This window comes from Hordeum vulgare, chromosome 5H (genome assembly GCF_904849725.1).
Source record: "Hordeum vulgare subsp. vulgare chromosome 5H, MorexV3_pseudomolecules_assembly, whole genome shotgun sequence".
Classification (NCBI taxonomy): domain Eukaryota; kingdom Viridiplantae; phylum Streptophyta; class Magnoliopsida; order Poales; family Poaceae; genus Hordeum; species Hordeum vulgare.
The window spans coordinates 370817403-370889491 of NC_058522.1; positions in this window are offsets into that span (position 1 = coordinate 370817403).

Here is a 72089-nt window from a genome sequence, read left to right on the forward strand (position 1 = left end):
CGGTTCGCGGGGCGGATCGAGGGACGTGAGGACGTTCCACTACATCAACCGCATTCACTAACGCTTCTGCTGTACGGTCTACAAGGGTACGTAGATCACACATCCCCTCTCGTAGATGGACATCACCATGATAGGTCTTCGTGCGCGTAGGAAAACTTTTGTTTCCCATGCGACGTTCCCCAACAGTGGCATCATGAGCTAGGTTCATGCGTAGATGTAATCTTGAGTAGAACACAAAAGTTTTTGTGGGCGGTGATGTGCGTTTTGCTGCCCTCCTTAGTCTTTTCCTGATTCCACGGTATTGTTGGATTGAAACGGCTTGGACCGACATTACTCGTACGCTTACGAGAGACTGGTTTCATCGCTACGAGTAACCCCGTTGCTCAAAGATGACTGGCAAGTGTTAGTTTCTCCAACTTTAGTTGAATCGGATTTGACCGAGGAGGTCCTTGGATGAGGTTAAATAGCAACTCATATATCTCCGTTGTGGTGTTTGCGTAAGTAAGATGCGATCCTACTAGATACCCATGGTCACCACGTAAAACATGCAACAACAAAATTAGAGGACGTCTAACTTGTTTTTGCGGGGTATGCTTGTGATGTGATATGGCCAACGATGTGATGTGATATATTGGATGTATGAGATGATCATGTTGTAATAGATAATATCGACTTGCACGTCGATGGTACGGCAACCGGCAGGAGCCATAGGGTTGTCTTTATACTAACGTTTGTGCTTGCAGATGCGTTTACTATTTTGCTAGGATGTAGCTTTAGTAGTAATAGCATGAGTAGCACGACAACCCCGCTGGTGACACGTTGATGGAGATCATGGTGTGGCGCCGGTGATAAGAAGATCGTGCCGGTGCTTTGGTGATGGAGATCAAGAAGCGCATGATGATGGCCATATCATGTCACTTATGAATTGCATGTGATGTTAATCCTTTTTGCACCTTATCTTGCTTAGAACGACAGTAGCATTATGAGGTGATCTCTCACTAAAATTTCAAGACGAAATTGTGTTCTCCCCGACTATGCACCGTTGCGACAGTTCTTCGTTTCGAGACACCACGTGATGATCGGGTGTGATAGACTCAACGTTCACATACAACGGGTGCAAAATAGTTGCACACGCAGAACACTCGGGTTAAGCTTGACGAGCCTAGCATGTGCAGACATGGCCTCGGAACACATGAGACCGAAAGGTCGAGCATAAATCGTATAGTTGATATGATTAGCATAGAGATGCTTACCACTGAAACTATTCTCGACTCACGTGATGATCAGACTTGAGATAGTGGATTTGGATCATGTACCACTCAAATGACTAGAGAGATGTAGTTTTTGAGTGGGAGTTCTTAAGTAATATGATTAATTGAACTAATTGTCATGAACATAGTCTAATGGTCTTTGCGAATTACGATGTAGCTTGCGCTATAGCTCTACTGTTTTTATTTGTTCCTAGAGAAAATTTAGTTGAAAGTTGATAGTAGCAAACTTTGCAGACTAAGTCTGTAAAACCGAGGATTGTCCTCGTTGCTGCGCAGAAGGCTTATGTCCTTAATGCACCACTCGGTGTGCTGCACCTCGAGCGTCGTCTGTGGATGCTGTGAACATCCGACATACACGTTTCTGATGACTACACTATAGTTCAGTGCAAAATAATTAATAGCTTAGAAGCAAGGCGCCGAAAACGTTTTGAAACGTCACGGAACATAAGTGATGTTCCAAAGAGATGAAATTGTGATTTCATGCTTGTGTCCTTGTTAAGAGGTACGAGACCTCCAACAAGATTCTTTGTCCACCAAGTAAAGGAGAAAAGCTCAATCGTTGAGCGTGTGCTCAGATTGTCTGAGTACGACAATCACTTGAATCAAGGGGGAGTTAATCTTCATGGTTCTCCAAAGTCACTGCCACCAAGCTGTGAGATCTTCGTGATGAACTATAACATATCAAGGATAGATACAATGATCCTTGAGCGATTCGCGATGTTTGACACTGCGAAAGTAGAAATCAAGAAGGAGCATCAATAGTTGATGGTTTGTAAAACCACTAAGTTTCAAGAAAGGCAAGGGCTAGAAGGGATACTTCGTGAAACGGCAAAACAGTTGCTGCACTAATGAAGAGACCCAAGATTAAACCCAAACCCGAGACTAAGTGCTTCTGTAATGAGGGGAACAGTCACTGAGGCGAAGAAACTCTAGATACTTGGTAGATAAGAAGGCTGGCAAAAGTTGAAAGAAGTATATTTGATATACATGATGTTGATGTGTACTTTACTAGTACTCCTAGTAGCATGAGGGTATTGGATACCGGTTCGGTTGCTAAGTGATTAGTAACATGAAATGAAAGCTACGACATAAACGGAGACTAGCTAAAGGCGAGGTGACGATACGTGTTGGAAGTGTTTCCAAGGTTGATATGATCAAACGTCGCACGCTCCCTCTACCATCGGGATTGATGTTAAACCTAAATAATTGTTATTTGGTGCTTGCGTTAAGCATGAACATGATTGGATCGTGTTTATTGCAATACGATTATTCATTTAAAGAGAATAATGGTTACTCTATTTTCTTGAATAATCACCTTCAATGGTTTATTGAATCTCGATCGTAGTGTTACACATGTTCACGATATTGGTGCCAAAATATACGAGGTAATGATGATAGTACCACTTACTTGTGGCACTGCCGCTTGAGTCATGTCGGTATAAATTGCATGAAGAGGCTCCATGCCGATGGATCTTTATACTCACTTGATTTTGAATCACAAGTGACATGCAAATCATACCACATGAGCAAGGCCTTGTTTTCATTGAGATGAAATAAGATAGTAACTTGTTGGAAGTGATACATTTTGATGTATGCAGTCCAATGGGTGCTGAGGCACGCAGTGGATATCATTATGTTCTTACTTCAATGACGATTTGAGTAGATACTAGAGTATTTGCTTAATGAATCACAAGTCTGAACTATTGAAAAGTTCAATTCTGTTTCGGAGAGAAGTTCGTCGTAACAAGAGGATAAACTGTCTACGATATGATCATAGAAATGAATATCTGAGTTACGAGTTTTGGTACGCAGTTAAGACAATGTGGAAATTGTTTTGCAGTTCATGCCACCTAGAACATCATAGTGTGATGATGTGTCTGAACGTCATAGCCACACACTATTTGGTATGGTGCATGCTATGATGTCTCTTATCGAATTACCACTATCGTTTATGGGTTAAGCATTAGAGACAACCGCATTCACTTTAAATAGGGCACCACGTATTTCCGTTGAGATGACACAGTATAGACTGAGGTTTAGAGAAATCTAAACTGTCGTTTCTTGAAAGTTTGGGGTTTCGACACTTATGTGAAAAAGTTTCAGTCTGATAAGCTCGAACCCAAAGCGGATAAATGCATCTTCATAGGATATCCAAAACAGTTGGGTACATCTCCTATCTCAGATCCGAAAGCAAAGTGTTTGTTTCTAGAAACGGATCCTTTCTCGAGGAAAGGTTTCTCTCGAAAGAATTGAGTGGGAGGGTGGTAGAACTTGATGAGGTTATTGAACCATCACTTCAACCAGTGTGTAGCAGGGCGCAGGAAGTTGTTCCTGTGGCGCCTACACCAATTGAAGTGAAAGCTGATGATGGTGATCATCGAGCATCGGATCAAGTTACTATAATGCTTGACAAGGTTGACAAGGTCGCGTACTACTGCAGAGTGGTACGGTAACCCTGTCTTGGAGGTCATGTTGTTGAGCAACAGTGAACCTACGAGTTATGGAGAAAGCAATGGTGGGCCCGGATTCCAACAAATGGCTCAAAGCCATGAAATCCGAGAGAGGATCCATGTATGAAAACAAAGTGTGGACTTTGGAAGAACTACTTGATGGTCATAGGACTATTGAGTAAAGATGGATCTTTAAAAGGAAGACAGACGATGATGGTGATAAGTCACTATTAAGAAAAGATCGACTTGTCGCAAAGATGTTTTCGACAAGATCAAAGAATTGACTATGATGTGACTTTCTCACTCGTAGCAATGCTAAAAGTCTGTTAGAATTATGTTAGTAGTTGTTGCATTATTTATGAAATATTGCACATAGGATGTCAAAACATTGTTTCATCAACGGTTTCCTTGAGCAAACATTGTATGTGATACAACCAGGAGGTTTTGTCGATCCTAAAGATACTAGAAAGTATGCAAGCTCCAGCGATCCTTCAATGGACTGGTGCAAGCTCTCGGAGTTGGAATATACACTTTGATGAGATGATCAAAGATTTTGGGTTTGTACAAGGTTTATGAGAAACTTGTATTTCCAAAGAAGTGAGTGGGAGCACTATAGAATTTCTGATAAGTATATGTGGTTGACATATTGTGGATCAGAAGAAAAGACTCAAAACCCGACCCTGGCAGAATAAAGAGAATAGATGAAGGTCGTCTTCTATGCCTTGGCCGTAGAATCTGAAGTATGCCATGCTGGGTACCGCACCTGATGTGTGCCTTGACTCAAAGTCTGTTGAGAGGTACAGAGAGTGATCCATGATTGAATCACTTGCAGCGGTCAAAATTTATCCTTAGTAACTGATGGACTAAGGATTTTTTTCTCGATTATGGAGGTGGTTAAAGAGTTCGTCGTAAAGGGTTACGTCGATGCAAGCTTTGACACTAATCCGAATAACTATGAGTAGTGAAACGGATTCGTATAGTAGAGTAGATATTTGGAGTATTTCCGAATAGCACATAGTAGCAGCATCTATAAGATGACATAAAGATTTGTAAAGAACACACGGATCTGAAAGTTTCAGAACCGTTGACTAAAACCTCCCTCACGAGCAAGACGTGATCAGACCCCATAAATATATGGGTGTTGGATTCGTTGTAATCACATGGTGATGTGAACTAGATTATTGACTCTAGTGCAAGTGGGAGACTGTTGGAAATATGCCCTAGAGGCAATAATAAATTAGTTATTATTATATTTCCTAGTTCATGATAATCGTTTATTATCCATGCTATAACTGTATTGAATGAAGACTTATATACATGTGTGGATACATAGACAAAACACTGTCCCTAGCAAGCCTCTAGTTGGCTAGCCAGTTGATCAAAGATAGTCAGGGTCTTCTGATTATGAACAAGGTGTTGTTGCTTGATAATTGGATCACGTCATTAGGAGAATCACGTGATGGACTAGACCCAAACTAATAGACGTAGCATGTTGATCGTGTCATTTTGTTATTATTGTTTTCTGCGTGTCAAGTATTTGTTCCTATGACCATGAGATCATATAACTCACTGACACCGGAGGAATGCTTTGTGTGTATCAAACGTCGCAACGTAACTGGTGACTATAAAGATGCTCTACAGGTATCTCCGAAGGTGTTAGTTGAGTTAGTATGGATCGAGACTGGGATTTGTCACTCCGTGTGACGGAGAGGTATCTCGGGACCCACTCGGTAATACAACATCACACACAAGCCTTGCAAGCAATGTGACTTAGTGTAAGTTGCGGAATCTTGTATTATGGAACGAGTAAAGAGACTTGTCGGTAAACGAGATTGAAATAGGTATGCGGATACTGACGATCGAATCTCGGGCAAGTAACATACCGAAGGACAAAGGGAATGACATACGGGATTATATGAATCCTTGGCACTGAGGTTCAAACGATAAGATCTTCGTAGAATATGTAGGATCCAACATGGGTATCCAGGTCCCGCTATTGGATATTGACCGAGGAGTCTCTCGGGTCATGTCTACATAGTTCTTGAACCCGCAGGGTCTGCACACTTAAGGTTTGACGTTGTTTTATGCGTATTTGAGTTATATGGTTGGTTACCGAATTTTGTTCGGAGTCCCGGAGGAGATCACGGACGTCATGAGGGTTTCCGGAATGGTCCGGAAACGAAGATTGATATATAGGATGACCTCATTTGATTACCGGAAGGTTTTCGGAGTTACCGGGAATGTACCGGGAATGACGAATGGGTTCCGGGTGTTCACCGGGGGGGCAACCCACCTCGGGGAAGCCCATAGGCCTTTGGGGTGGCGCACCAGCCCTTAGTGGGCTGGTGGGACATCCCAAGAAGGCCCTATGCGCCATAGGAAGAAAATCAAACAGAAAAAAAAGGAGGAGGTGGGAAAGTAAAGAAGGACTCCACCCACCAAACCAAGTAGGACTCGGTTTGGGGGGGGACCTTACCCCCTTGGCTCGGCCGACCCCCTTGGGGCTCCTTGAGCCCCAAGGCAAGGCTCCCCCTCTCCCACCTATATATACGGAGGTTTTAGGGCTGATTTGAGATGACTTTTCCACGGCAGCCCGACCACATACCTCCACGGTTTTTCCTCTAGATCGCGTTTCTGCGGAGCTCGGGTGGAGCCCTACTGAGACAAGATCATCACCAACCTCCGGAGCGCCGTCACACTGCCGGAGAACTCTTCTACCTCTCCGTCTCTCTTGCTGGATCAAGAAGGCCGAGATCATCGTCGAGCTGTACGTGTGCTGAACACGGAGGTGCCGTCCGTTCGACACTAGATCGTGGGACTGATCGCGGGACAGTTCGCGGGGTGGATCGAGGGACGTGAGGACGTTCCACTACATCAACCGCGTTCACTAACGCTTCTGCTGTACGGTCTACAAGGGTATGTAGATCTGACATCCCCTCTCGTAGATGGACATCACCATGATAGGTCTTCGTGCTCGTAGGAAATTTTTTGTTTCCCATGCGACGTTCCCCAACACTTATCGTATCTTCTATTCTTAGGCTATGGGTTATCAAGATCAACAGGTTCAATCTCCACATCCTTATCATTGCTAGGTTGAGCATCAACATGATTATTATTAGGCTCATGTTCATCACCAGATTGTGTTTCAGCATTTGAAACAAAGACATCGTTTGGATTCTCGGGTGTAACAGCAACAGGGTTGCTAGCGTGCAGGTTCCTATCATCTTTCTTCTTCTTCCTAGGATGACTAGGTGCATCAGTGCTAACTCCTTGAGAATCTTGTTCATTTATCTTAGGATGACCCTCAGGATACAAAGGTTCCTGGGTCATTCTACCGCCTCTAGTGATAACTCTCACAGAATTGTCATTCAACTCACTGAGCAAGTCATTTTGAGCCTTAAGTACTTGTTCTACTTGAGTAGTAACCATAGAGGCATGTTTACTCAACACCTTAAGATCATTGACGTTTCTGTCCACACAAGCACTTAAATGACTAAGCATACGAGCATTCTGTTCCAATTGTCTGCTAACATAATCATTGAAACTTTGTTGTTTGGCAACAAAGTTATCAAATTCATCCAGGCATAAGCTAGCAGGTTTATCAAAAGGAATGTCACTCTCATTGAATCTACGAAGAGAATTTGCCTCTACTACCTATATCGAGTTATCAAGACCATGGATCTCTTCGATAGGTGGTAGATTTTTGACATCTTCAAATTTAATGTCTTTCTCTCGCATAGATTTCTTAGCTTCTTGCATATCTTCAGGACTGAGGAATAGGATACCTCTTTTCTTAGGAGTTGGCTTCGAAGGTGGTTCGGGAATAGTCCAAGCATTCTCATTGCACAAGATATTATTCAATAGGATCTCAGCTTGTTGCACAGTTTGTTCCCTAAAAACACAACCGAGACAACTATCTAGGTGGTCCTTAGAAGCATCGGTTAGTCCATTATAGAAGACATCAAGTATTTCATTCTTTTCAAGAGGGTGATCAGGCAAAGCATTCGGTAGCTTGACAAGCCTCCCCCAAGCTTGTGGGGGACTCTCTTCTTCAACTTGTGCAAAGTTGTATATTTCCTGCAAGGCAGCTTGCTTCTTATGGGCAGGAAAATATTTTTCAGAGAAGTAGTAGATCATATCCTGGGGGCTACACACACAACCAGGAGCAAGAGAAGTGAACCAAGTTTTAGCATCATCCTATAGCGAGAAAGGAAATAGCTTAAGGATATAGTAGTGGCGGATCTTTTCCTCACTCGTGAATAGGGTGGCTATATCGTGCAGCTTAGTAAGATGGGCTACAACCGTTTCAGACTCATAACCATGAAAAGGATCATATTCGACCAGAGTGATTAACTCAGGGTCGACAGAGAATTCATAATCCTTATCGGTCACAAAGATAGGCGAAGTAGCAAACTTCGGGTCGTATTTCATCCTAGCATTCAGAGATTTTTCTTTCCACTTGCGTAGTAATTTCTCAAGATCATAGCTATCAGTACAAGCAAGAAAGTCCTTAGCTATCTCTCCCTCCATGACATAACCCTCAGGCATATCAGACAATTCATATCTAGGAGAGCTAGTTCTAACAGGCGAAATAGCAGGTTCTACTTCAATAATCTCAGCAATTTCAGAAGTATCATCACATCTAGCAGCAACTCTAGCAATTTGTGCATCAAGGAATGCACCTAATGGCAAAGTAGTATCAAGCAAAGCATCATCACAAGCATCACTGATAGCAGAAGCAGAATCATCAAGCACTTGTGACACATCAAAATTTCTAGCAGGAGGTGGTGTCGCAAACTTACTCATAATTGAAGGTGAATCAAGTGCAGAGCTAGATGGCAGTTCCTTACCTGTCCTCGTAGTTGAGGGCAAGACTTTCGTTTTTGGATCTCTCGGATTCCTCATAATGATCAGCCGACGTAAATCCCAAGTGACTCAAAGAATAGAGCTATGCCTCCCCGGCAACGGCGCCAGAAAATAGTCTTGATAATCCACAAGTATAGGGGATCGCAACCGTTTTCGAGCGTAGAGTATTCGACCCAAATTTGTTGATTCGACACAAGGGGAAGCCAAAGAATATTCTCGAGTATTAGCAGTTGAGTTGTCAATTCAACCACACCTAAAAGAATTAGTATCTACAACAAAGTATCAGTAGCAAAGTAGTGTGATAGCAACAGTAGCAACGGTAACAGTAGCAGCACCGACAGCAATAGCGACAGAGTAACAGTAGCAGCAGTGACAACAGTAGCAACAGAGTAACAGTAGCAGCAGTGACAACAGTAGTGGCAAAGTAACGTAACAAGGACTAGTAGGAAAAGACTCATAGGCATTGGATCGGTGATGGATAATTATGATGGATGACATTTGATACGTCCATTTTGCATCATGTTTTCATGTTGTTATTTATCGCTTCTTTGGCTATTATTTCACTTCACGGTACTATTCTTATGCCTTTTCTCTCTTATTTTGCAAGGTTTACATGAAGAGGGAGAATACCGGCAACTGGAATTCTGGCCTGAAAGTAGAGCAAAGTTGAGATAGCTATTCTGCACAACTCCAAATGCCGTGAAAATCAACGGGGATTTTTTCCCAATTTATCAAAAATACTGGGCCAAAGAAGTGCCACAGGGGCACCAGGGGGTGCTCACAAGCCTGCACGGCACGACCACCCCCCCTGGCTGCGCCATGGGGGCTTGTGGGCAGCCCACTGGCCCACTGGCGCCCCTGTTTTGCTATATGGAGGGTTTCATCCAGGAAAAAATCACAGAGAAGCTTCTTCGTGGTTTCGCCGCAGCCACGAGGCGGAACTTGAGCAGAACCAATCTAGAGCTCCGACAGGACGATCCTGCCAGGTAAACTTCCCTCCCGAAGGGGGAAATCGTCGCCATCGTCATCACCAACACTCCTCTCATCGGAGGGGACTCATCTCCATCAACATCTTCATCAGCACCATCTCATCTCCAAACACTAGTTCATCACTTGTAACCAATCTCCGTCTCCCGACTCCAATTGGTACCTGTAAGGTTGCTAGTACTGTCGATTACTCTTTGTACTTGATGCTAGTTGGATTATTTGGTGGAAGAGATTATGTTCATATCCTTGATGCTACTCATTACCTCTCTGATCATGATTATGATTATGCTTTGTCAGTAGTTACTTTTGTTCCTGAGGACATGGGATAAGTCATGCTAATAATAGTCATGTGAATTTGGTATTCGTTCGGTATTTTGATATGTTGTATGTTGTTTTTCCTCTAGTGGTGTTATGTGAACGTCGACTACATAACACTTCACCATTATTTGGGCCTAGAGGAAGGCATTGGGAAGTAGTAAGTAGATGATGGGTTGCTAGAGTGACAAAAGCTTAAACCCTAGTTTATGCGTTGCTTCGTAAGGGGCTGATTTGGATCCACTAGTTTAATGTTATGGTTAGACTTTGTCTTAATTCTTCTTTCGTAGTTGCGGATGCTTGCGAGAGGAGTTAATCATAAGTGGTATGCTTGTCCAAGTAAGGGCAGTACCCAAGCGTCGGTCCACCCACATATCAAACTATCAAAGTAACGAACGTGAATCACATGAACATGATGAAACTAGCATGACAGAAATTCCCGTGTGTCCTCGGGAGCGTTTTTCCTCCTATAAGACTTTGTCCAGGCTTGTCCCTTGCTACAAAAGGGATTGGGCCACTTCCCTGCACCGTTGCTACTTTTGTTACTTGTTTCTTGCTACGAATCATCTCACCACACAATCACTTGTTACCGACAATTTCAGTGCTTGCAGATATTTCCTTGCTGAAAACCATTTGTCAGATCCTTCTGCTCCTCGTTGGGTTCGACACTCTTACTTATCGAAAGGACTACGATTGATCCCCTATACTTGTGGGTCATCAATACTCTTTTCTGGCGCCGTTGCCGGGGAGTGAAGTGCCTTTGGTAAGTGGAACTTGGTAAGGAAACATTCATATAGTGTGCTGAAATTTGTTGTCACTTGTCACTATGGATACTAATCCTTTGAGGGGCTTGTTTGGGGTATCTTCACCTCGAACGGAAGCACAAAGAGTTTCTCCTCAAGTTGCTGCACCTACTGAAAATATTTTCTTTGAATTTCCTTCGGGTATGCTTGAGAAACTGTTGGTTAATCCTTTTACACGAGATGGAACATCACCTCAAGACTTGCATTTGATCTATGTAGATGAAGTTTATGGTTTATTTAAGCTTGCAGGTGTGCCCGAGGATGAGGTCAAGAAGATGGTCTTTCCTTTATCTTTAAAGGATAAGGCGTTGACATGGTATAGGCTATGTGATGATACTGGATCATGGGACTACAATCGGTTGAAATTGGAATTTCATCAAAAGTTTTATCCTATGAATTTAGTACATCGTGATCGGAATTATATTTATAATTTTTGGCCTCGTGACAGAGAAAGCATCGCTCAAGCTTGGGGGAGGCTTAAATAAATGCTATATTCATGCCCCAATCATGAGCTCTCGAGAGAAATTATCATTCAGAACTTCTATGCTCGGCTTTCTCATGATGATCGCACCATGCTTGACACTTCTTGTACCGGTTCTTTTATGAAGAGAGATATTGACTTCAAGTGTAATTTATTGGAGAGAATTAAATGCAACTCTAAAGATTGGGAGCTTGAAGAAGGTAAGGAGTCAGGTATGAATTTCACGTTTGATTGCGTTAAATCCTTTGTTGAGACAAGTACTTTTTGTGATTTTAGCGCTAAGTATGGACTTGACTCTGAGATAGTAGCTTCATTGTGTGAATCCTTTGCTGCTCATATTGATCTCCCCAAAGAGAAGTGGTTTAAATATCATCCTCCGTTAGAAGTCAATGTAGTTAAACCCACTCTAGTTGAAGAGAAATTCATTGCCTATAATGATCATGTGGTTCCCAGTGCTTACATTGAGAAACCACCTTTCCCTGTTAGGATGAAGGATCATTCTCAAGCCTCAACTGTCATACGTAGAGGCTACATTAGAACCCCTACACCCCCTGAGCAAATTAGAGTTGAACCTAGCATTGCTATTATCAAAGATCTTCTGTCTGAAGAAGTTGAGGGACATAATATTCACTTCTGTGAAGATGCTGCTAGAATTGCTAAACCTCACGTTAGAGACAAACATAGGCCAGTTGTTGGCATGCCTGTGGTTTCCGTTAAGATAGGAGATCATTTTTACCATGGTTTATGTGATGTGCGTGATAGTGTTAGTGCAATACCTCAATCCTTATACGATGAAATCAAAGATGAGATTGCATCTATAGAGATAGAACCTATAGATGTCACTATTCAGCTTGCCAATAGAGATATTATCTGCCCTGTGGGAATTGTTAGGAATGTTGAAGTCTTGTGTGGTAAAACGAAGTATCTTTCTGATTTCCTCGTTCTTGCTACCGCACAAGATAGCTTTTGTCCCATCATATTTGGCAGACCTTTTCTCAATACCGTCAATGCTCATATTGATTGTGAGAAGCAAACTATCACTGTTGGCTTTGAAGGTGTGTCACATGAGTTCAATTTCTCTAAGTTTGGTAGACAACCTCATGAAAAGGAATTGCCTAGTAGGGATGAAAATATTGCCTTAGCCTCTATTGTTGTGCCTCCTACTGATCCCTTAGAGCAATACTTGCTTGAGCATGAAAATGATATGCATATGGATGAAAGGGATGAGATAGATAGAGTTGTCTTAGAACAATATCCTATCCTTTAGAATAACTTGCATGTTGAACTGCTTGGGGATCCACCTCCACCAAAGGGTGATCGTGTGTTCGAGCTTAAACATTTTCCTGATACTCTTAAGTATGCCTATCTTGATGAAAAAGAGATATATCCTCTTATTATTAGTGTTAGCCTCTCGGAGCAGGAAGAAAAGAAGTTACTAAAAACTCTCAGGAAGCACCGTGCTACTATAGGATATACTCTTGATGATCTTAAGGGCATTAGTCCCACTCTATGCCAGCACAAGATCAAAACTGATCATGAATTCAAACCAGTTGCTGATCATCAAAGGACATTAAATCCTAAGATCAAATTAGTAATAAAAGAAATACTAAAGCTCCTGGAAGCGGGTATTATCTATACTGTTGCTCATAGCGATTGGATGAGTCTGGTGCATTGCGTCCCTAAGAAGGGAGTCATTACCGTTGTCCCTAATGATAAGGATGACTTGATCCCAGAGAGGATTATTACTGGCTATAGGATGGTGATCGATTTTAGGAAATTGAATAAAGCCACTAGGAAAGATCATTACCCTTTGCTTTTATCGGCCAAATGCTAGAAAGGCTGTCTAAACACACACACTTCTGCTTTCTAGACCGTTATTCTGGTTTCTCCCAAATACCAGTTGCACAATCTGATTAGGAGAAAACCACTTTCACTTGCCCTTTCGGTACCTTTGCCTATAGACGTATGCCTTTTGGCTTATGTAATGCACCTGCCACCTTTCAAAGATGTATGATGGCTATATTCTCTGACTTTTCTGAAAATATTGTTGAGGTTTTCATGGATGACTTCTCCATTTACGGGTCTTTCTTTGATGATTGCCTCAGCAACCTTGCTCGAGTCTTACAGAGATGTAAAGACACCAATCTTATCTTGAATTGGGAGATGTGCCACTTTATGGTTAATGAAGGCATCGTTTTAGGACATAAAATTTCTGAAAGAGGTATTGAAGTCGATAAGGCTAAGGTTGATGCAATCGAGAAAATGCCATACCCCACAGATATCAAAGGTATAAGAAGTTTCCTTGGTCATGCTGGTTTCTATAGAAGGTTCATTAAAGACTTCTCTAAGATTTCTAGGCCTCTTACCAATCTCTTGCAAAAGGATATTCCTTTTGTTTTTGACGATGATTGTGAGGAAGCCTTCGAAATACTTAAGAGGGCTTTGATAACTGCACCTGTTGTTCAACCACCTGATTGGAACTTGCCTTTTGAGATCATGTGTGACGCTAGTGATTATGCTGTTGGTGTTGTTCTAGGGCAAAGAGTTGATCAGAAGTTGAATGTTATTCACTACGCTAGTAAAACTCTAGACAACGCCCAAAGAAACTATGCCACTACGGAGAAGGAATTTTTAGCAGTCGTGTTTGCGTGTGAAAAGTTCAGGTCTTACATAGTTGATTCCAAAATCACTATTCACACTGATCATCCTGCTATTAAGTACCTCATGGAGAAGAAGGACGCTAAACTTAGACTTATCAGATGGGTTCTCTTGCTACAAGAATTTGATTTGCATGTTGTCGACAGAAAGGGTGCTGATAACCCAGTAGCAGATAACTTGTCTAGGTTGGAGAACGTTCTTGATGACCCAGTACCTATTGATGATAGCTTTCCCGATGAGCAATTGCATGTCATCAATGCCTCACGTAGTGCATCGTGGTATGCTGATTATGCAAACTATATCGTTGCCAAATATATACCACCTAGTTTCACGTACCAACAAAAGATGAAATTCTTCTTTGACTTGAGACATCACTTCTGGGATGATCCTCACCTTTATAAGGAAGGAGTAGATGGTGTTATTAGACGTTGTGTACTGATACGTCTCAAACGTATCTATAATTTTTTATGGTTTCATGATGTTACCTTGTCATCTTTGGATGTTTTATGTACCTTTTATATCTTTTTTGGGACTAACTTATTAATTCAGTGCCAAGTGTCAGTTCTTGTTTTTCTGTGTTTTTGGCTCTTTCCAGATCTGATTTTGGAACGGAGTCCAAACAGAATAAAATCCCCGAAATGATTTTTTCTCGAACGGAAGAAGATCAGGGGGCCTGTGGGCCAAGCCAGGAGGGCTCCAGGGAACCCACAAGCCCCCACTCCGCCACCAGGGGGGAGGCGGCGGTGGCAGGGCTTGTGGCCTCCCTGAGCGCCCCCTGACCTAGATCATTGGCCTATATATTCCCTAAAATACAGCAAAAAATCAGGGGAGCCTCGAAAATAGTTTTCCGCTGCCGCAAGCTTCCGTTTCTGCGATATCTCATCTGGAGACCCTTCCCGGTGCCCTGTCGGAGGGGTCTTTGGAGTTGGAGGGCTTCTTCATCATCATCATTGCCCCTCCAATGACTCGTGAGTAGTTCACTTCATACCTACGGGTCCGTAGTTAGTAGCAAGATGGTTCTTCTCTCTCTTGGATCTTCAATACAAAGTTCTCCATGATCTTCATGGAGATCTATCCGATGTAATCTTCTTTGGCGGTGTGTTTGTCAAGATCCGATGAATTGTGGATTTGTGATCAGATTATCTATGATATATATTTGAGTCTTTGCTGATTTCTTATATGCATGATTTGATATCCTTGTAAGTCTCTCTGAGTCTTGGGTTTTGTTTGGCCAACTAGATCTATGATTCTTGCAATGGGAGAAGTGCTTGGTTTTGGGTTCTACCATGTGGTGACCTTTCCCAGTGACAGTAGGGGCAGCAAGGCACACATTAAGTAGTTGCCATCAAGGGTAACAAGGTGGGCTCTGTCGTTGATATGAGATTGTCCATCTACATCATGTCATCTTGCTTAAGGCGTTACTCTGTTCTTTTGGACTTAATACACTAGATGCATGCTAGATAGCGGTCGACGTGTGGAGTAATAGTAGTAGATGCACACAGTATCGGTCTACTTGTTTTGGACGTGATGCCTATAGATATAATCATTGCCATATATATTGTCATGACTTTGCGCGGTTCTATCAATTGCTCGAGAGTAATTTGTTCACCCACCGTCTACTTGCTTTCATGAGAGAAGCCACTAGTAAACACTACGGCCCCGGGGTCTATTCACATCTATCGTTTACACCTCCGCTTTTACTTTGCTTTGTTACTTTGTTGTTTTCAGTTCTCACTTGGCGAACAATCTATAAGGGATTGACAACCCCTTCATAGCGTTGGGAGCAGGCTCTTTGTGTTTGTGCAGGCACTTGTGATACTCCTCCACTAGATCGATACCTTGGTTCTCAAACTGAGGGAAATACTTACCACCACTACGCTACATCACCCTTTCCGTTTCGAGGGAACACCAACGCAAGGCTCCAAGGCCACGGGGAAAATCCTTTGCATATATGCCTAGGAAGTCCCTTAAGGCGTAGCCATAGCAGAAGGATTCCTGGTGCCGTCGACACACCTATTTCTGGCTCCATTGGAAGGTCTTTTGTTGCAGTAGCAGAAGTATTTCTGGCGCCATTGCCGGGGAGGAGAGATCAAGATCTATCCAAGTAGGTCTCACCAACTCATCTCCTGCATTTACTTTTTTGCTAGTTGCCTCTCATTTTCCTCTCCCCCACTTCACATTTGTCGTTTTCATTTGCCTTTCTCTTTTGTCGTTTTCATTTGCCCATTTCACTCTCTCTTCCTGCTCGTTTGTGTGTGAGATAGTCCATCAATGGCTAGACCCACCACACCAAACGACACCCCTAAAAATGAAGTTCTCAATTTCAGGCAAAATGAGGAAGAAAATTTGAAGGACGTTTGGTACAGGATTTGCAATGCTCAAAGTAGATCTACTCGTAAGCAATCCACTACCGTCCTCCTTCGCAGTTTCTATGTTGGAATTTCTCCTTGGAATAGGTATATCCTTGATACCATTGTAGGCGAGAACTTTTTGGGGAGCCATACTGTTGACTCCTATAGAGCTATCATGAATTTGGTAGGCTCACCCCCGGTCATGGTTAATGGAACTATCTTGACCTTGGAACACGTGATGCAAAGGCTTGACGCTATTGAAAACAAAATTGCCACAGTTGAAATTATTGAGGGTTTGGATAGAAAGATCCACAATCAAATTACTCAGTACGGATCCAAAGTGGGAAACTTTTTGAAAAATTTAAGGGAGAAGGAACTTATAGTTAATGATTCTTCTAGAATTGGCAAATTAGAAGATGTCATAACCAAGTTGGGTTCCGCTTTTGCCGCTGTGCAAAATACTCCAAATCTCACTCTCAAAAAGACCGTCAAGCCTATTTTTGTTCCTAAAGCTAGTGGTGAGTCATCCAATAAAGATGAATATCCTAAGATGATAAATGATCACGCTACTTATGGTTTGAGCACCAAAGATGACTATACGTGATTCCATCACTTTTTGCCTAGCTAAGGGCGTTAAACAAAAGCGCTTGTTGGGAGGCAACCCAATGAATCTATCCTTTTTCTTTCTATTCTGTGTTTTCCACACTTTCATAATTTTGTTATGATTGTGTTTTTTGTGTGTCTTTTTTGCGTTTGTGCCAAGCAAAACCGTTATGATTAGTCTTGGGGATGATCGGTTGGTCATGCTGGAAAAGACAGAAACTTTCTGCCCACGAAAAGAATTTTCATTTTGTTTCTGTAATAGATTTTGAGTTGATTCTTTTTGCTGCTGATTTCTACGCAAATTCTTCAGACTGTCGTACGTTTTCAGAATTTTGAAGTACCAGAAGCATACGAAATATACAGATTGCTACAGACTGGTCTGCTGTTAACAGATTCTGTTTTTGTTGTGTTGGTTGCTTATTTTGATGAAACTATGGATAGTATCGCGGGGTATTAGCCATGGAAGATTGAAAATACAGTAACCCAACATCAGCTTAAGTAGAATTTAAGTTTTCTACTGTACCTAAGGAAGTGGTGGTTTGCTTTCTCATACTAATGTTATCACGAGTTTCTGTTTAAGTTTCGTGTTGTGAAGTTTTCAAGTTTTGGGTGAAGTTCTTATGGACAAAAAGATAAAGAGTGGCAAGAGCTCAAGCTTGGGGATGCCCAAGGCACCCCAAGAGATTCAAGGATGCCGTAAAAGCCTAAGCTTGGGGATGCCCCGGGAAGGCATCCCCTCTTTCGTCTTCAATCCATCGGTAACGTTACTTGGGGCTATATTTTTATTCACCACATGTTATGTGTTTTTGCTTGGAGTGTCTTGTACCGTAGGAGTCTTTTATTTTTGTTGTGTCACAATCATCCTTACTGCACACCTAGAGAGATAGACATGCACTCACCATGATTTTGTCGAGCTTCACTTATATCTTTTGCTAGACAATGCAGCTCACATGTGCTTCACTTATATCTTTTGAGCTAGATACTTTTGCTCTATGTGCTTCACTTATATATTTTAGAGCGCAGCGGTGCGTGGCTTGGTAGTTGATCTATGCTTTTAAAGTAGTCTCAAAAGGGGTAGTTATCCAAAGGGATACGAAAACTTCCACCTTCATGTGCATTGAATAGTTAGAGAAGTTTGATTCATCTCAATTAGTTTTGAGTTGTAGTTTTGGTAATATTGAAGTCATGCTAGTAAGGTGTTGTGGATCTAGAAATACTTGTGTTGAAGTTAGTGATTCCCGTAGCATGCACGTATGGTGAACCGCTATGTGATGAAATCTGAGCATGATTAGTCTATTGATTGTCATCCTTTGCATGGCGGTCGGGATCGCGCGATGGTTTATACCTATCAACCCTTCCCCTAGGAGTATGCGTTGAATGCTTTGTTTCAATTACTAATAAAAGTTTTGCAACAAGTATATGAGTTCTTCATGACTAATGTTGAGTCCATGGTTTAGATGCACTTTCACCTGCCACCATCACTATCTTCTTAGTGCCGTGCAACTTTCGCCGGTGCACAAAACCCACCATTAGCCTCCCTCAAAACAGCCACCATACCTACCTACTATGGCTTTTTCAAAGTCATTCCGAGATATATTGCCATGCAACTACCACCATGACATGTGACACCACGTCTACATTGCCATTGCATGATCGTAAGATAGCTACCATGATGTTTCCATTAATATCTATGCCATGCTAGATCATTGCCACGGTACACTACCGAAGGCATTCCATATAGAGTCATTGTTGCTCTAAGTTTCGAGTTGAAAGTGTGATGATCATCATTAATGGAGCATTGTCCCATGTGAGGAAATAAAAGAGGCCAAAGAAGCCCACCAAAAAAAAGAGGCCAAAGAGCCCACCAAAAATAAAAATGAGAGAAAAAGAGAGAAGGGACAATGCTACCACTTTTTCCACACTTGTGCATATTAAGCACCATGATCTTCATGATTGAGAGTCTCTCGTTTTGTCACCACCATATAGCTAGTGGGAACGCTTGCTCAGCCCGCTTCAGGATGGCGGCTTGGCTAGCTTTGGTTTTCCTCTCCAGTTTCTGGTGATCAGCTTTCATTCTTTCTAGTTCAGCCAGAACCAAGTGATATTTCCTCTCAGACTCAGACCATGCATTTTGTTGTTCGGATAGATTCTTCCTTAAGTCGGCTAAGGCTGACTCAGTCTAGGTCACAGATTCCTGCAAAACAAAATTTGGGGAGACAAGTTTCAAAACTATTGCAAGCAATATTCCTAACACTTGGGGGCTAATGTATGATTCTATTCGAAGTCATACAATATTCAAGACCCGGCTTATCTTTCAAAATATGACCCGGCCCTTGGGGGCTACAGGTTGAATATTTTACCTAAATACAAGTCTCGGCTCATCTTTCAAAAGATAACCCGGCCCTTGGGGGCTACAGGTTGAAGTTTTTAACTATATACAAGACGAGGTGCATCTTTCAAAAGATGACCCGACCCTTGGGGGCTATTGACAGATATGGGTCTGATAGACATTGCAACAAAAATACTTCCATCAAGGAGAGACTAATGTATTGGAAGGCTAATGGGTGGAAGAGAATACATAATAGACGTACCTCATGTTTAACTTTCATGAGGTGAATCAAGCTTTTGTTCATTTCGTAACTCGTCTATGGCGACTTGCGAAGCGAGAGCAAAGTTGACCAAATTCCAGCTTCTCATACTGGCGAAGCTTCAACTTACTGACGTCTTGTTCGATGGAAGGATGGGATTCCTTTGAGGTGTGCTTGGATAACACCGCAACCAAAGGTGTGGAGTAGCCAGTGCCAGTGATTATGACAGCATCTGGGTGTTCCGTCGCCTTGAGAGGGCTCGGCCGGTTAACCTTGTCAGCAGTTTCCTTCAAAATGTCTCTCGAGTTGATACGTCCATTTTGCATCATGTTTTCATGTTGATATTTATCGCTTCTTTGGCTATTATTTCACATCATGGTACTATTCTTATGCCTTTTCTCTCTTATTTTGCAAGGTTTACATGAAGAGGGAGAATACCGGCAACTGGAATTCTAGCATGAAAGTGGAGCAAAGTTGAGATACCTATTATGCGCAACTCCAAACGCCGTGAAAATCAACGGAGATTTTTTCCCAATTTATAAAAAATACTAGGCCGAAAAAGTACCAGAGGGGCACCATGGGGGCGCCCACAAACCTGCACGGCGCGGCCACCCCCCAGGCCGCGCCATGGGGGCTTGTGGGCAACCCACTGGCCCCCCTCTTTTGCTATATGGATGGTTTCGTCTAGAAAAAATCGGAAGGGAGCTTTTTCGTGGTTTCGCCGCCGCCACGAGGCGGAACTTGAGCAGAACCAATCTAGAGCTCCGGCAGGAGGAAACTTCCCTCCCGGAGGGGGAAAATGTCGCCATCATCATCACCAACACTCCTCTCTTCGGAGGGGACTCGTCACCATCAACATCTTCACCAGCACCATCTCATCTCCAAACCCTAGTTCATCTCTTGTAACCAATCTCCGTCTCACGACTCCGATTGGTACTTGTAAGGTTGCTAGTAGTGTTGATTACTCTTTGTAGTTGATGCTAGTTGGATTACTTGGTGGAAGAGATTATGTTCAGAACCTTGATACTACTCATTACACCTCTGATCATGATTATGATTATGCTTTGTCATTAGTTACTTTTGTTCCCGAGGACATGGGATAAGTCATGCTAATAATAGTCATGTGAATTTGGTATTCGTTCGGTATTTTGATATGTTGTATGTTGTTTATCCTCTAGTGGTGTTATGTGAATGTCAACTACATAACACTTCACCATTATTTGGGCCTAGAGGAAGGCATTGGGAAGTAGTAAGTAGATGATGGGTTGCTAGAGTGACAGAAGCTTAAACCCTAGTTTATGTGTTGCTTTGTAAGGGGCTGATTTGGATCCACAAGTTTAATGCTATGGTTAGACTTTGTCTTAATTCTTCTTTCGTAGTTGTGGATGCTTGCAGAAGGGGTTAATCATAAGTGGGATGCTTTTCCAAGTAAGGGCAGTACCCAAGCGCCGGTCCACCCACATATCAAACTATCAAAGTAACGAACGCGAATCATATGAACATGATGAAACTAGCATGACAGAAATTCCCGTGTGTCCACGAGAGCGTTTTTCCTCCTGTAAGACTTTGTTCAGGCTTGTCCCTTGCTACAAAAGGGATTGGGCCACTTTGCTACACCGTTGCTACTTTTGTTACTTGTTCCTTGCTACGAATCATCTCACCACCCAATCACTTGTTACCGACAATTTCAGTGCTTGCAGATTTTTCCTTGCTGAAAACCACTTGTTAGATCCTTCTGCTCCTCGTTGGGTTCGACACTCTTACTTATCAAAAGGACTAAAACTGATCCCCTATACTTGTGGGTCCTCAAGACACTTTTCTGGCACCGTTGACTGGGAGTGAAGCGCCTTTGGTAAGTGGAACTTGGTAAGGAAACATTCATATAATGTGCTGAAATTTGTTGTCACTTGTCACTATGGATACTAATCCTTTGAGGGGCTTGTTCGGGGTCTCTTCACCACGAACGGAAGCACAATGAGTTGCTCCTCAAGTTGCTGCACCTATTGAAAATATTTCCTTTGAATTTCCTTCGGGTATGCTTGAGAAACTGATGGCTAATCCTTTTACAGGAGATGGAACATCACATCCAGACTTGCATCTGATCTATGTGGATGAAGTTTGTGGTTTATTTAAGCTTGCAGGTGTTCCCGAGGATGAGGTCAACAAGAAGGTCTTTCCTTTATCTTTGAAGGATAAGGTGTTGACATGGTATAGGCTATGTGATGATACTGGATCATGGGACTACAATCGGTTGAAATTGGAATTTCCTCAAAAGTTTTATCCTATGCATTTAGTACATCATGATCGAAATTATATTTACAATTTTTGGCCTCGTGACAGAGAAAGCATCGCTCAAGCATGGGGGAGGCTTACATAAATCCTATATTCATGCCCCAATCATGAGCTCTCGAGAGAAATTATCATTCAAAACTTCTATGCTCGGCTTTCTCATGATGATCGCACCATCTTGACACTTCTTGTACCAGTTCTTTTATGAAGAGAGATATTGACTTCAAATGGAATTTATTGGAGAGAATTAAACGCAACTCTGAAGATTGGGAGCTTGAAGAAGGTAAGGAGTCAGGTATGAATTTCACTTTTGATTGTGTCAAATCCTTTGTTGAGACAAATACTTTTTGTGACTTTAGTGATAAGTATGGACTTGACTCTGAGATAGTAGCTTCATTGTGTGAATCCTTTGCTGCTCATATTGATCTCCCCAAAGAGAAGTGGTTTAAATATCCTCCTCCTTTAGAAGTCAATGTAGTTAAACCCACTCCATTTGAAGAGAGAGTCATTGCCTATAATGATCATGTGGTTCCGAGTGCTTACATTGAGAAACCACCTTTCCCTGTTAGGATAAAGGATCATTCTAAAGCTTCAACTGTGATACGCAGAGGCTATATGAGAACACCTACACACCCTGAGCAAATTAGAGTTGAACCTAGCATTGCTATTATCAAAGATCTTCTGTCTGAAGAAGTTGAGGGACATAATATTCACTTTTGTGAAGATGCTGCTAGAATTGCTAAACCTCACGTTAGAGGCAAACATAGGCATGTTGTTGGCATGCCTGTGGTTTCTGTTAAGATAGGAGATCATTGTTATCATAGTTTATGTGAATTGGGTGCTAGTGTTAGTGCAATACCTCAATCCTTATGCGATGAAGTCAGAGATGAGATTCCACCTATTGAGATAGAACCTATAGATGTCACTATTCAGCTTGCCAATAGAGATACTATCTGCCCTGTGGGAATTGTTAGGGATGTTGAAGTCTTGTGTGGTAAAACTAAGTATCCTGCTGATTTCCTCGTTCTTGCTACTGCACAAGATAGCTTTTGTCCCATCATATTTGGCAGACCCTTCCTCAATATTGTCAATGCTCATATTGACTGTGAGAAGCAAACTGTCACTTTTGGCTTTGAAGGTGTGTCACATAAGTTTAATTTCTCTAAATTTGGTAGACAACCTCATGAAAAGGAGTTGCCTAGTAGGGATGAAACTATTGCCTTAGCTTCTATTGCCGTCCCTCCTACTGATCCATTAGAGCAATACTTGCTTGAGCATGAAAATGATATGCATATGGATGAAAGGGATGAAATAGATAGAGTTGTCCTAGAGCAATATCCTATCCTTAAGAATAATCTGCCTGTTGACCTCCTTGGGGATCCACCCCCACCAAAAGGTGATCCTGTGTTCAAGCTTAAATAGTTGCCTGATACTCTTAAGTATGCCTATCTTGATGAAAAAGATATATATCATGTTATTATTAGTGCTAGCCTCTCGGAGCATGAAGAAAAGAAGTTACTAAAAACTCTGAGGAAGCACCGTGCTGCTATAGGATATACTCTTGATGATCTTAAGGGCATTAGTCCCACTCTATGCCAGCACAAGATCAAAACTGATCCTGAATGCAAACCAGTTGCTGATCATCAAAGGAGATTGAATCCTAAGATGAAAGAAGTAGTAAGAAAAGAAATACTAAAGCTCCTGGAAGCGGGTATTATCTATCATGTTGCTCACATCGATTGGGTGAGTCTGGTGCCTTGCGTTCCTAAGAAGGGAGGCATTACCGTTGTCCCTAATGATAAGGATGACTTGATCCGAGAGAGGATTATTACTGGCTATAGGATGGTGATCGATTTTAGGAAATTGAATAAAGCCACTAGGAAACATCATTACCCTTTGCTTTTATCGGCCAAATGCTAGAAAGGCTGTCTAAACACACACACTTCTGCTTTCTAGACCGTTATTCTGGTTTCTCCCAAATACCAGTTGCACAATCTGATCAGGAGAAAACCACTTTCACTTGCCCTTTCGGTACCTTTGCCTATAGACGTATGCCTTTTGGCTTATGTAATGCACCTGCCACCTTTCAAAGATGTATGATGGCTATATTCTCTGACTTTTCTGAAAATATTGTTGAGGTTTTCGAGGTTCATTAAAGACTTCTCTAAGATTTCTAGGCCTCTTACCAATCTCTTGCAAAAGGATATTCCTTTTGTTTTTGACGATGATTGTGAGGAAGCCTTCGAAATACTTAAGAGGGCTTTGATAAATGCACATATTGTTCAACCACCTGATTGGAACTTACCTTTTGAGATCATGTGCGATGCTAGTGATTATGCTGCTGGTGCTGTTCTAGGGCAAAGAGTTGACAAGAAGTTGAATGTTATTCACTACGCTAGTAAAACTCTAGACAGTGCCCACAGAAACTATGCTACTACGGAGAAGGAATTTTTAGCAGTCGTGTTTGCATATGAAAATTTCAGGTCTTACATAGTTGATTCCAAAGTCACTATTCACACTGATCATGCTGCTATTAAGTACCTCATGGAGAAGAAGGACGCTAAACCTAGACTTATCAGATGGGTTCTCTTGCTACAAGAATTTGATTTGCACATTGTCGATAGAAAGGGTGCTGATAACCCAGTAGCAGATAACTTGTCTAGGTTGGAGAACGTTCTTGATGACTCACAACCTATTCATGATAGCTTTCCCGGTGAGCAACTGATTGTCATCAATGCTTCACGTAGTGCACCGTGGTATGCCGATTATGCAAACTATATCGTTCCCAAATACATACCACCTAGTTTCACGTACCAGCAAAACAAGAAATTTTTCTTTGACTTCAGACATTACTTTTGGGATGATCCTGACCTTTATAAGAAAGGAGTAGATGGTGTTATTAGACGTTGTGTACCTGAACATGAACAGGGACAGATCCTACAGAAGTGTCACTCTGAGGCCTATGGAGGACACCATGCAGGAGATAGAACTGCACACAAGGTATTGCAATCAGGTTTCTATTGGCCCACTCTCTTCAAGGATGCCCGTAAGTTTGTCTTGTCGTATGACGAATGTCAAAGAATAGGTAATATTAGCAAACATCAGGAAATGCCTATGAACTATTCACTTGTCATTGAACCATTTGATGTCTGGGGCTTTGATTATATGGGACCTTTTCCAAAATCTAATCACTACTGAAATTCATAAATTTGCCGTTTGCCAAAGTGGACGGCAAAGGGTGCAACCACGGACGGCAAAGGCTTTGCCGTCGGTCAGCAGACGGCAAAGTAGACGGTAAAAAAAATCCGGTGAAGAGGTTATTTGCCGTCAGCTTTCCCAAAGCGGACGGCAAAGAATCTTTGCCATGAGTGGGCTGACGGCATATTAGCTGGGACAGCAAAGGGTGCAACGTCCCCGTTAAGTGTTAACGGCAGGCCGTCTGCCTTTGCCGTCTGCCTCCCCTCCTTTGCCGTGCGTGGGCAGACGGGAAAGAGGGGAGAGAGAGGGGCAGATTCCCCCCTTTGCCGTCTGCCTCCCCCCTTTGCCATGCGGGGGCAGACGGCAAAGAGGGGAGAGAGGGGCAGATTCCCCCCTTTGCCGTCTGCCTCCCCTCCTTTGCCGTGCGTGGGCAGACGGCAAAGAGGGGAGAGAGAGGGGCAGATTCCCCCCTTTGCCGTCTGCCTCCCCCCTTTGCCATGCGGGGGCACACGACAAAGAGGGGAGAGAGGGGCAGATTCCCCCCTTTGCCGTCTGCCTCCCCCCTTTGCCATGTGGGGGCAGACGGCAAAGAGGGGGACCAGCCCCTTTTTTATTTATTTTTTGTTATATCCAGCATTTTTAACAATAATCAGGATATATATATATATTTGACATAAATAAATTTCTTTCCGTACTCATAACCATATTAAAATAACCTCTTATATCCAGCTATCAAGTTGCATCCACATGCATACAAAGTTTCATATATTACACCAGTTTCATCCACGTGCATACAAAGTTTCATATATTCATATACTAAAATAGTTTCAATACAACCCATGTTACAAGAAATCATCTTCAAGCATTCCATCAATATTTGCCAAGCTTCCCGTGAAGTGAAGGTAATCTGCAAAATGACAAATAAGAAAGTTAGAAGAATAATAGTAGATGAAGTAGTGTATATATAGGTTATTTCGGAGAGAAATTAGGTAAGTATAGACCATTTAGGAGCTAACTAAGCTAATTATGTCATTTAGGTGGAACCCTAGCTAACTATAGGTCGTTTCAGAGCTAACTTGGGTAAAATAGGTCATTCCGGAGCAAACTATGCTTATTAAGCCATTTTTTTATCTAGCTAGGCTAATTATAGGCCATTTAATACCTAAGTTAGGGGGAATAGGTCATGTTGCAGCTACGTAAGCCTTATTATGTCATTTCGAGGATAATTTGCTAAGTATAGGTCATTTTTTATTAAATAGACCATTTAGGAGCTAACTAAGCTAATTATGTCATTTAGATGGATAATTAGCCAATTTAGGCTTTGTTGGATGAGTCTAGTATAGCTATGTAGAATAAGAGAAAGAGAAGAAGAAGTAAAAGAAGGAGGAGGAGGAGGAGGAGAAGGAGACGGAAGAGGAGAAGAAGAAGAAAAGAAGAAGGAGAAGGAGAAGGAGGAAGAAGGAGGAAGAAGGAGAAGGAGGAGCTCCTTTTCCTTCTTCTCCTCCTTCTGCTTATCCTCCTCCCTCTCCTTCTCCTTCTTCTCCTCTTCTTCTTCTTCCTTCCTTTCATTTTTCCTCTTTTTTCTCCTCTCGTCTCCTTCTTCGGGCTAAATTGGCTAAGAATGCCTTTTTGGAGCTATTTATGTCATTTCGAGGATAATTAGCTAAGTATAGGTCATTTTTTATTAAATAGACCATTTAGGAGCTAACTAAGCTAATTATGTCATTTAGATGGATAATAAGCCAATTTAGGCTTTGTTGGACGAGTCTAATTAATCTACGTAGAATAAGAGAAAGAGAAGAAGAAGTAAAAGAAGGAGGAGGAGGAGGAGGAGGAGGAGAAGGAGACGAAAGAGGAGAAGAAGAAGAAGGAGAAGAAGGAGAAGGAGAAGGAGGAAGAAGGAGGAAGAAGGAGAAGGAGGAGCTCCTTCTCCTTCTTCTCCTCCTTCTCCTCCTTCTTCTTAACCTCCTCCCTCTCCTTCTGCTTCTTCTCCTCTTCTTCTTCTTCCTTCCTTTCATTTTTCCTCTTTCTTCTCCTCTCGTCTCCTTCTTCGGGCTAAATTGGCTAAGAATGCCTTTTGGAGCTAATTATGTCATTTCGAGGATAATTAGCTAAGTATAGGTCATTTTTTATTAAATAGACCATTTAGGAGCTAACTAAGCTAATTATGTCATTTAGATGGATAATTAGCCAATTTAGGCATTGAGCTTTCGACCGCGGAGTGCTTTCGACCCTTTCCCACCATGTTTCAACACCTCTCATGACAAAGAGTAAATGAAATTAGTACAACATAAATACAAACAGGAGTAATAAAATGTATATAATTTAAGTGTATCATCGTCATAAATACCAACATGACTAATAAAAATTGAATACCTAACATGAACTCAAAATTTATATATAGTATAATAGTTGAATACCTGACATCAACTAATAACAATCGTCCTCGTTTATATATGCTTCGGGGTCAATAAATGCATCATGATCATCACTATCATCAATAAATGCATCATCATCATCACTATCACGAAGAACATGTGGAAGGCCACCATTATGTAATCAGTCAAGAAGTGACAGGTCATCCGCAGCAGTAACCTCTTCTTCTTCCAGCTCTTCCTGTTCGGGCTCAGGGGTTAAGACGGATTCACTGTCGCTGTCTACTTCAACGTTCTGGGGTGAAGTAGAGCGGTTCTTGAAACGTTTCTTGGACAAACGTGTTTCTTGGAAGAATTCTCCTTCATATGTGTCTGGGTTAATGTGAGGTTCGTAATCCTCTTCATTGAGGGTAGGTGGTCTAAAATGTGGTGGCACTTCATAAACGACATCCCAACCTTTGAGATTTGGATCAGTTTGGCAGGCCCACGGTAGATAGAAAACTTGTGTCGCCTGTTGAGCCGTAATATAGACATCGGGAACATCTAAGTGGGTGTTTTGGTTGATTTCGACTAGTCCTATATGTTCATGAGTCCTTCTAGACTCCCTCGGCTCAAACCAATAACATTTGAAGACTACGACGGTCGGTGGGTTTTCACCATAGAATAGAAGTTCATAAATTGCTTCAACTCTTCCATAATACTCGGTGTCTCCTTCGCCGATAGCAGAGACAGAACAATTTGTAGTCTTTAGGTCGGGCATAGATAGCTCTTTGCCAAAGGTACGAAAGTGATACCCGTTGATGTTGTATTTGTCAAATGAACGGACCTTATAGTCAAAACCATTAGCGACTTGTCTCAACTCGGCGTCCATAGACTCTGCATCAGCCTACAAGTTTAATACGAAAGAATGGATGCATTAGCCGCAAATTAGACCAATAAATCAAATGGGCCCTTAATGGTAATAAATTACCCTTTGTTTGAACCAAGAGATGAAACCGGGATAGTCGCCTCCATGCTTTGCGAGAAGCTCATACTCTTCGACGGAATCCTTTTCGATGACCGCTCCATCCGAGAATTGGGCGATGTATCGACTATATCAAATATCCGGGAATAAGAGTAGTTCAAAGCAATTAGAAGTTGCGGAACAATAAATTACCGAGAACTTACTCGATGTACGGCCGCACTTCTGTTAGGTTGGTGAAGATATACAATGAAATGGTCCGCCATTCTTCGACATCCAACGATTTCCCTTTCGAAGCACCGGATGGTGCGAGCTTACCTTTGAATAGGCTGAGGTTGGATCAAACTTTTTCTCGAGCGCCATCACTGTACCGAGGCTTCGGGTTATGCAAATGATGATTTTTGGCTTCGTAGTGTGCTGTCACGAAGTTTGCCGCCTCCTCAGTAATGAATGCCTCGGCCATCGATGCTGCAATTCTACGTTTATTTTTACACTTAGCTCGAAGCGTCTTCTGCATCCTCTCAGTTGAGTAGCACCATCGATTTTGAACGGGCCCCCCCATTCTTGCCTCGGTCGGGAGATGCAAAATCAAATGTTGCATTGGATTAAAGAAGCCCGGTGGAAAGATATTTTCTAATTTGCAGATCAACTCCGGCGCCAACTCTTCCATTTCATCTAGCACGCCAGGCGATAGTTCTTTCGCACAAAGAGAACGGAAGAAATAGCTCAGCTCTGCCAGTACTAGCCATTCATCCTCAGGGATAAAGCCACGCAACATCACCGGCATTACCCGCTCAATCCATATGTGCCAATCATGACTCTTGAGCCCAAATATTTTCAATTTCTCAAGACTCGCTCCCCTCTTTAGATTCGCAGCATACCCATCGGGGAACATCAACCGCATTTTCACCCACAATAGCATTTCCCTCATAGCTGGCCTTTCAAGATTGAACCATGCCTTTGGCTTCGCTATGCTTTGCTTTCCTTTCCGTTGTCGCAAGTTTTGCAACGGTCTATCACATAGAGCCTTCAGGTCGATTCTAGCCTTAGGATTATCTTTTGACTTCCCCTCTATGCCGAACAATGTACCAAAAATGGCCTCCGCAATATTCTTTTCAGTGTGCATCACGTCAATGTTGTGTGGGCAAAGGAGGTCTTTGAAGTAAGGGAGATCCCATAAGCATGACTTGTGAGTCCAGGCGTGTTCCGTATTATACCCTTTGAAGTATCCTGGACGCAAAGGATCAGGCTCAAGAGCGTTTAACTGATCAAGGGTTTGTTGGCCTGTCAACACAGCTGGTGCAGTGTTTTTGACAACTCTACCTTTGATGAAATTCTTCTTGTCTTTTCTGAACTTATGGTCAGGATCCAGGAATTGTCTATGCATGTCAAAGCAAGAATACTTGCGACCAGCCTGCAACCAACGGAACTGAAGAGCTGCCTTGCATGTGGTGCACGGAAACCTTCCATGCACACACCAGCCAGCGAATAGCGCAAACGCCGGATAATCATGCGTCGAGTACATGTACCACACATGCATTTTGAAATTTGTTTTCGTAGCCGCGTCGTAGGTCTTCATCCCATTATCCCAGGCTTCTTGCAACTCATCCTTAAGCAGCTGCATGTACACATTCATATTCTTCCCCGGATAGTTGGGCCTTGGAATTATCAACCTCAGGAATATGTTCTTTCTTTTCATAATCTCTCCGGGTGGCAAATTTAGTGGAATGACAAATACAGGCCAACAACTATATTGTGCTCCCGTCATACCATACACATTGAACCCATCCGTGCTGATGGCAACTCTAGGTTGCCTTGGATCTTCTGATTTATCCTTATGTAATGCATCGAAGTGCCTCCACGCAAAACCATCTGAAGTGTGTACCAGCATCTTGTTCCCATCCGCATCTAGTTCGGTTCTTTTGCCCAATTTGTGCCATGTCATCTGTCTGGCCGTCTCTTCGACCATGAAAAGACGTTGAAGTCTTGGTACGATTGGCAGATATCGAAGAACACTAATGGGGATTTTGGTCTGATTCTTCTCACACATGCCGTTGTCTACCACAATATACCTGGAAGAATTGCAAATGGGGCAATAGTTCAAGGCCGCATACTCAAGCCTAAATAAGGCACATCCATTCTCACAGGCATGTATCTTCTCATAGGGCATCTTAAGTACACGGAGGATTTTCTCTGACTGGTACAGGTTTGCAGGCAGTACATGGCCTTTGGGTAGAAAGCGTCCAAATATCGTCATCATCGCGTCGTAGCATTCTCTGCCTAGGTTGAATTGAACCTTCAGAGCCATTACTTGTGCGATGGCATCGAGCTGACAAAGCTCAGTCTGCTCGTGGAGAGGACGTTTTGAAGACTCCAGCATTTCATAGAAGGCCTTCGCAGATTCCTCCATCTTATCGTCCGAATCACGAGCATCATCAAAGTCTTGCACCATGTCTTCAATCCCGGTACCATGCTCGTCGGTGCGACGACGAATCACCTCAGCTCTGGCACGTTGGTCAGACTCACCATGAAAAGTCCACACCATATAATTAGGCGTAAAACCCCACTTCTGCAGGTGTTTACCCATTTCAAACTCTGTCTGCTTTTTCCAGTTGTCGCAGTTGGGACAGGGGCACCATGTTTTATGCTGGCCATTTGCAAATGCGGCTCTCACAAACCCCCTGGTTTTTGTTAACCATTCATGGGTCATGTCTTTCTAACTAGGGTGACCAGTGTACATCCAAGCACGATCACTCGTGTTGCCTAGCTACCTATGGGGGCACAAGAAATAAATATATAATTCATCATCTATATTCATACGCTAATCAAGTTTGTTAGTTTTATTATCCATGCAACCTACATGCTAATAGGTAAAGATAGGTCCTAATACCACCCGAGTATGTGTAGAGTGGGTTCGTTTTCCCATGCTCTGCTCCAGATGCGACGCAGAATTTCGGCAGCACCTCCCCGCTGTTCTCCTGATACACGTCTCGGCAATAAGCAGAGAGGATGTGTACCCGGAGAACAACAGGGGAGGCACTGACGAAATTCCGCATCGGATCCGGAGCACAGCATACGGGAAAACAAACCCAATCTACACATACTCGAGCTGTCCATGGATAATGTTGGACAATTCGAAAGGATGGCGGTTATAAATATGCAAAGAAATGCATATTTATAGATGTCGCCCTTTCGAACGGTAGACGCATACTGGTCACGCATACTCATGATTGAAGAAACCTATAGCTAGCAAGTTTCATCGGCACGAAGACCGGGACAGAGCAAATTAAGGGGTAGGAGGAGAAGTCATTTGTACTCACCAACAAACGCAAGGGCGGAGCTCGTCCAACGCACGTGGAGGTCGTTGAACAACTGCACATTGAAATTCACACGATCAACACAAATACGATGTTTTTATAATTAACATAATCGGAAAATATGTGACCTAACTCATAATTTACAAAACTATGACCTCGTGGGCCTCTGGAAGGCCGAAAAGCACCTTCTCGTTCAAAAGAAGGCAGAAGAGGTGCCGGGGGTCGGGGCTTAGTGGCCTCGGGAGTCAGTGCCGTTGAGGGTCGGTGGTGTCGGGTGTCGGTGGCATCGGGGTCGGGGGGTTAGTGGCGTCGGTTGCGGGGGGGTCAGTGACGTCGGGGGTCCAGGGTCAGTGACGTCGGGTGTCAGTGGCGTCGGGGGTCGGGGGTTGGTGGCGTCGAGCGTCGGGGGTCGGGAGTCGTGGGCCGATTGTCTGGGTCGGCGGTCTGGGTCGGGGTCAGGCACCCCTCCTCCTCCTCCTCTTCTTCTTCTTCTTCTTCTTCTTCTTCTTCTTCTTCTTCTTCTTCTTCTCCTCCTCCTCCTCCTCCTGTTCTTCTTCTTCTTCTTCTTCTTCTTCTTCTTCTCCTTCTTCTTTTCTTTCTTCTTCTAATTATTTTCTTCTTTTCCTTTTTCTTTTTCATTTTTTTCCTTCTGCTTTTCCTCTTTTTTTCTTCTAACCTAACTAACTAACCTAATTAGCCTAATAATCTAACCAAATAAACTAACGAAATTACCCTATATATAATAAAAAAACTAACCTAATAAACTAACTAAAGTAATTAACTTTTTTAAAAAGAAAAAGAAGAAGAACTCAACTCACCGTGGTGGACGATGGAAGGGGGCGGCGGCGGCGGTGGACGACGGTAGGGGGGCAGGTGGCGCGCGGCAGGCGGCCAGCGGGCGGGGAGGAGGGGTGCCGCGGGCGGGAGGGCAGGCGGCCGGCGGCCGGGGAGGAGGGGTGCCGCGGGCGGGAGGGAAGGCGGCCGGCGGGCGGGGAGGAGGGGTGCCGCGGGCGGGAGGGCAGGCGGCCGGCGGGTGGGGAGGAGGGTGCCGCGGGCGGGAGGGGAGGCGGCCGGTGGGCGGGGAGGAGGGGTGCCACTGGCGGGCGCGGGGAGGAGGGCGCGGGGAGGAGGCCGCGGGGAGGAGGCCGCGGGAGGGGAGGTGGTCGGCGGGCGGGGAGGAGGGGTGCCGCGGGAGGGGAGGAGGGGGCGGGGGAGGAGGCGGCCGACGGGAGGGGAGGCGGCCGGCGGGCGGCGGTCGAGCGGCTGAGAGTAAGGAGGAGACAGATGAGAGTGAGAGGGAGAGGGAGACGGCCGGTGAGTTTTTATTCTTCTTCTTCTTCTTCTTCTTCTTCTTCTTCTTCTTCTTCTTTCTCCTCCTCCTCCTCCTCCTATTCCTCTTCTTCTTCTTCTTCTTCTTCTTCTTCTTCTTCTTCTTCTTTTTTCTCCTCCTCCTCCTCGTCCTCTTCTTTTCTTCTTCTTCTTCTCCTTCTTCTTTTTGTTCTTCTTCTAATTATTTTCTTCTTTTCCTTTTTTATTTTTCATTTTTTTCCTTCTACTTTTCCTCTTTTTTCTTCTAACCTAACTAACTAACCTAATTAGCCTAATAATCTAACCAAATAAACTAACTAAATTACCATATATATCATGAAAAAACTAACCTAATAAACTAACTAAAGTAATTAACTTATGAAAAATGAAAAAGAAGAAGAACTCACCGGCGGGGTGGTGTGGGCGGCGGTGGACGAGGGCAGGGGGTGGCGGCGGCGATGGTGGACGACGGCAGGGCGGCGACGGCGGCGATGGACGACGACACGGGGGCAGGGGCGCGCGGCACGGGGCGCGCGGCAGGCGGCGACGGCGGCGATGGACGACGACACGGGGGCAGGGGCGCGCGACACGGGGCGCGCGGCAGGCGGCGCGCGGCAGGGGGAGGCAGTGCCGCGCGGTAGGGGGCACGCGGCAGGGGGTAGGGGCGTGCGCCGGGGGGCGGCAGGGGGCGCGCGGCAGGGGCGGGATGGCTCCGACGGCGGCGGTGGGGGGCGGCAGGGGGCGCGCGGCAGGGGCGGGACGGCTCCGACGGTGGCGGCGGGAGGTGGGCACGCGAGAGAGAGAAGCCTTTAGGGGAGGGGGTGGGGGGCTACGCGCCGTTAGAGAGGGGTGGGTGGGGTGGGGAGACCTCCGGCCGCTAGGGTGGCGCCCCCTTTGCCGTCTGCCAACCCTTTGCCGTCTGCTTGTGCTTCCTTTGTCGTCCGCTGGCCGACGGCAAAGGGAAGGCCGACGGCAAAGAAAACTTTTGCCTTAGGTGTTGTCTTTGCCGTCTGCTTTGTGCCAGCTGATGGCAAAGAAGCTCTTTGCCATGTGTCAGCAGACGGCAAAGGAAAGCCAGACGACAAATTTCGGAATTCCAGTAGTGAATGGGTATACTCACATCTTAGTTGTCGTTGATTACGTCACTAAGTGGCTAGAAGCTATCCCCACTAGTAGTGCTGATCACAACACCTCTATCAAGATGCTGAAAGAAGTTATCTTCCCTAGATTTGGAGTCCCTAGATATCTAATGACCAACGTTGGTTCACACTTCATTCATGGTCCTTTCCGTAAAACGCTTGCTAAGTACGATGTCAACCATAGAATTGTGTCTCCCTATCACCCTCAGTCCAGTGGTCAAATAGAGCTAAGTAACAGAGAGATTAAATTGGTTCTGCAAAAGACTGTCAATAGGTCTAGAAAGAATTGGTCTAAGAAGCTCGATGATGCATTGTGAGCTTATAAAACTCCCTACAAGAATCCCATGGGCATGTATCAATACAAAATGGTGTATGGGAAAGCATGTCACTTACCTCTTGAGCTAGAGCATAAAGCTTATTGGGCAATCAAAGAGCTCAACTTTGATTTCAAACTTGCCAGTGAGAAGAGGTTATTTGACATTAGCTCGCTTGATGAGTGGAGAACTCAAGCATATGAGAATGCCAAGCTCTTCAAAGACAAGGTTATGAGGTGGCATTATAAGAGGATACAAAAGTGTGAGTTCAATGTAGGTGATTATGTCTTGCTATATAACTCTCGTTTAAGATTCTTTGCAGGAAAGCTTCTCTCTAAATGGGAAGGTCCCTATGTTGTTGAGGAAGTATATCGTTCCGGTGCTATCAAGATCAACAACACGGAAGGTAATTGTCCGAGAGTGGTAAATGGGCAGAGAATCAAGCATTATATCTCACGTACTCCCATAAATGTTGAAAGCAATATCATCAATACCATAACTCCGGAAGAATACCTAAGGGACATTTATCATCCTGTTTCAGACTTCGGAAACGAAAAGGTATGTGATTCGGTAAGAAAACAGAGTCCAAAACTTTTCCAATAGGAAATTTTCTCTGTTTTGGAATATTTGAAAAAATACAAAAATTGGAAGTAGTCCGGAAAGCGCGCGTGGAGGCGACAAGCATGCACGGCGCGGGACCACCCCCTGGCCACGCCGTGAGGGCTTGTGGCCACCTCATGCGCCTCTTGGACTCCGTTTTCGTGCAGGGGACTCCTTCTGGTCTGAAAAAAATCATTATATATACTTCCGTTTGGTCTGACCCCTGCATCACGCAGATTTCCCCTATTTTTCGTTTCAAGCCTGTTTTCTGCCGTAGATCTAGGTCAAGATGTCTTCTCAGGATTCAGAGGGGGAGAGCTATGTGGCAGATTACCTTGCTAACCCCAAGGTCTGTTGGAAATATGCCCTAGAGGCAATAATAAAATGGTTATTATCATATTTCCTTGTTCATGATAATCATCTATCGTTCATGCTATAATTGTATTAACAGGAAACAGTAATACATGTGTGAATGAATAGATCACAATGTGTCCCTAGCAAGCCTCTAGTTGGCTAGTTCGTTAGTCAATAGATGATCATGGTTTCCTGATCATGGACATTGGATGTCATTGATAACGGGATCACATCATTGGGAGAATGATGTGGTGGACAAGACCCAATCCTAAGCCTAGCACTAGATCGTATTGTTCGTATGCTAATGCTTTTCTAATGTCAAGTATCTTTTCCTTCGACCGTGAGATTGTGCAACTCCCGGATACCGTAGGAGTGCTTTGGGTGTATCAAACGTCACAACATAACTGGGTGACTATAAAGGTTCACTACGGGTACCTCCGAAAGTGTCTGTTGGGTTGACACGAATCGAGATCGGGATTTGTCACTCCGTGTGACGGAGAGGTATCTCTGGGCCCACTTGGTAGAACATCATCATGAGATCAATGTGACTAAGGAGTTAGTCACACAATGACGTGCTACGGAACGAGTAAAGAGACTTACCGGTAACGAGATTGAACAAGGTATAGGTATACCGACGATCGAATCTCGGGCAAGTTCTATACCGACAGACAAAGGGAATCGTATACGGGATTGATTGAATCCTTGACATCGTGGTTCATCCGATGAGATCATCGTGGAGCTAGTGGGAGCCACCATGGGTATCCAGACCCCGCTGATGGTTATTGGCCAGAGAGGTGTCTCGGTCATGTCTGCCTGTCTCCCGAACCCGTAGGGTCTACACACTTAAGGTTCGATGACGCTAGGGTTATAGGGAAGTGTTATACGAGATTACCGAAAGTTGTTCGGAGTCCCGTATGAGATCCCGGACGTCACGAGGAGCTCCAAGATGGTCCGGAGGTAAAGATTGATATATAGGACGGATGGTTTCGGACACCGGAAATGTTTCGGGCATCACCGGTAACGTACCGGGACCACCGGGACCACCGGAGGTGGTCCCGGGGGACCACCGAAGGGGGGCTGCAACCCCAAGAGGTAAGATGGGCTAAGTGGGGGTGGGAACCAGCCCCTAGTTGGGCTGGTGCGCCTCCCCACTCAGCCCATGGCGCAGGGGAAAGAAAAAGAGGGGGGGAACCCTAACTTAGGTGGGCCTTAGGCCCACCAGAGGGGTGCGCCACCCCCTCCTCCCCATCTGGCCGCCACAAACCCCATCTGGGAGGGCTGCCGCACCCCCTAGGGTGGGAACCCTAGGGGTGGCACCCCCTCTCCCCTTCCCCTATATATAGTGGGCACTTTTGGCCTTTGGAGGACACAGTTTTCCCTCTCCCTCGGCGCAGCCCTGCACTTCTTCCTCCTCCTCTCTGCCGGCGCTTGGCGAAGCCCTGCCGGGAGACCTCGTCTCTCCACCAACACCACGCTGTCGTGTTGCTGGTCTTCTTCGCCAACCTCTCCCTCCTCCTTGCTGGATCAAGGTGCGGGAGACGTCACCGGGCTGCACGTCTTATTCTTTTCCGGCGGTATTGTGGGATGAAGCGGCCCGGACCGACCTTACACGTACGCTTACGTGAGACTGGTTCCACCGACAGACATGCACATCGTGCATAAAGGTGGCTAGCGGGTGTCTGTCTCTCCTACTCTAGTCGGATTGGATTTGATGAAAAGGGTCCTTATGAAGGGTAAATAGCTTTGGCATATCATCGTTGTGGCTGTCACGTAGATAAGGAGGCGTTCTTGCTAGAAACCCAAATCAGCCACGTAAAACTTGCAACAACAATTAGAGGACGTCTAACTTGTTTTTGCAGGGTTTGACATGTGATGTGATATGGCCAAAGTTGTGATGTTGCATGTATGATGTATGAGATGATCATGTTATTGTAATAGGTTTCACGACTTGCATGTCGATGAGTATGACAACCGGCAGGAGCCATAGGAGTTGTCTTAATTTTTTGTATGAGATGCAACGCCATGTGCTTGCTACTTTTACTTCATTGCTAACGGTTAGCCATAGTAGTAGTGATAGTAGTAGTTGGCGTGATGACTTCACGGAGACACGATGATGGAGATCATGATGATGGAGATCATGGTGTCACGCCGGTGACGATGATGACCATGCGATGCCTGAAGATGGAGATCGAATGAGCAAAGATGATAATGGCCATATCATGTCACTATATGATTGCATTGTGATGTTTATCATGTTTTACATCTTATTGCTTAAAACGACGGTAGCATAATAAGATGATCCCTTCCACAATTTCGAGAACGTATTCCCCTAAGTGTGCACCGTTGCGAAGGTTCATTGTCTTGAAGCACCACGTGATGATCGGGTGTGATAGATTCTAACGTTCGCATACAACGGGTGTAAGCCAGATTTGCACACGCAAAACACTTAGGTTGACTCGACGAGCTTAGCATGTACAGACATGACCTCGAATACAAGAGACCGAAATGTCGAACATGAGTCGTATGGTTGAATACGATCAGCATGAAGTTGCTCACCATGGTGACTAGTCCGTCTCACGTGATGATCGGACACGGGTTAGTCAACATGGATCATGTATCACTTAGATGACTAGAGGGATGTCGATTTAAGTGGGAGTTCATACTTAATTTGATTAAATGAACTTAATTGTCATGAACTTAGTCTAAAAGTTATCTTTATAAATATTGTAGATGTCCAACATCAACCTCAACTTCAACGCATTCCTAGAGAAAAACAAGCTGAAAGATGATGGTAGCAACTATGCGGACTGGGTTCGCAACCTGAAGCTCATCCTTGAAGCAGCTAAAAAGGCTTATGTCCTTAATGCGCCGCTAGGTGACCCTCCCGCTCCCGCAGCAGCCCAGGACGTTCTAAACGTCTGGCAAGCGCGGAGTGATGACTACTCTCTGGTCAGGTGTGGCATGTTATACAGTTTAGAAACGGGGCTCCAAAGACGTTTTGAGCAACACGGGGCATATGAGATGTTCCAAGAGCTGAAGCTAGTTTTTCAAGCTCATGCTCGTGTCGAGAGTATGAAGTCTCCGACAAGTTCTTCAGCTGTAAGATGGAGGAGAACAGTTCTGTCAGTGAGCACATACTCAAAATGTCTGGGTTACACGGTCGTCTGACTTCACTTGGAGTCGAACTTCCGGATGATGCTATCATTGACAGAATCCTCCAGTCTCTCCCACCAAGATACAAAGGCTTTGTGCTTAACTACAACATGCAAGGGATGGAGAAAACCATTCCCGAGTTGTACTCGATGCTCAAGTCTGCAGAAGTAGAAATCAAGAAGGAGCATCAAGTGTTGATGGTCAACAAGACCACTAGTTTCAAGAAAGGCAGGGGTAAGAAGAACTTCAAGAAAGACGGCAAAGCTGTTGCCGCGCCCGGTAAGCCAGATGCCGGGAAGAAGAAAAAGAACGGACCCAAGCCTGAGACTGAGTGCTTCTACTGCAAGGGAAAAGGTCACTGGAAGCGGAACTGCCCCAAATACTTAGCGGACAAGAAGGCCGGCAACGTTAAAGGTATATGTGATATACATGTTATTGATGTGTACCTTACCAGCGCTCGTAGTAGCTCCTGGGTATTTTATACCGGTGCTGTTGCTCACATTTGCAACTCAAAGCAGGAACTGCGGAATAAGCGGAGACTGGCCAAGGACGAGGTGACGATGCGCGTCGGGAATGGTTCAAAAGTCGATGTGATCGCCGTCGGCACGCTACCTCTACATCTACCGTCGGGATTAGTTTTGAACCTCAATAATTGTTATTTAGTACCAGCTTTAAGCATGAACACTGTATTAGGATCTTGCTTAATGCGAGACGGCTACTCATTTAAGTCAGAGAATAATGGTTGTTCTATTTATATGAGTGATATGTTTTATGGTCATGCTCCGCTGGTGAATGGTTTATTCTTGATGAATCTCGATCGTGATGTTACACATATTCATAGTGTGAGTACCAAAAGATGCAAAGTTGATAATGATAGTCCCACATATTTGTGGCACTGCCGCCTTGGTCATATCGGCGTTAAGCGCATGAAGAAGCTCCATACTGATGGACTGCTAGAGTCTCTTGACTTTGAATCATTTGACACATGCGAACCGTGCCTCATGGGCAAGATGACTAAGACTCCATTCTCAGGAATAATGGAGAGAGCCACCGACTTATTGGAAATAATACATACTGATGTGTGTGGTCCAATGAACGTTGAAGCTCGCGGTGGTTATCGTTATGTTCTCACTCTCACCGATGATTTGAGTAGTATGGGTATATTTACTTGATGAAGCACAAATCTGAGACGTTTGAAAAGTTCAAGGAATTTCAGAGTGAGGTTGAGAATCAATGTGACAGAAAAAAATTAAATGTCTACAATCTGATCGTGGAGGAGAATATTTGAGTCACGAATTTGGCACACACCTAAGGAAGTGTGGAATCGTTTCACAACTGACGCCGCCTGGCACACCGCAGCGCAACGGAGTGTCTGAGCGTCGTAATCGCACCTTATTAGATATGGTACGATCTATGATGTCTCTCACCGACTTACCGCTATCATTTTGGGGTTACGCATTAGAAACTGCAGCATTCACTTTAAATAGGGCACCGTCTAAATCCGTTGAGACGACACCGTATGAACTGTGGTTTGGCAAGAAACCTAAGTTGTCGTTTCTTAAAGTTTGGGGCTGCGATGCTTATGTGAAGAAACTTCAACCAGAAAAGCTCGAACCCAAAGCGGAGAAATGGGTATTCATAGGATACCCTAAGGAAACTATTGGGTATACCTTCTATCTTAGATCTGAAGGTAAAACCTTTGTTGCCAAGAACGGATCCTTTCTAGAGAAAGAGTTTCTCTCGAAAGAAGTAAGTGGGAGGAAGGTAGAACTTGATGAGGTAATTACACCCCCTCTCGAACAGGAAAGTAGCGCAGCGCAAGAAGTTGTTCCTGTGGTGCCTACACCGACTGAAGAGGAAGTTAATGATGATGATCATGAAGCTTCGGATCAAGTTACTACTGAACCACGAAGGTCCACAAGGGTACGCTCCGCACCAGAGTGGTACGGCAACCCAGTGATGGAAATCGTGTTGTTAGACAATGGTGAACCTTTGAACTATGAAGAAGCGATAGCGGGCCCGGATTCCAACAAATGGCTTGAGGCCATGAAATCCGAGATAGGATCCATGTATGAGAACAAAGTATGGACTTTGGTGGACTTGCCCGATGAGCGGCGAGCCATAGAAAATAAATGGATCTTCAAGAAGAAGACTGATGCAAACGGTAATGTAACCGTTTACAAAGATCGACTTGTCGCAAAGGGTTTTCAACAAATTCAAGGAGTTGACTACGAAGAGACTTTCTCTCCCGTAGCGAAGCTGAAATCAGTCCGAATCATGTTAGCAATTGCCGCCTTTTATGATTATGAAATTTGGCAAATGGACGTCAAAACAGCGTTCCTTAACGGGAATCTTAAGGAAGAGTTGTATATGATGCAACCAGAAGGTTTTGTCGATCCTAAAGGTGCTAACAAGGTATGCAAGCTCCAGCGCTCCATCTATGGGCTGGTGCAAGCATCTCGGAGTTGGAACATTCGCTTTAATGAGGTGATTAAGGCGTTTGGGTTCATACAGGTTTACGGAGAAGCCTGTCTGTACAAGAAAGTGAGTGGGAGCTCTGTAGCTTTCCTCGTTCTATATGTGCATGACATATTGTTGATGGGGAATGATATAGAGATGTTGGAGAGCATAAAGGCCTATTTGAACAAGAGTTTTTCAATGAAGGACCTTGGAGAAGCTGCATACATATTAGGCATCAAGATCTATAGAGATAGATCGAGACGCCTCATAGGTCTTTCGCAAAGTACATACCTTGACAAGATACTGAAGAAGTTCAATATGGAAAACTCAAAGAAAGGGTTCTTGCCAGTTTTGCAAGGTATGAGATTTAGTAAGACTCAGTCGCCGACCACGGCAGCAGATAGAGAGAAGATGAGTTCTGTCCCCTACGCTTCAGCCGTGGGCTCTCTAATGTATGCCATGCTGTGTACCAGACCTGATATAAACCTTGCGATAAGCTTGGTAGGGAGGTACCAAAGTAATCCCGATGCAGAACACTGGACAGCGGTCAAGAATATCCTTAAGTACCTGAAAAGGACTAAGGAAATGTTTCTCGTTTATGGAGGTGACGAAGAGCTCGTCGTAAAGGGTTACGTCAACGCTAGCTTCGACACAGATCCGGATGACTCTAAGTCACAAATCGGATACGTATATGTGTTGAATGGTGGGGCAGTGAGCTGGTGCAGCAGCAAGCAAGAAGTCGTGGCAGCATCTACATGTGAAGCGGAGTACATAGCTGCTTCAGAAGCGGCTCATGAAGGAATTTGGATGAAGGAGCTCATCACCGACCTTGGAGTGGTTCCAAGCGCGTCGGGTCCTATGACACTCTTCTGTGACAACACTGGAGCCATTGCCATAGCCAAGGAGCCCAGGTTTCACCGGAAGACGAAGCACATCAAGCGCCGCTACAACTCCATCCAGGACCATGTCCAAACTGGAGTGATAGATATTTGTAAAGTACACACGGATCTGAATATTGCAGACCCGTTGACTAAACCTCTTCCACGAGCAAAACATAATCAACACCATGATGCTATGGGTGTTCGATACATCACAATGTAACTAGATTATTGACTCTAGTGCAAGTGGGAGACTGTTGGAAATATGCCCTAGAGGCAATAATAAAATGGTTATTATCATATTTCCTTGTTCATGATAATCATCTATCGTTCATGCTATAATTGTATTAACAGGAAACAGTAATACATGTGTGAATGAATAGATCACAATGTGTCCCTAGCAAGCCTCTAGTTGGCTAGTTCGTTAGTCAATAGATGATCATGGTTTCCTGATCATGGACATTGGATGTCATTGATAACGGGATCACATCATTGGGAGAATGATGTGGTGGACAAGACCCAATCCTAAGCCTAGCACTAGATCGTATTGTTCGTATGCTAATGCTTTTCTAATGTCAAGTATCTTTTCCTTCGACCGTGAGATTGTGCAACTCCCGGATCGTATTGGGTCTATCAAACGTCACAACGTAACTGGGTGACTATAAAGGTTCACTACGTGTACCTCCGAAAGTGTCTGTTGGGTTGACACGAATCGAGATCGGGATTTGTCACTCCGTGTGACGGAGAGGTATCTCTGGGCCCACTCGGTAGAACATCATCATGAGCTCAATGTGACTAAGGAGTTAGTCACACGATGACGTGCTACGGAACGAGTAAAGAGACTTACCGGTAACGAGATTGAACAAGGTATAGGTATACCGACGATCGAATCTCGGGCAAGTTCTATACCGACAGACAAAGGGAATCGTATACGAGATTGATTGAATCCTTGACAACGTGGTTCATCCGATGAGATCATCGTGGAGCTAGTGGGAGCCACCATGGGTATCCAGACCCCGCTGATGGTTATTGGCCAGAGAGGTGTCTCGGTCATGTCTGCCTGTCTCCCGAACCCGTAGGGTCTACACACTTAAGGTTCGATGACGCTAGGGTTATAGGGAAGTGTTATACGAGATTACCGAAAGTTGTTCGGAGTCCCGGATGAGATCCCGGACGTCACGAGGAGCTCCGGAATGGTCCGGAGGTAAAGATTGATATATAGGACGGATGGTTTCGGACACCGGAAATGTTTCGGGCATCACCGGTAACGTATCGGGACCACCGGGACCACCGGAGGTGGTCCCGGGGGACCACCGAAGGGGGGCTGCGACCCCAAGAGGTAAGATGGGCTAAGTGGGGGTGGGAACCAGCCCCTAGTTGGGCTGGTGCGCCTCCCCACTCAGCCCATGGCGCAGGGGAAAGAAAAAGAGGGGGGAACCCTAACTTAGGTGGGCCTTAGGCCCACCAGAGGGGTGCGCCACCCCCTCCTCCCCATCTGGCCGCCACAAACCCCATCTGGGAGGGCTGCCGCACCCCCTAGGGTGGGAACCCTAGGGGTGGCACCCCCTCTCCCCTTCCCCTATATATAGTGGGCACTTTTGGCCTTTGGAGGACACAGTTTTCCCTCTCCCTCGGCGCAGCCCTGCACTTCTTCCTCCTGCTCTCTGCCGGCGCTTGGCGAAGCCCTGCCGGGAGACCTCGTCTCTCCACCAACACCACACCGTCGTGTTGCTGGTCTTCTTCCCCAACCTCTCCCTCCTCCTTGCTGGATCAAGGTGCGGGAGACGTCACCGGGCTGCACGTGTGTTGAACGCGGAGGTGCCGTTGTTCGGCACTAGATCGGAATCGCTGCGAATACGACTCCATCAACCGCGTTCTAGCAACGCTTCCGCTTAGCGATCTTCAAAGGTACGAAGATGCTCTTATCCCTCTCTCGTTACTGGTCTCTCCATAGGAAGATCTGAGCATGCGTAGGAAAAAATTTGAATTTATGCTACGTTACCCAACAAGGTCTATGGAGACTTGGAACCATATGGCTGGACCACTGATGAGGAAGAAGACTATGATCCCTAGGAGAAGGAACAAACGAGTTTCGATGAAGAGGAGGCTCCTCTACCTCAACCTGGACGCACTCATGTGGAGTTCAAGAAGTCGAGCCTCCCTGACTCAAGGAAGAAGTCTAAGAACTTGTTTATCCCTTCTCGTTTCTTGCAGGAGAGTAAGCAGGAATTATGCCAAAGGGTGTTGAAGCTTGAGGAGGAAAATGATGATCTGAGAGAGCAGAACTTTATGCTCAAGTGGAAATTAGACAAGCTCAAGACCGCTGCAACAACTCCACCACCACCACCAAAGGAAGACAACTGAGCATTGGTATGGGAAATCCCCTTGGCTTTTGCCAAGCTTGGGGGAGTTGCCCCGGTATCGTATCACCATCACATCTTTTGCCTTTACCTTTGTTTTAGTTTTCCTTTTCAGTTTTCTTTTTTTATAGTAGTTAAAAGTCTTAGTGTTTTAGTCTTGAGTTTTGCTTTGTGTCACCCCCCGATGTATTCTTGCTCGTGAGCCTTATAATAAAGAGTGTCTTAGTTGAAGGGCTTTGCCTCTTGCCATGATCAAAAGAGTGAGAATAGAACAAAAGCATGAAAGATCATGTAGTGATCTTATGGGAAGTGATGGCTTCACATATAAAAAGAATGAGGATTGAAACTTGTTGAGGGTAGGCAAACGTAGACCTTGGTTATTGTTGCAATTAATAGGAACTCATAAGGAAGGAGAGGTTCACATATAAATATATCATCTCTGACACCATCTATGATTGTGAACACTCACCAAACTATTGCATGCCCAGAAGTAGATGTTGGACAACATAATGAATTGTGTTTGCTTGGCTCTGAACAATGTTATATGATTAGAGATCCCTTAGCATGTGACGATTTCTTCCACCTCATATTAGCCAAAACTTCCGCACCAAGTAGAGATACTACTTATGCATCCATAAACCTTCAAACCAGTTTTGCCATGAGCGTCCACCATGCCTACCTATGGATTGAATAAGATCCCTCAAGTAAGTTGTCATCGGTGCAAGCAATAAAAATTGCTCTCTAATATGTATGATCTATTAGTGTGTGGAAAATAAGCTTTATGCAAACCTGTGATGAGGAAGACATAAAAGCGACAGACTGCATCATAAAGTTTTTTATCACACGGGGAAATATAAAGTGACGTTCCTCCGCACTAAGAGGACACGCATCCAAACCTCAAAAGCGCATGACAACCTATGTTTCCCTCTGGGAAGGGCCTATCTTGTACCTTTACTTTTTGTCCCTGAAAGAGTCATGGTGATCTTCACCAATTCCCAATTTTGCCTTTGTCTTGGCTACCGTCACATGCTTGGGAAATATCTATATTCATATGTCAACTTGGAGGTAAGTATTCTTGAATTATTATTGTTGACATTACCCTTGAGGTAAGCAGTTGGGAGGCAAAACTATAAGCCCCTATCTTTCTCTGTGTCCAGCTGAAACTTTGATCTCGTGAGTACCACGTGAGTTGTAGCAATTGTAGAGAACGAAAGAATGATTGAGTATGTGGATTTGCTTTACAAGCTCTTATTTGACTCTTTCTGATGTTTTGATAAATTGCAATTGATTCAATGACTAAAGGCTATCGGTTGTTACTTCTCGGTAAGATTCTTGATCCATGCATTACTTTGTGAAGAATTATCACTTTAGCATGAGAGATTATATGTTGGTATTTCTGTTTTGATCTTGATCATGATGCCTGCATGTTCGTATCTTGTTTTGTCGACACCTCTCTCCCTAAACATGTGGACATATTTATTGAGCTCGGCTTTCGCTTGAGGACAAGCGAGGTCTAAGCTTGGGGGAGTTGATACGTCCATTTCGCATCATGTTTTCATGTTGATATTTATCGCTTCTTTGGCTGTTATTTCACTTCAAGGTACTATTCTTATGCCTTTTCTCTCTTATTTTGCAAGGTTTACATGAAGAGGGAGAATACCGGCAACTGGAATTCTTGCCTGAAAGTGGAGCAAAGTTGAGATACCTATTCTGCACAACTCCAAACGCCGTGAAAATCAACGGAGATTTTTTCCCAATTTATAAAAAATACTGGGTCGAAGAAGTGCCGGAGGGGCACCAGGGGGTGCCCACAATCCTACACGGCGCAGCCACCCCCCCAGGCCATGCCATGGGGGCTTGTGGGCAGCCCACTGGCCCACTGGCCCCCTCTTTTGCTATATGGAGGGTTTCGTCCAGAAAAAAACCAGAAGGGATCTTTTTCGTGGTTTCGCCGCCGCCATGAGGCGGAACTTGAGCAGAATCAATCTAGAGCTCCGGCAGGACGATCCTGCGGGGGAAACATCCCTCCCGGAGGGGGAAATCGTCGCCATCGTCATCACCAACACTCCTCTCATCATAGGGGACTCGTCACCATCAATATCTTCACCAGCACCATCTCATCTCCAAACCTTAGTTCATCTCTTGTAACCAATCTCCGTCTCGCGACTCCGATTGGTACTTGTAAGGTTCCTAGTAGTGTTGATTACTCTTTGTAGTTGATACTAGTTGGATTACTTGGTGGAAGAGATTATGTTCAGATCCTTGATGCTACTCATTACACCTCTGATCATGATTATGTTTATGCTTTGTGAGTAGTTACTTTTGTTCCTGAGGACATGGGATAAGTCATGCTAATCATAGTCATGTGAATTTGGTATTTGTTCGGTATTTTGATATGTTGTATGTTGTTTTTCCTCTAGTGGTGTTATGTGAACGTCGAATACATAACACTTCACCATTATTTGGGCCTAGAGGAAGGCATTGGGAAGTAGTAAGTAGATGATGGGTTGCTAGAGTGACAGAAGCTTAAACCCTAGTTTATGCGTTGCTTCGTAAGGGGCTGATTTGGATCCACTAGTTTAATGCTATGGCTAGACTTTGTCTTAATTCTTCTTCCGTAGTTGCGGATGCTTACAAAAGGGGTTAATCATAAGTGGGATGCTTGTCCAAGTAAGGGCAGTACCCAAGCGCCGGTCCACCCACATATCAAACTATCAAAGTAACAAACGCGGATCATATGAACATGATGAAACTAGCATGACAGAAATTATCGTGTGTCCTCGGGAGCGTTTTTCCTCCTCTAAGACTTTGTCAGGCTTGTCCCTTGCTACAAAAGGGATTGTGCCACTTTGCTGAACCGTTGCTACTTTTGTTACTTGTTGCTTGGTATGAATCATCTCACCACACAATCACTTGCTACCGACAATTTCAGGGCTTGCAGATTTTTTCCTTGCTGAAAACCACTTGTCAAATCCTTCTGCTCCTCATTGGGTTCGACACTCTTACTTATCGAAAGGATTACGACTGATCCCCTATACTTGTGGGTCATCACGAGTCATCCCGGATGAAGGGGATATCATCCACATGAACATCATGAGCTGCCACTTGGTCCTCATCAAGCTCTGGGACAGAGGCGCTCGTGCCTAAGACTTCAGTCGTCTTAGGAGTAGAAGATGAGCGCTGGTCTTTCTTTTCTTCGCTTGTGCTCTGAGATAAGGGCACCAAGATTAGGGCAAATATCGTTATTGGGAAGAAAGAGAGTTAACAAAGGAACTCACCCTTGTAAACGAATCATTGGCGGGAGAGCTGACATTTCTGAGTCGCCAGATGAAGGGGGAGAAGTCCGACAGAATAAAAGTTTGAAGACTAAGGAAGTTGAGAATCGTATTTTCCACAAGGAAGAGTGTGTTTAAACAAAAGTATACCTCGCTTGTGCGCTTCCGACCGGTTGTCTTCTCCGGGAGCCCGGAAATTAAGTCGCTAGAGTGGCTCCGGGTTTTGCGCTTGGAAGTATATCTTGCCTTCTTCAAAAGGAAATCAGGGTCCATATAAGCATATGGTTGAGGCATGGGGACTTTCCCACAGATCCGTCTGGCTAGCCTAGGTGAAGAGGAAGGTGAGTCGGAAGAAATAGAAATTACCTCAACCGCATCATCTTGGCTCCGTCGTCGTCACCCTACACATAGACACATGGTATAAGCATGAGTCGGAACGTAAAGATGATAAGTAAAGGGGGAATTTTACCTCTGACTATTCTTCGACAGCTCGTGACTCGCTGACAATGGAAGAATCCTTGGCGGCGGCTTTGCCTTTGCTTGCTTTCTTCTTCTTCTTTGGTGGTGGTTTGGTGTTCTTTTGGGTTGTCACGTTTGGACCCCTTCGCCAAAAGGGATCATCTTTCTGATGGACAGAATAAAATTTCAAACACGGAACGTTGGCACTTGTATATATAAGGTAAAGGAAGGCGGCTCAGATTCCTACCAGCGGGGCCGGGTTGGAGCGCAGAAGGCCTTGAGCCCGATTCTAGCACAATCTTCCAAAGACTCGCCAGTTAGCTTCTTAATTATCCCAATAGTTTCCTTTTCTGCGAGTTTTTTATGGTGGAAGCATTGCGGATGGTCCATGCTACCATCGTATTCACACATCAATCCGTCCCGGCGACTCAGAGGAGGAATGTTCCATTCCACCCAGCAACGGAAGAGATCAATACCGATGAGCCCGTTATTGGTCAAGGACCGTAACTCGGAGAAGATGGGAATGAATTCTGATTCTTCTTCTTCTGTGAGCTTCTCGGGCAGCTTGAAATCCATGGGTAGGCGATCTTCTCTGTAACCTGGAAGTGGGTTCTCGCCAGGAGGAGAGGTGTCGCGACAGTAAAACCATGACTCGGCCCAGCCTTTGGGATGGCTGGGCAGAAGGACTGATGGAAACCCACGCTCATGGCGTCTTTGGATGTTGACCCCTCTGAGTTCACGATTGGGTCCGTTAGAGAATTCAGTCTGGCAATTCAAATGAAAGAAGTTCCAGAACAAGGGAACTGTGGGCTCTCTTTGCAGGTATACCTCGCAAAACACTTCAAACTGGCAGAGATTGCTGATGGAATTGGGTCCCAGGTCTTGAGGATGAACGTTAAGGAAATGCAGAGTGTCTCTGAAAAACTATGACCCGGGCGGTTTAAAACCTCGTTCAAGATAGTCGGTGAAAATAACTACTTCTCCTTCGGCGGGGTTGGGGATCAGCTCGCCTGGGGCGGTTCGCCAACCAATGACTTCCTTACTATTGAGGTGACCCGACTTAACAAATTTCTCAAAGAGTAGCATCACCGATCTAGGTTGGTAACCAATCGCACTTTGAGACAACGACCATGACTGCAAAAAAAAAGGAAACAAGGCGACTCAGTGGGGACCATGAAGTACGGTAACTCGCCAGTTCGGGATCTATGATGTGTCTGTGAAGGACTTTATGACTCGCCATTAGGTGACAAAATATGGATGTAAAGGCATTCTAACTTGCCAGTTGGGCGATTTCTGGAAATATCTCCAAGGTGTTGCGACTCGCCCCTCGACCGGACAAAGGGTGTAGCAATGGAGATAATCTAACTCGCTATAGTGGAAGGAACTGAGGGGCGACTCTCAATGGTCTTTTTCCTTAGGGATATTCCCGGGAGGAGGACAAACATGTTTCTAAAATTGGGCAGTGAATTGTGGATCTACGGATGGATCAAATTAAAAGGATAATACTTGATAAAATGACGAAGGCTATGAACACAAAGATGCGGTAGTACTATTGTCTGGATCTATGGCGTAAGAACTTAAGATGGCAGAGAGATGCAATAAGGTGAGCGTGATTTGCTACTGCGAAGATCTACCGTAAGAATATGAAGCAGATCCGAAGCAAAAAGGGATGTTCATTGCATTTCAAAGCTAGCTTGCAGGAACAATGGTGTTCTCGGTCTAACCCTAATGGGGAAATGCATTTAGCTGAGGGAGGAGACGGCGTCGGAGATGGACGCGAAGAACTTCGCGCCTTCGGTCGGCTCGAAAATGCCCGGGAAACCACGGCTGACGATGAAGCTTCGGGGGCCGGTGAGGAAGCCGAGGCGTTGGCACGAGGAAGACGAAGGGCACAAGGAGGACGAAGGTCACGAGGAGGCCGAAGTGGGGGTAGGTGACGGTGCCCCCACTCCCCCTACGGCTATTAAAGAGCCAGAGAAGGAATCGAGGCGGCCAGTGTGGGAATCGAGACGGCCAGAGCAGGGATCGAGGCGACAAGTCGAGAATCTGCAGTGATGGCGCCTATATTTTCGGGATAAGTAAATGTGGGGCAAAAGATTCGTTGGGTGGTTATGGCATTAAAACCCCGGAATTAAGGGGATAAGATGATGTCATCAAAGATTACGTGGCGGGTCAAACAAATTTATAACGAATGGCAACTTATCATTCGTCGAAAAGCAAGGATGGTATAAGTCACCCCAAGTGGGTGAAGGTTTATTGGCGTGAAAAAATTACCTACAGTATAACCCGCCCTAGATGGGCTGGGTCATCAAAGGGGCGATTAAACCATTGGAAGTGCAGCCCTTGGCCCAGCAGCCGGATGGCGGTTCAAGAGCTATATAGAAGATAGACTGCCAAGGGCGTTCCCAGTCTTGGAAGACACAGCGACTTAGAGATAGGGAAAGCTACGATTTTTAGCATAGTCAGGACTCTTGTAAACCCTAGGGTCTCGACCTGTATATAAAGGCGAGTAACTAGGGAAGATAGGGCAGGTTAGAAATCATCGAGAGCCAGGTCAGGCGAGTTACGCCCTCCTTGTAATCGAAACCATCATCAATCTACACAAATCAGGACGTAGGCTTTTACCTCCCCACGAGGGGCCGAACCTGGGTAAATCTAAGTCTCTCTTTCGCTCACCTCCTTTGAGTCGCCACCAAGGTGCGATGCTCCATCTTTAAGTCCTTTCACGAGGACATCTGTCGTCACAAAACCACGACAGTTCCCAAGCCCACCATCTGGGTGCTACTTGGTACACCGTGCCACTGCCTACCGCGTCATAGTCCACCTCTAAGATCAGCACCGTGCACAGCCTCAGCATGACTACAAACACCAAAAACTACTTGCAACTCCTGGACCGAGTACTAGGCGATTAATAAGTCGAGAGGGTCCATTGGTTTCGGGCCCAATGTATGGTAGCAGCTAGTCTTGGATTACATACACGGAACTCAGTTCCTAAGAAGGGTTCCAATGAGACAACCCGTCATGTACTCCTACACAGCCTCTCATCAGTGCCTTTACCAAATCAGGTTCAACACTTAACCGTTGTCACCAGAACACATTTATTCACTCGAGTCCATCATCGAGATGAAACAGGCCTGACACAACTCTAAGCATAGCAAGCATAGCAGGTAAGCACATCATGGCTCAAGCATCTACCAGGTATGCTAGGTTGCAAGGTTTAGCTATTTACTGTGACAAGGACAGGTCATGCAAAGTAAATAGGTTCAACTACCGAGGCAAAAGCATTTATCACGATGTGTCCAAATGCAATAAAAGAGAGCAGGAGCGAGAACATGGAATTTGTCGGGATGATCAAAAGGGGTGCTTGCCTTGTTGCTCACGAGGGGAATATATCCCTTCAGTCGGGTACTCGGAGGTATCCGATGGAGTAGGGCCTACCGAATTAAACAACAACAATCAATACATTTCAAGTGCGACAATATGATGCATGATCATGGCATGAAAATGAAATGTGACATGGGCTAATGTAGCTACCATTTCTTTAATTAAACCTGATTTGAATCAAAGTTCAAATATCACTACAAATAAGGTATTTTTCAAATACCTTTTTAATTGATTTGACCTGATGCTCAGGTATAACTTGTTTTGTCATGCATGACAATAGCACCATTGAATTACTTGGATTTTTCTGATCAATTTTCATATATAAATTATTTTGATCTGAGTTACATATTAATTTCTATGGATTTTTGAAGTTTTGAACTATTTCTGGAATTATTTTTATTACATAATTCTATTTATTGCGCCAGCATGACATCACCACTGCATCAGCTGGGCTGACTAGCCGTTGCAAGTCAAACCTGACCAGTGGGACCCACTCATCAGTGTCTCTAGCTTAAATCAAATTAGAATTTGAGTTAATTATCTAATTAGCTGGGCTAGACCCACATGTCAGTGACTAATTAGGATTTAAACAACTAATTATTTTTATTTAGGTTAATACTAATTAACCAGAGGCGGATCTCATCGGGCTCAGGTGGAATCGACGGCTACAGCTAGGGGAAGAAGGGGAAAACGCAGGGAATGGAATCCTCAGCTCACAGGGAGGCGAGGGGCGTCGAAAGCTAGCTCGGGGACGGCCTGGAGACGATGAATCGACGGCGGCGAGCTCGGTCGCTAGAGGTTGAAGACGACGGGGATCTGGCGTCTCGGGGACTCTCAGCATCTTCTCGAGGCGGGCCGATTCTACGTCTCAGATGCAAGGATGCGTGGCCGGAGCAGGCTGTCGAAGGTGAGCTCAAGCACCGGCCATGGCGGCAGAGAGGGAGAAGAGGGAGAGAGCGAATGGCGAGGTGCGAGCATTGGGGACGGATTCGGGGGGAGCTTATCCGCGATGCCAGCGCGACGGAGGAGCCAGGCAGGCACGCAACTGCATGTTGTGACAAGGGGAAGCGGCGGCCACCTCCTCCTGTGCCTATTGGCAGAGGTGGAAGACGACAGAGGAGGGGGAATGGGTTGGGCCTGGCGACACTAAGTTCTTTCCCCCATTTTCCTTTTTATTTTTTTTCTGTTTTCCAATTCCAGCATTTGTTTTATTCATTTTTGGCTCCAAACTATTTCCTAAAATATTGAATATATTTGTGGGGGTTTATTTGGAATATTTCCAAGCTCCACAAAATAATTCAACATTTTATAATAATTAAAATAGTTATATCTATTTGTTTTTCCAATTTCAGTATCTTTCTTGGATTAATTTAAATGCCAAAATTGTTTGAAAAATAATAATCATTCCTGAAATATTGTTGCCAATATTTATCAAAAAGGATGGGCTTTTATGAAGGCCATTTTGGGTTCATTGAATAATCACATCATTTGAATTGGTTTATTTAGGGTGAGGTGCTAGGGTTTCTTTAATCCCCAATTCAATTTTAATGCAAAAATAAAATATGATACACATTCTAGCTAAACACCACGTAGTGAAATCTAGGGATGTGATACTTTTACCTTTGCTTTTTAGTCTTGTTAGTTTGCTTTCTAGTTTTTGCTGTAGATTCTTATACCAAAAACCACAAAAAAATAGTTGCTTTTGGGACGAGCCAATTTTCCTTTGATACAGAATCGATGGGTACCCTTCAGAGGTGTAACCCGAAGGTAAGCCTTCTCGTCAACTTCGAGGGTCACATCCTTATGATGACGATCATATTGGCTCTTTTGACGAGATTGGGTTGTTTTCAACTTTTCACAAATAATGCGAACTTGCTCTTCTGCCTCGTGGATCATATCCAGACCAAAGAGTTGCCTCTCCCCGGTTTCTGACCAGTTAAGAGGTGTTCAATGTCTTCGTCCATGGATAACTTCAAAAGGAGCTATGCCCAAGCTTGATTGATAACTATTGTTATAAGCAAATTCGGCAAATGGAAGACACTTCTCCCAATTCATGCCGAACGATATAACACAAGCTCGAAGCATATCTTCTAGGATTTGATTGACTTGTTCTACTTGACCACTTGACTAAGGATGGAAAGCAGTACTAAGGAAAGATGAGTCCCCATGGCATTTTGAAAACTTTCCCAGAAATGAGAAGTAACGATACTCCCACGATCCGAGTTAATTTCCAAGGGAACACCATTAAGAGACACTTTTCGAGAAATATATAATTCCTCTAGTTGACTAGCTGTTATACTTTCTCGGATAGGAAGAAAATGAGCCACTTTGGAAAGACGGTCAATGACCACAAAGATAGCATTATTCGCTCTCTTGGTCCTGGGAAATCCGGTGTGGAAATCCATACCGACTTGATCCCATTTCCACTCAGGAATAGTTAAAGGTTGAAGGGTGCCAGCGGGCCTTTGATGTTTTGCTTTAACTCGACGACAAACGTCGCAATTTGCAACAAACTGAGCAATTTCTCTCTTCATCCTAGTCCACCAGAACCTCTGGCATAGGTCCTGATACATCTTAGTACTACCAGGATGAATCGTGAGAGGAGATTCATGAGCCTCCTTAAGGATCAGGCGTCTCAAGTTTCATACCTTGGGAACCACAAGACGATCCCCAAAGAACACAACGCCTTGGTCATTAATTGTGAAACATCCTGCACTCCCCATCTTGATGTTCCTTCGGATATGGGAAACCCCCGGATCAACCTTTTGAGCCACAATGACCTAATCCCTAAGAGTAGGTTTCGCCACCAAGGTGGAAAGGAATCCTTGAGGAACAATGTGGAGGTTCAACTTCCAAGATTCCTCATAGAGACGTGGTTGACTATGTTGTAACATCAGATTGTTACAGTAAGACTTACGAATTAGTGCATCAGCCATGACATTGGCTTTCCCCGGGGTGTAAGTTATACCTAAGACTTAATATGTGATCAACTCGACCCACCGTCTTTGCCTGAGATTCAAATCTTGCTGGATGAAAATGTATTTCAGACTTTGGTGATCAGTGTAAATTTTGCGACGATTACCCAGAAGGTAATGTCGCCAGGTTTTCGATGCATGGACTACAGCTCCAAGATCAAGATCATGTGTGGGATAGCTATCCTCATGTGGATGCAACTGTCGAGATGCGTATGCAATCACATGACGATCCTGCATGAGAATGCAACCTAATCCTTGTCGCGAGGCATCACAATAGATAACAAAGTCCTTGGAGAAATCTGGTGGTACCAACACAGGTGCGGAAGTCAAGCGTCTTTTTAGTTCCTGGAAACTATGCTCACACTGTGGGGTCCACTCGAACTTCTTATCTTTCTTGAGGAGTTCAGTTAGAGGCTTTGCAACCTTGGAGAAGTTCTCGACAAAGCGGCGACAATAGCTCGCTAGACCAAGAAAACTCCTAACTTGCTTAACCGATTCAGGTTGAGTCCAATCAAGGACAGCTTGAACTCTCTCAGGATTGACAGCAATACCTTTACCAGCAATTACGTGGCCTAGATAGGTCACTTCTGGCAACCAAAATTCACATTTAGAGAACTTGGCATAAAGACGATGCTCTCGAAGTTTCATCAATACCAGCCTTAGATGCTCAGCATGTTTTTGTTCGTTCTTCGAGTAGATGTGAATATCATCGAGGTATACCACGACGAATTTATCCAAGTACTCCATGAAGATCAAATTCATAAAGTGAGAGAAAGTGGTTGGGCATTGGTTAAATCGAAGGACATGAAGGTGTACTTGTATTGGCCAGAACGAGTGACAAAGGTCGTTTTTGGAATGTCCCCGTTCTTGATCTTGATTTGATGGTATCCCAACCTCAAATCCATCTTGGAGAAGACTAAGGATCCAGCGAGCTAATCATACAGGTCGTTGATCCTAGGGAGCATATACTTGTTCTTTATAGTAACCAGATTAACTGGTCGATAATCTACAACCATCCGATCCGTTCCATCCTTCTTCTTGACGAAGAGGACGGGACAAGCCCAAGGATAAGAGCTAGGACGAATGAAACCTTTATTCAAGGCCTCATCTAGTTGTTTATTAAGTTCAACTAGCCCTAAGGGTGCCATTTTATAGGGTCTTCTAGCTATTGGGACAGTTCCTGGAATAAGATCTATCACAAACTCTACATCCCTGTCAGGTGGAATGCCTGGCAGTTCTTCTGGAAAGACATCCGGAAAATCACGGACTACCGGAATATCTTCAAGCTTTGGAAGAGGACTAGCATTGAGGGAATAGAGTTGGCATTTGGCAACTCGAGTTGAGACATTAACTATCTCACCCGATGGATGTGTAAGATAAACATTCCTATAATGGGTATCAATCTTGGCGTAATGAGCTGACATCCAGTCCATACCCAAGATGATATTGATATTTGAAGACTTAAGAGCTATCAATGATGCTAGGAAGACTAGCTTGTCCACAAGAGTTTCATTGTCATAACTTATCCTGGAAGTCTGCCATTTACTACGAGGAGTTTGAACCACTAATGGAATTGGCAAATCACAAAAGGACATGTTATGCAACATCGCATAACTTTCGGAAATGAAAGAATGAGATGACCCAGTATCAAAAAGAACAGACGTTAGGTGACGATTGACAAGGAGCGTACCCAAGATGGCGTTGGGATCCTCTGCAGCTTCTTCTGCTAAAACACAGTTCACGCGGCCACGCGTAGGAGTTGGCTTCACATAAAATGCTTTGCATGGCTTGCCACGCTCAACAGACTTTCCAGGTTGTTTGGAAGCGTTATTCTGAGGACACTCACGTGAATAGTGACCTGGTTCTCCACACTTTTAACAAATCACTTGATTGGCACGTGGTGCAGCATTGGTAGCTGGACCACCATAGGTGTTGGCTGGAGGGTTGGTGTGATTTTCCTGAGGTGCCACACAAGATGGCCTCGCGGTGTATCTTGGCGGCACCGAACTATTCGGGACCCACACCCGACGCTTGTGAAATGCTGAGCTGGATGAGGAGCCATAATCACGAGAGTGCTTCTTAGTTGCTTCATAGTCAGAATGACCAGTCTCAGCGTTGATTGCCTTGTTGACAAGAGCTTGGAAGCTCGTACATTCATGAAGGCGCAGATCACGACGAAGTTCGGGGCTCAGTCCCTTTCGGAACCTTGCTTGCTTCTTGGCATCAGTTGACACCTCTTCAGATGCATAGCGGGCGAGGTTTCTAAACTCACGGCTATATGCATCTACAGTTAGCTTCCCTTGAGTGAATGCACAGAACTCCTCTCTCTTGCGATCCATTAACCCTTCTGGACTGTGATGCAGACACAAAGCTGCGCTGAAATCAGCCCAGGTGGTTGCTGGTCCGGCAGGATGCATAGCTTCATAGTTCTCCCACCACAGATTGGCGGGGCCTTCCAGAAAGTAAGCAGCAAATGTCACCTTATCAACCTCAGCAACGTTGGCGGAATGTATCTTGCATGAAATACTACACAGCCAATCATGTGTGTCGAGTGGATCGACGAAATGATGAAACTTGGGTGGATTGAGCTTCACAAAGTCATTGAGGGTCACTGAGTCATTTCGCGACTAACGAGCCGTATTCTGCTCAATACGCTCTAACGGACGGTTGGTTTCTCTCTTATTCCTTTCTGCCTCCAGCATAACCTCCGCCAGAGAGGGCGGGTGAGGCAGGTTTTCCTCGGCTGCTTGACTATCCTCTCCATGCTCATGGGCAAGAGAAATGTTGAGCCTGGTGAACACCATCCTGACAAACAAACTCACAGCTTAGACTAGATCAACATCAATTCTAGCTAAGGAATTAAGAAATGCACTGAACAATATGGAATGTGGAAATGAATATACGAACAACATGGCAACAAGCAAACTACTATATATACACCATGGTTCATACACACCATAACATAGTTCAGTACAAACCCAAGCTGAAGAACAAACTACTAAAAAGATGATACTACTCATCAAAGGCTTTCCAAGCTTCCTATACATTATTTATCTATGCCTCCGGAACTCATCTCACACCTCAGTCATATTCCACAATACACGCAGGACTGTGAACAATATAACTGCTACAATACTACTGTTCCACACACGAACTCAAGCATCCACATAGAACATCTCATACAGGTTTCCTCCGTGACCTGGGAGCTGAACCTGAGGGTCAGGAAACACCCTAGCCTGAGATCCCTAGAAACCATAAGGACGCAGATGTGGCCTCGGTCCCCTAATTGGTGGCAACAGAGGTCCACGAAGAGGGGTGACACCTCCGATAGCAGGCCAATCAACATGAGCTGGCAAATGAGTCCTAACTGGGTTCAACATCGCCATGTCTCCATAGCCTGTCTGAATGACAGGTGCCAACTATGTCAAAGTTGTCCACAGACAAGCACGAATAGCATAAAGCTCCATGCGAAGAGCACGAGCATCTCGGTCTCTATTCTCTAACATATGGGTGGTAACCTGCAGCAACGGATCCTCCACAGAAGAATCAAACTAAACTCCACTGAGATAACCTTCTTCTCCTCGTTGAGAAGCTGGAATATAACAGAACTCTGAATTCTGCAGCAGTGCATGATTTTCTCTCATGATGGTCAACATTGAGTAGGCGGCATCCTGGACCGCCATGTCAACGGTAACCCCCAATCCATAAGACCAATGGATTGGCTCCTCAGCTCCAGGGTAATCTGGATATACCCTAACAGTACACATATACTGGCTCTGGTTAAAATCCGATACTGCTCCTCCACTATATACTCTGGGTACCAGCGGTAACCGGCTACTGACATCATCCTGACCAACATAGCAGTGTGACCCGGTACATCGATGCACCTAGTCAAATGGACCACCTGACGAGAAGGACGAGGAGGCATCTGAAATAGAGAATAATGCAGAGGCATTAGAGCTCTAGGAAAATCAGACAGCATATTGGCTGGAAATGCTCAAAAACAATTTTGAGACATCCTGCAAAAGATGGGATAGCATAACCACTCAAGTGTCAAGTTCAAGGTTCCATGGTCAACCAATATATATTTTTCTCAAAACAAACTAGAAAACTCGGATTGACTCTCGAACCACTTTCCTACAATCTATAGGGTAGTAACACGCGATCCTGAGAGATAATTAAGAAGCCTAGTTCTTAATCCCCGTAGAAAAGATGAGGGTGACCAGAATAGAATTGACTTTAGAAAAGAAACAAAAGAGCCTTACGTTCCCTTCCATAATCAATTCCCTTATATATAACTAAAGCATTTCTAGACTCGACTTCGACCAGTTTGGCTTGGTAATCCTATAGTCAGTCAGGCTCTCATACCAACGCTGTCGGGACCCTGATCCTAAGCCATAGGAATCCAGCCTGTAACACATCGCATCACTTTGCGGTATCACACACGGATAACCCCACGGATGCCACCTTACCTTGGCCGAGACCGTTTGCTTTTTTTGACTCACGTATGCAATTGTGTCGCTAGCATTCCAATGTCAAAGAACCCGGGTCGACATAACTAGTCATAAACCCAAGTGGCACAACTATACACAGACAGGCATACATAACCCAGCAAAGCAGGTGTCGGTCATCAGCGTGTGTAGACGAGTCGTAGAAGGCTACAAGGACTCCATTACACCGCGTGACATTTCCCCGTAGGGACAGACACAACAACTAAGAAGGATACATGTCGGTCAACCAATGTGTCCAGAGCAATAGCGAGCTACCAAGGCTCAGTGGAAGCACATAGGGGCATTTCTCTGTAAAGAGGGCTACTAAAGGAACACGACTAGGTGTTGAACCCCGTACATATCAAAGCACATCACACATACGCATGACATACTCAATATGCATAGATACAACAATGGCATCACAACATAACCATACAACATCACAACATTTATTTAGAAGACTCGGAAGAGCCTTGCATAATAAGTTCATACAGGTAGGGGTCACATGACCCGACACTCAAGTCATACAAACAAAGTCATACAAGCCATGCGGAAGCATTAAAGTTGTTTGAGTACACACAAACGAAAGGAAAAGGCATAAAGCCTGACTATCTACAAATCCCTTCTGAAAGAGCCAGGTCGTAGCTGGGACACCAGCTGCTCGTTATCATCGACGTGTAGATAGAATCCACCAGATGGTTCGTGGTTATCTTATTCAACATTTATAAAGGAAACATGAGTACGAAGGTACTCAGTAAGACTTTAAATTAGATTTATCTACTCATGCACAAGTATCAACAAAGGGGGTTGTGGGGTTTCATGCAACAAGCCAGCTTTGACTCTTGGCTAATCTATACTACGACTTCAATTACTTTGAACAAGTTTTGATAAGCCGTTCATGATACTCACACTTATCTTGATACTTTTACGAGTAGCCATTAAAGTTATCTATGAAGAACATGTCTCCAAGTAGTCCATATCCGTAGACGCGGCTATTCGAATAGATCATAACCTTGCAGGGGTGTACTTCTTCACACACGCTCTCGCCACTTATCGCCATGTGCACTTTACGCACCTCGGCAACCTTCAAGCGGAAGCCCAGTGAGGGAGTCGGCCACGACCATTAACCACGCCAATACCAAGTCCGGGTTTATCGCCTATTTGAGACTGAACCCGCACGGAAGTTCGGCCGACGTTTCCGCTATGGCCCCAAACGATGTGCGCATGCTTCCCAAGCCCACCATCCGGGTGCTACTTGGTACACCGTGCCACTACCTACCGCGTCATAGTCCACCTCTAAGGTCAGCACCGTGCACGGCCTCCACCATGACTACAAACACCAGAAACTACTTGTAACTCCTGGACCGAGTACTAGGCGATTAATAAGTCGAGAGGGTCCATTGGTTTCGGGCCCAATGTATGGTAGCAGCTAGTCTAGGATTACATACATGAAACTCAGTTCCTACGAAGGGTTCCAATGAGACAACCCGCCATGTACTCCTACACAGCTTCTCATCGGTGCCTTTACCAAATCAGGTTCAACACTTAACCGTTGTCACTAGAACACATTTATTCACTCCGGTCCATCATCCAAATGAAACAAGCCTGACACAACTCTAAGCATAGCAAGCATAGCAGGTAAGCACATTATGGATCAAGCATCTACGAGGTATGCTAGGTTGCAAGTTTTAGCTATTTACTACGACAAGGACAGGTCATGCAAAGGAAATAGGTTCAACTACCAAGGAAAAAGCATTTATCATGATGTGCCCTAATGCAATAAAAGAGAGCAGGAGCGAGAACATGGAATTTATCGGGATGATCAAAAGGGTTGCTTGCCTTGTTGCTCAGTAGGGAAATATATCCCTTCAGTCGGGTAATCGGAGGTATCCGGTGGAGTAGGGCCTACCGAATTAAACAACAACAATCAATACATTTCAAGTGTGAAAATATGATGCATGATCATGGCATGAAAATGAAATGTGACATGGGATAATGTAGCTACCATTTCTTTAGTTGAAGCTGACTTGAATCAAAGTTCAAATATCACTTCAAGTAAGGTATTTTTCAAATACCATTTTAATTGATTTGGTGTGATGCTCAGGTATAACTTGTTTTATCATGCATGAAAATAGCACCATTAAATTCCTTGGATTTTCCTGATCAAATTTCACATATAAATTATTTTGATCTCAGTTACATATTAATTTCTATGGATTTTTGAAGTTTTTTAAACTATTTCTGGAATTATTTATATTATAGAATTCTATTTATTGCGCTAGCATGACATCAGCACTCCATCAGTTGGGCTGACTAGCCGTTGCAAGTCAAACCTGACCAGTGGGACCCACTCGTCAGTGTCTCTGGCTTAAATCAAATTTGAATTTGAGTTAATTATCTAATTAGTTGGGCTGGACCCACATGTCAGTGGCTAATTAGGATTTAAACAACTAATTATTTTTATTTAGGTTAATACTAATTAAACAGAGGCTAGGCCCACCTGTCATAGGCTCACGGGGGACAAACCCACCGGCGGCGAGCATCCGGTGACCACGGGAAAGGCGGAGTGCATCGTAAACACATCTCCGACGACCAAATGGATGGTGGAGAGTGTGGTTGGAACGGCCTCTTGATGGTGCGTCCAATGGTACGAGACCCAGGGGCTGGGGTGGCTGGAATCGGCGCCGGCGATGAGCTCGCCGGCTGCCGGAGCTCGGGCCTCGTCGGGGTCATCGGTCCAAGGTTCAAAATGCGCGGGGCTTGGCTCTTAAAGCATCTATTCAACGAGCTGAAGCTTTTGGTGGCCTTAGAATGACCAGCCATTCACCGGAGCGTCACCGACGACGAGCTCCCGCGGCGAATCTCGTCGGGCTCAGGTGGAATCGACGGCTACAGCTAGGGGAAGAAGTGGCAAATGACGGGAATGGAATCCTTAGCTCACAGGGAGGCCAGGGGTGTCGAAAGCTAGCTCGGGGACTGCGTGGAGACAACGAATCGACGGCGGCGAGCTCGGTGGCCGGATGTTTAAGACGACGGTGATCTAGCGTCTCGGGGACTCTCGATGTCTTCTTTTCGCGCGTACAGCAGTAGGTCGTCGAGGCGGACCGATTCCATGTCTGAGATGCAAGTATGTGTGGCCGGAGCATGCTGTGGAAGGTCAGCTCAAGCACCGGCCATGGCGGCAGAGAGGGAGAAGAGGGAGAGATCGAATGGGGAGGTGCGAGCGTCGGGGACGGCTTCGGAGGGAGCTTATCCACGATGTCAGCGCGACGGAGGAGCTAGGCAAGCACGCAGCTACATGCTTTGGCGAGGGGAAGTGGCAGCCACCTCCTCCTCTGCCTACTGGCAGAGGTGGAAGACGACAGAGGAGGGGGGATGGCCTGGGCCTTGCGACACGCAAGCTCTTTCCCCCATTTTCCTTTTTATTTTTTTCTGTTTTGCAATTCCAACATTTGTTTTATTCATTTTTGGCTCCAAAATATTTCCTAAAATATTGAATATATTTGTGGGGGTTTATTTGGAATATTTCCATGCTCCACAAAATAACTCAACTTTTTATAACAATTAAAATAGTTATAGCTATTTATTTTGGCAATTTTAGTGACTTTCTTGGATTAATTTAAATGCCAAAATTGTTTAAAAAAATATTAATCATTCCTGAAGTATTGTTGCCAATATTTATCAAAAAGGATGGGCTTTTATGAAGGCCATTTTGGGTTCATTGAATAATCACATCATTTGAATTGGTTTAGTTAGGGTGAGGTGCTAGGGTTTCTTTAATCCCCAATTCAATTTTAATGCAAAAATAAAATATGATGCACATTCTAGCTAAACACCAAGTAGTGAAATCTAGGGATGTGACACTTTTACCTTTGCTTTTTAGTCTTGTTAGTTTGCTTTTTAGTTTTTTCTATAGAATCTTATACCGAAAACCACAAAAAAAATAGTTGCTTTGGTCTTGCTTGTTGCCGCTGCTATGGGTTCCACTGAGAACACCAAGTTGTGTGACTTCAGTAGTCACAGCAACAATGACTTTATCTCCACTCCTATTGCTGCTCCCGCCACTGAGTCGACCTCCTATGAGATTAAACCTGCTTTACTAAACCTTGTTATGAATGATCAATTCTCCGGTGCTGGAGATGATGATGCTTTGCACTTGAATAATTTTGTTGAGCTTTGTGATATGGAAAAGTAAAAAGAAGTAGATGGTGATAGTGTTAAACTTAAGCTTTTTCCTTTCTCCTTGAGAGGAGGAGCTAAAGTGTGGCTTCAATCTTTGCCTAGGAATAGCATAGATTCTTGGGATAAGTGCAAAGATGTTTTTATTGGGAAGTATTACCCGCCTGCTAAGATTATCGAGTTAAGAAGTAAAATTATGAATTTTAGGCAGCTGGATAATGAACACGTTGCCCAAGCTTGGGAACGTATGAAATCTCTTGTTAAGAATTGCCCTACACATGGTTTGACTATTTGGATGGTTATCCAAACTTTCTATGCAGGATTGAACTTTACCTCGCGGAATCTGTTGGACTCGGGCACGGGAGGAACCTTTATGTCAACTACAATTGGTGCTGCCGCTAAACTATTGGACGAGATGATGACAAATTATTCTCAGTGGCACACCGAAAGAGCTCCAACAGGTAGGAAGGTAAACTCTATTGCGGAGATCTCCTCCCTTAATGATGAGGTTGACATGGTCATGTCTTTACTTACTAAGCAAGCTCCTATTGATCCTCATGATGTTCCTGTAAATTCTTTGGTTGCTCAAGAAAGAGCGCAAGTTGATGTTAATTTTATCTCTAGGAACAACTTTAATAATAATGCTTATAGTAGTAATTTTGGTAGCAATCCTAGACCGTTCCCATCCAACAACTATGGGAACAACAACACTTATCCTAACACCAAAAACTCCACTTCTTAATTAGAAAGCGTGCTAAAAGACTTTATCGCTTCTCAAAAAGCCTTCAACAAGAGTGTAGAAGAGAAATTATAAAAAAAGATAGTCTCTCTTTGAAGGTAGACAACATAGCTCATGATGTAGAGATGCTTAAAATTAGAACTTCCCCCTTGAGGAAAGGAAAACCACACCCATGAATGTTATCCAAGTCCAAATTAATGAGTACATAAGAATGCTAGCCAAACTTAAGGATAGATGGGCTAGATAGAAGAAGAGGAAGATAGGATTAAGAGCCTTCCTACACACACTACCCTTGCTACTATACAAGTTATTGAGGATCTCAAAACTTTTAGCACCCATCACATCCCAAGTCCCAATGGACCTATTAATGGTGATGCTAATACCTCAACTTTAGGACAAGAAGGTCCTCTGAACTTAGAGACTACCATAAGAATGAGCTTAAATGACATCACCACCACTTTAATTAACGGTAGTAATCTTGATTTTGATAATTGTAGTCTTTCTGAAGTTATCACTTTTTTGCAAAGAATGGCTAAAGACCCCCACACTAGTACACTCAATATTGCCTTCACCAAGCATATTACCAATGCTCTTATCAAAGCTAGGGAGGAGAAGCTCAAGCTAGAGACTTCTATTCCTAGAAAACTAGAAGATGGTTGGGATCATATGGTCAAGATTAAATTGAATAATTTCTCTTGCTTTGCTTTATGTGTTCGAGCTAGTGCCTCCATTGTGCCTAAAAGAATGTATGATATGCTTGATTTGAAACCTTTTTATCAATGTTCTTTTGGTTTTCGTCTAGTTGATTCTTCCATAAAGAAACCTTTAGGGAGAATTGATGATGTTCTTATTGTTGTCAATCATAATTATGTTCCCGTTCATTTTCTTATTATGGACATTGTGTCCTTTTCTTCGCACCGTTGGTGCTATCATTGACATGAAAGAAGGGACCATTAGATTCCGATTTCCCCTTAAAAAGGGAATAGAACACTTCCCTCAAAAGGAAGATAAAGTTACCTTATGAGTCCGTTACTCGCGCAAGTTATTCTTTTGGAGTTGATAATACTTGATCTTTTTGCATCCTGCCTAGCTCAAAGGCATAAAAGAAAGCGCTTGTTGGGAGGCAACCCAATTTGTTTTTACTTTAAGTTTTAGTGTTCTTGATGCTTGTTACTTGATACTACTGTAGCAACATCATTGTATCTTTATTTACAAGCTTTGTGCCAAGTTTTAGCCTCCGATTGCAAGAAAGTTCAAAAGTTGTGACATGTTGTCCAAAAAAAGATTCTATCTTCTTGACGGAAACATTCACCAAAAATCACAAGATCATCTTTTTGATCTGAATATTTTTTGACAGTATGCTCTATACAATTGTCTTTCTCGCATCTGTTTTGAGCTTTTTGATTTGATTTGCATAAGTGCCCCGAAACAATTATTTACTACTTGTTGTTCTGTTTTTCCCAGATTCTGCCCTCTTTTGCGTTTTCATTGTTTTGCAAATCTTAAGCTTGCTTTTTCTTTCCAAAAACCTTTTGGAAATCTTGAGAAACAATAGCTCTTCCTGAAAATCTTTATTTCCAGTAGGGAATAAATTGTTTTATTATGGGCACTAACCACTCTAATCAGCTTATGATGAGTTTCGTATGAAGGGAGATTTCAAGTATGCGAAGGAAGATGATGAAAGAAGATCCAGGAGTGTCAAGTGCTCAAGCTTGGGGATGCCCCCATGCACCCCCAAGAAATATTCAAGGAGACTCAAACGTCTAAGCTTGGGGATGCCCCCGTGCATCCCCTTCTCCATCAAGAATCATCAGTTCGTCTTTCTCCATGCTATATTTTTATCACATCATATGTTATGTGCTATGCTTGGAGCGTCCCGCTCTTTAATTTTTAGTTTGTTTTAGTTTTTCTTGCTGTTCATAACAAGTTGGACCCTAGCCTTCTTTTTTGGGAGAGAAACAAGCTTCACTCCACCATAGAACACAACATTCATGCTTATCTTTTTCTGTGTTCTTTATCTTTACATAGCTGCTGTCATGCTTAGCTCTTACTTTTCATGCTTTATTTTTTAAGAGCTTTTATTTAGGTTGGTTTTGGAACTCTCTTGAGTTATCATGCTTATCTTGTTTAGAGAGTTGGCTTGTTGCACTGAGTTGTGTGTCTTTCATGAGTAGGTAATTGAGGTTGCTATTTAAGTATAGTAGTAACTTGCAATAGTTTTGAGGTATTGATTTGAGTAATATTTGGACTATTGGTGTCAAGAGCTTGAGCCTATTAGTGATAGGTGTCTAATTTTGGGAAATCCGTGTGTATTTCCAAAAACCAAAAAAAATTAGTTGAGAACTCTAGCTACTAGATGGATCGCTAACCTCTGGAGGGGTTGGAATATATAGAGTACCCTCACGTTATCACGGGTCGAGGATGCGTAAGGATAACCAAATCCCCAAATGCTCCTCCCCGGGGTACTTGTCTCTTTGAAATCTCCTGACTAGATAGAGAGTTACCAATAATAAGTGCATGAGTTCTTCGGACCAATGTGAGTATTCGATTGTTGGCACTTCCACCATCCATATTTTGCTAGCCTCTTCGGTACCGTGCATTGCCCTTTCTCATCAGGAGAGTTGGTGCAAACTTCACCGGTGCATCCAAACCCTTGGCATGATACGCTCTGTCATCATAAGCCTCATTATAGCTTTCCTCAAAACAGCCACCATACCTACCTATTAAGGCATTTCCATAGCCTTTCAGAGATACATTGCCATGCAACATCCACCATCTCATGACTTGATCTTCATGTCATACATGTGTTTGCTTGATCGAGGAGCTGCATGCTAGTTGGGCCTTGCCCTTATTATTGCTACATGACGCGCTAGTTTCATTGCATATCCTGCTACACTTGTAGAGGCATACATTTTCATACATCATGATAGTTTTCATTTGTCTTTATGTTGAGTACTTATTATAAAGTGTGAAGATCTTCTTTTTATTCTTGTAGAATATAGAGTGTTGCCCTTAAGTGAGGAAAATATCCCAAAGAGGACAAATTAAAAGATCCCAAAAGAAGACACATGAAAAGATCCCAAAGAGGACAAATGAGAGATAAATAGAAAGAGCCAAAGAGGCCACAAAAAAAGATAAAAAGAAATAAAAAGAGAGAAGGGGGCAACACTACTAGTCCGTTTGAAAGATCCACACTCGTACTCCATTGTTATAATTGTACTCCATAGAGATTATCATTCATGCATAACTATGTGGGGACCCTTACACTATAGAACTTGGCTTGTATATTCCAATGATGAGCCTAATCAATGAGCTCTAGGTCTTCATGAGCAAGCAAGTTGGATGCACCCCCACTAGTTCCATTGGAGAGCTTACCTTAGCTCATATGTGCATCTGTTGCATGGCAATCCCTACTCCTCACATCATATCAACCATTTGGCTTTCTCTCGCCTATGATTGTCCTCATTGATGTGAACCTTTCACACATTTTTTTGTCTTCCTTCCTCATCATTATTCTCTTTGCCATCCTAAGTGCCAACATATCTTGCTTGCGGTCACCCATTGCATGAGTGCTCAAAGTAGAAAGGGAGAGGATCATTTTGAATTGTGCCTCACTAGTGGTCTGGGGATGAGTCAAAATAAGATTCCGAAGGAGACCAAGTGTGAAGTTTTAGTAGATTGAGTTCTCAATTAAACTATGAACTATTTTTATGCTCTAAAGCCATCTCCCACTTCTTGCATGGAAACACCATTTGGAGACATTCGAGTCACAAATAGCGAGAGCTCTTGCACCTTTATGTTCTTACTTTGCTAATTTCAATACTAGATATGGACACTTGCTTGTTATTGTCTTGAATTGAATTGCATATCTTACTTGCTTTACTTTGAATTTATTATATGTGTGTTAGCATGTCACCACAGAAATTATTTGTGTTATCAATTACCTACTCGAGGATGAGAAGAAATTAAGCTTGGGGATGTTGATACGTCCCAAACGTATCTATAATTTCTGTTAGTTCCATGATCTTTTGGGTGACATTGTTATATGTTTTGCTACACTTTTATACCTTTTTACACATATTTAGACTAACCTACTAACTCAGTGACCCACTGCGAGTTTCTGTGTGCTGATGTCTTTTTTGCAGGGACTTTACCCAAATTTACAGAGCCCCAAAAATTACAGGAAAAATATATATATATCAGCGTCACGGAAGCTTCACGAAGCACCAGGATGGGCCAGAGGGGAGCCAGGCCTCCCTCCTGGCCACGCCACCAGGCCGCCTGGATGGGAACCACCTCCTCTGGTGCCCTCCTTCAGCCTATATTTACCTCTCCGATAGAAAACCCTACAAGAATATCCAGAATTGTGAATTTCTCCACCGTTCCGTCGCCGCAGTGCTTTCGAGATCGGGAGCGTTAGAAGACCTCTGCCTGGCACCCTCGCGGAGGGAGGATTGACCTCCGATATCTTCGCCACCACCATGGACGCTTCCCGGACGTGTCGTGAGTAGTCCTCCTTGGACCATGAGTCCATGACCAGTAGCTATGTGATGTCTCCTCTCCAATCTTGTGCTTCAATGATTAGCCCTTGTGAGCTGCCCTACATGTGTTGGAATTATGCTCTAGAGGCAATAATAAATATAGTTATTATTATAATTCATGTATCAAGATAATCATTTATTATCCATGCTATAATTGTATTGAATGAAGACTCATTTACATGTGTGGATACATAGACAAAACACTGTCCCTAGCAAGCCTCTAGTTGGCTAGCCAGTTGATCAATGATAGTCAAGATTTTCTGATTATGTGGAAGTGTTGTCACTTGTTAACTGGATCACGTCATTAGGAGAATCACGTGATGGACTAGACCCAAACTAATAGACGTAGCATGTTGATCGTGTCATTTTGTTGCTACTGTTTTCTGCGTGTCAAGTATTTGTTCCTATGACCATGAGATCATATAACTCACTGACACCGGAGGAATACTTTGTGTGTATCAAACGTCGAAACGTAACTGGGTGACTATAAAGATGCTCTACAGGTATCTCCGAAGGTGTTAGTTGAGTTAGTATGGATCAAGACTGGGATTTGTCACTCGGTGTGACGGAGAGGTATCTCGGGGCCCACTCGGTAATACAACATCACACATAAGCCTTGCAAGCAATGTGACTTAGTGTAAGTTGCGGGATCTTGTATTACGAAACGAGTAAAGAGACTTGCCGGTAAACGAGATTGAAATAGGTATGCGGATACTGACGATCGAATCTCGGGCAAGTAACATACCGAAGGAAAAAGGGAATGACATACAGGATTATATGAATCCTTGACACTGAGGTTCAAACGATAAGATATTCGTAGAATATGTAGGATCCAATATGGGCATCCAGGTCCTGCTATTGGATATTGACCGAGGAGTCTCTCGGGTCATGTCTACATAGTTCTCGAACTCGCAGGGTCTGCACACTTAAGGTTCGACGTTGTTTTATGCGTATTTGAGTTATATGGTTGGTTACCGAATGTTGTTCGGAGTCTCGGATGAGATCACGGACGTCACGAGGGCTTCCGGAATGGTCCGGAAACGAAGATTGATATATAGGATGACCTCATTTGATTACCGGAAGGTTTTCGGAGTTACCGGGAATGTACCGGGAATGACGAAAGGGTTCCGGGAGTTCACCGGGGGCAACCCACCCCGGGGAAGCCCATAGGCCTTGAGGGTGGCGCACCAGCCCTTAGTGGGCTGGTGGGACAGCCCAAAAGGGCCCTATGCGCATTGGAAGAAAAATCAAAGAGAAAGAAAAAAAAGGGAGGAGGTGGGAAGGGAAGGAAGGACTCCCACCCACAAAACCAAGTCCAACTCGGTTTGGGGAGGGAGAGCTTCCCCCCTTGGCTCGGCTGACCCCCTTGGGGCTCCTTGAGCCCCAAGGCAAGGCCCCCCCTCTCCCACCTATATATACGGAGGTCTTAGGATTGATTTGAGACGACTTTTCCATGGCAGCCCGACCACATACCTTCACGGTTTTTCCTCTAGATCGTGTTTCTGCGGAGCTCGGGCGGAGCCCTGCTGAGACAAGGTCATCACCAACCTCTGGAGCACCGTCATGCTGCCGGAGAACTCTCTACCTCTCCGTCTCTCTTGCTGGATCAAGAAGGCCGAGATCATCGTCGAGCTGTACCTGTGCTGAACGCGGAGGTGCCGTCCGTTCGGTACTAGATCGTGGGACTGATCGCGGGATTGTTCGCGGGGCGGATCGAGGGACGTGAGGACGTTCCACTACATCAACCGCGTTCACTAACGCTTCTGCTGTACGGTCTACAAGGGTACGTAGATCACTCATCCCCTCTCGTAGACGGACATCACCATGATAGGTCTTCGTGCGCGTAGGAAAATTTTGTTTCCCATGCGACGTTCCCCAACAGTGGCATCATGAGCTAGGTTCATGCGTAGATGTCTTCTCGAGTAGAACACAAAAGTTTTTGTGGGCGGTGACGTGCGTTTTGCTGCCCTCCTTAGTCTTTTCTTGATTCCGCGGTATTGTTGGATTGAAGCGGCTTGGACCGACATTACTCGTACGCTTACGAGAGACTGGTTTCATCGTTACGAGTAACCCCCTTTGCTCAAAGATGACTGGCAAGTGTCGGTTTATCCAACTTTAGTTGAATCGGATTTGACCAAGGAGGTCCTTGGATGAGGTTAAATAGCAACTCATATATCTCCGTTGTGGTGTTTGCGTAAGTAAGATGCGATCCTACTAGATACCCTTGGTCACCACGTAAAACATGCAACAACAAAATTAGAGGACGTCTAACTTGTTTTTGCAGGGTATGATTGTGATGTGATATGGCCAAACGATGTGATGTGATATATTGGATGTATGAGATGATCATGTTGTAATAGAAATATCGACTTGCACGTCGATGGTACGGCAACCGGCAGGAGCCATAGGGTTGTCTTTATACTAATGTTTGTGCTTGCAGATGCGTTTACTATTTTGCTAGGATGTAGCTTTAGTAGTAATAGCATGAGTAGCACGACAACCCCGATGGCGACACGTTGATGGAGATCATGGTCTGGCGCCGGTGACAAGAAGATCGTGCCGGTGCTTTGGTGATGGAGATCAAGAAGCACGTGATGATGGCCATATCATGTCACTTATGAATTGCATGTGATGTTAATCCTTTTATGCACCTTATTTTGCTTAGAACGACGTTAGCATTATGAGGTGATCTCTCACTAAAATTTCAAGACGAAATTGTGTTCTCCCCGACTGTGCACCGTTGCTACAGTTCGTCGTTTCGAGACACCACGTGATGATCGGGTGTGATGGACTCAACGTTCACATACAACGGGTGCAAAACAGTTGCGCACGCGGAACACTCGGGTTAAGCTTGACGAGCGTAGCATGTGCAGCCATGGCCTCGGAACACATGAGACCGAAAGGTCGATCATGAATCATATAGATGATATGATTAGCATAGGGATGCTTACCACTGAAACTATACTCAACTCACGTGATGATCGGACTTGAGCTAGTGTAAGTGGATCATGAACCACTCAAATGACTAGAGAGATGTACTTTTTGAGTGGGAGTTTAGCGAATAATTTGATTAAGTTAAACTCTAATTATCTTGAACATAGTCTAAGTCCACTTTGAATATATTTGTGTTGTAGATCATGGCTCACGCGACAGTCACCCTGAATTTTAATACGTTCCTAGAGAAAGCTAAATTGAAAGATGATGGAAGCAACTTTGTAGACTGGGCTCGTAATCTTAAGCTAATCTTACAAGCTGGGAAGAAGGATTATGTCCTTAATGTTGCGCTAGGAGATGAACCACCCGCTACGGCTGATCAGGATGTTAAGAACGCTTGGTTAGCACGTAAGGAGGACTACTCAGTAGTTCAATGTGCAGTCTTGTATGGCTTAGAACCGGGACTTCAACGTCGCTTTGAGCATCATGGAGCATTTGAGATGTTCCAGGAGTTGAACTTTATCTTTCAGAAGAACGCCCGGATCGAGAGGTATGAGACCTCCGATAAATTCTATGCTTGCAAGATGGAGGAAAACTCGTGTGTCAGTGAACATGTGCTCAAAATGTATGGGTACTCAAACCGTCTAGCTGAGCTGGGGATTGAACTCCCGCAAGAGGCTGTCACTGACAGAATCCTTCAATCACTGCCGCCAAGCTATAAAAGCTTTGTGTTGAACTACAACATGCAAGGGATGAACAAGTCTCCCGGCGAGTTGTTTGCGATGCTGAAAGTCGTAGAGTCTGAACTCCGTAAAGAGCATCAAGTGTTGATGGTGAATAAGATCACTAGTTTCAAGAGAAACGGCAAAGGCAAGAAGGGTAATTCCAAGAAGAGCGGCAAGCCTGTTGCCAATCCGACGAAGAAACCCAAAGCTGGACCTAAGCCTGAAACGGAGTGTTACTATTGCAAGGGTATGGGTCACTGGAAGCGCAATTGCCCCAAGTATCTCGCAGATAAGAAGGCGGCCAAAGAA